This window comes from Oncorhynchus keta, chromosome 23, assembly GCF_023373465.1.
Source record: "Oncorhynchus keta strain PuntledgeMale-10-30-2019 chromosome 23, Oket_V2, whole genome shotgun sequence".
Lineage (NCBI taxonomy): Eukaryota > Metazoa > Chordata > Actinopteri > Salmoniformes > Salmonidae > Oncorhynchus > Oncorhynchus keta.
The window spans coordinates 11524539-11596266 of record NC_068443.1 but is presented as its reverse complement, the minus strand read 5'-3'; the positions used below and the strand labels follow the sequence as shown (position 1 = coordinate 11596266).

General features: G+C 42.8%; 4 protein-coding genes across 8 annotated transcripts in view; 2 read left to right on the top strand and 2 right to left on the bottom strand.

The window, feature by feature from the left end:
• The window catches only part of LOC118372513 (5'-AMP-activated protein kinase subunit beta-2-like), an 18217-nt gene extending 14888 nt beyond the window's left edge, over window positions 1-3329 (bottom strand). Inside the window, exons 1-6 of the mRNA XM_052476361.1 lie at window positions 3188-3329; window positions 2286-2469; window positions 1791-1942; window positions 1568-1661; window positions 801-915; window positions 264-397 (exon numbers count right to left, since the gene is read on the bottom strand). Of these exons, the coding sequence (XP_052332321.1) occupies window positions 264-397; window positions 801-915; window positions 1568-1661; window positions 1791-1942; window positions 2286-2438 (648 nt within the window). The 5' untranslated portion in view covers window positions 2439-2469; window positions 3188-3329. The remainder of the gene's footprint in view (window positions 1-263; window positions 398-800; window positions 916-1567; window positions 1662-1790; window positions 1943-2285; window positions 2470-3187) is intronic.
• Window positions 3330-7107: 3778 nt separating this feature from the next.
• Window positions 7108-19797, bottom strand: LOC118372512 (calcium-binding mitochondrial carrier protein SCaMC-1-like). Of its 2 annotated transcripts, XM_035758434.2 has the most exons (10): window positions 19142-19797; window positions 17629-17755; window positions 17331-17418; window positions 14950-15061; window positions 11965-12123; window positions 11569-11721; window positions 10911-11018; window positions 8870-9037; window positions 8432-8582; window positions 7108-8134 (listed from the first exon to the last, which is right to left on the bottom strand). In XM_035758434.2, the coding sequence occupies exons 1-10, from the start codon at window positions 19322-19324 to the stop codon at window positions 7953-7955; spliced, it is 1431 nt and encodes a 476-aa protein (XP_035614327.1). In that variant the 5' UTR covers window positions 19325-19797; the 3' UTR covers window positions 7108-7952. The 2 variants fall into 2 exon arrangements, with proteins under 2 accessions (XP_035614327.1, XP_052332311.1); XM_052476351.1 differs by lacking the exons at window positions 17331-17418; window positions 17629-17755; window positions 19142-19797 and adding an exon at window positions 17047-17309.
• Window positions 19798-25511: 5714 nt separating this feature from the next.
• On the top strand, window positions 25512-57679 carry LOC118372516 (protein FAM102B-like). 4 transcript variants are annotated; one of them, XM_052476350.1, is made up of 11 exons: window positions 25515-25952; window positions 34951-35071; window positions 36104-36133; window positions 36707-36823; window positions 38915-38961; window positions 45234-45340; window positions 48214-48309; window positions 48515-48725; window positions 49854-49999; window positions 54398-54461; window positions 54859-57679. In XM_052476350.1, exons 1-11 carry the CDS (start codon window positions 25807-25809, stop codon window positions 54899-54901), a joined length of 1128 nt encoding a protein of 375 aa, XP_052332310.1. In that variant the 5' UTR covers window positions 25515-25806; the 3' UTR covers window positions 54902-57679. The 4 variants fall into 4 exon arrangements, 1 of the variants encoding a protein (XP_052332310.1); XR_008077094.1 differs by lacking the exon at window positions 54859-57679 and having other exon boundaries at window positions 25512-25952; window positions 45234-45400; window positions 48515-48751; window positions 49863-49999; window positions 54398-54408; XR_008077095.1 differs by lacking the exon at window positions 54859-57679 and having other exon boundaries at window positions 25513-25952; window positions 45234-45370; window positions 48515-48751; window positions 49863-49999; window positions 54398-54408.
• A 138-nt stretch (window positions 57680-57817) lies between these two features.
• Window positions 57818-70812, top strand: LOC118372511 (pre-mRNA-splicing factor 38B-like). Its single transcript, XM_052476349.1, has 6 exons — window positions 57818-61820; window positions 62992-63060; window positions 64190-64341; window positions 65173-65233; window positions 69112-69347; window positions 69478-70812. Exons 1-6 carry the CDS (start codon window positions 61596-61598, stop codon window positions 70280-70282), a joined length of 1548 nt encoding a protein of 515 aa, XP_052332309.1. The 5' UTR covers window positions 57818-61595; the 3' UTR covers window positions 70283-70812.
• Window positions 70813-71728: the final 916 nt, after the last annotated feature.

The window sequence follows — 71728 nt, the reverse complement described above, 5'->3', positions numbered from 1 at the left end:
ATTGTTCAATGTATGGTTATTTTGACCCTTGATTATTCGTGTTACTGTTGTCCTGTTGACAATATTGATTATTATTATTTTAATTATGTTAATATTGTAAATCTCCAAAGTAAGCTTTGGCATTATGCACATTGTTACATCATGCCAATAAAGCGAATGTAATTGAATAAGAGAGAGAGAGAGAGAGAGAGAGAGAGAGAGAGAGAGAGAGAGAGAGAGAGAGAGAGAGAGAGAGAGAGAGAGAGAAACAGAAGGAAACTCACAGAGATGTTAGTGTCCTTGTTGAGGATGACCTGGAGGAGGTGTGGGGGGAGGATGGGCGGGGCTTTGGAGCGTTCCTCAGGCCTGAACATGTACTGCTCCTGTCCATAGGGACCTGGAGGGGAGCTGGACAGGTCTGAGGACACACACAGCATGTCATTCATATACTCTCAAATGGTGACTGATTTCTTGGGTTTTCATCAATTTACATAACTTATCCTAAACACCTGATCAGGATTAAATATTACATCCTTCCTTGAAGTAATCACTGATCTGAAAAGGCTTGAATGGTGATAGGATGGAAAACCTGCCTTCGCTTACCCAATCATGTACAGATCAGTGATTACCATGAGAAAGGAAACTTGGCCCAAACTTGCATGACCTTAATTAAGTCGGCAACTCTTGGTCAGTACAAGGCTATGCTTAACCCAAAGGGACAACACGGGATGAAAACCCTGCCTTCACTAATCCAATCATAAATAGATAAGGCTATACAAGCTTAATGTAAAGGACAACAGAGGATTAGAGGCTCTACTGACCTGAGGTGTCGGTAGATTCCAGAGAGTCCACCTGCAGAGCATCAAACACCTCAAAGTCCGACTGCTTCACCTCGATCAGGTTGTTGATGGTGCCTAACTGGCTGGTCACCACAGGCTGCGGGAGGGAGTGTTATAGCAGGGTTAATAACAAATAAACCGTGTGGATGGATCACCAAAACAAGGGAGTGTTATAGCAGGGTTAATAACAAATAAACCGTGTGGATGGATCACCAAAACAAGGGAGTGTTATAGCAGGGTTAATAACAAATAAACCGTGTGGATGGATCACCAAAACAAGGGAGTGTTATAGCAGGGTTAATAACAAATAAACCGTGTGGATGGATCACCAAAACAAGGGAGTGTTATAGCAGGGTTAATAACAAATAAACCGTGTGGATCGATCAGCAAAACAAGGAGTGTTATAGCAGGGTTAATAACAAATAAACCGTGTGGATCGATCACCAAAACAAGGGAGTGTTATAGCAGGGTTAATAACAAATAAACCGTGTGGATCGATCACCAAAACACGGCTGAAAATAGCTGCACTGTTGTATTTGAAAAATATTATTAAACCTTTATATGTTCAGGTTAGGCCTAAAATAAAATAACAATGACATCATAGATGGAAATAATTCACTGACTTCATTGTGCTATCCCTGTCACATTTTAAATGGATGTACTTGTGTGAATGTATTTTTTTTAACAGGCAAAAAAAAGTATATCAATCTAGTAGTCTAGTTTAGGCCAGAGCCATATGTAGGGTTTACCTCTGAGGGGTCATGGACCCACTGTCCGTCCACAAAGAACTTGTACTGGTGCTCTCCCTCTGGCAAGTCCAGGATCGCTACAAAGTCATTGTGGCTTGGCGAAGAAACACTGTGTTAATACACTGCTAATGCACTATTAACTGTGTCAAAGTGTTGTCACTAATAAAATAGTATAACAGCAATACAGTATGCAGGCCAGGGCCTCTCCTTTCCCCTGCCCTACCTCTTATTGAGGTGGATCTTGTTGCCCCAGTTGTTAAAGGATCCAGCGATGTAAACCTCCTTCCCTCCTCCGGCCCAGCGGATAACCGTGGGCCTGGACTGAGGCCCGGTCTTCACCAGGTCATCCAGGTCGGGCTCCTCCTTGTCCGACACCTAACGGGAGAAAAGAAACTCCGTTTAAATCAAAATGTGGAAATGACAGGGGCTCTACTCTTTTTGTGATTCCTCGCATATTATCTCCTTGCCTCCTTGTAAAAGGACCTTCTTCTCCAGTGGGTTTTGAGGAGGCGAGGAGAGAGGAATTGATAAAGATGAATTGAGAAAGAGGCAGGGTTTATCTCACTTGGCTAATATGGCTTCTACTTCTCTTCCCATCGTCATCTTCTTAATCTGCACCGGAAATGTACCCCCCCGCATCTGTTGTTCATGCAACTGTTTAGTGTGATGGTCTTTACGCCCCTGCCCCCAAATATCCTATGTTCCAGAGCAGAGGTACCTTCGAGGACCCCAGACCGTGTGTGTTGAAGATGTTAGGGTCATCAGTGCTGTCCACCATCTTGCTGGGCTCGTGGTCTTTGTCTCTGCTGTCAGAGCGATGGGCCTTGGCGCCATGGCGGTCTCCGGACATCCGGTCGCCTGTGTTACCCATGATCCTTTACTAAGTTTCCTGCCAGGACAAGCTGAAAGAAAACATAGTCATCATCATCATCATCATCATCTTACAAACAACAAGACATAACTTGCCACCCATACCAACCTCTGAACATTACTTGCATATTTCAGATTAGTTAGATAAGGTCAACAACAACAGGATGCTTGATGGAGAGAGACTAAGGGGGACTGGATATATGTTTTGCCTTGTCATTTGAATAACTAGCTAATGTTAGCTAGCTAGCTATACAGAATTTCCAGCAAATCTATGATCAATGTGTACAGTTGCTGACATTGGCAACAGAGCTGAATATTGACTGTACTTAGCTAGCTAAAGTTAGTCATGTTGAGCTAGCTATCTAAACAGCTGACTTGTTACCAGGATTGGAAGTGCTCTGCTCGGCCCACCACCAGCTGGCTAGCCCACTCCTGACAATCAACAAGTCGGGTCATGCATGTGCTGCTCCACGAGCACGAAGAAACAAACTTGAACGACCAAGCAATCTGGCAATAACTATAGTATAGATCAGAATACAGAATTGAACAAGGCAAAGGCTACAGTTAGTTCCCTTAGCAGTTAGCTAGCATAAATCGCTCCCCCTGACTGCCGCAGGGAATATTTTTTGCTGCCTCTATACCCATCGTGGGCTATACTTAGGGTGTGATTGTGAAATGGCAACCAGTGACAATGCTAACATCGTGACATGCCATGTTGATCAATCGGTTCTGTATGGGACAGTTACTCACCAAATGACACGATTCGAAGTGTGTTTAACACTGAGTCCTCCTCTTCAACTTTGACATCAACATTCTTCTTCACAATGTTATTCCACCAACTACGGATCCCCACCAGGACAAACTATGCAGTCATTGGCAAAAATAGATGAACCTGTTTCATGAACAGAAATAGTGAAACACCTAACCCAAGATCAGATAGAACTGGAATTAGCATATATCGTTAACCAGCAACACACATATACAGTGCTTTACGGCAAAACCAGCCCTGTGTACTGTGTCATATTTTACCAATAGAAACGTTTAATTTTCATTTGTGTCATTTATATAAGAACATAGATTAATAGACATCACCCACAGTCAGTAAAATGGTTGTATTTCGGACTTTTTACGTTCACTACTGAGAAAACGCCAGTTACTGAGTGGATGTGCAGGAAACATGGCCATGTCGAGTGAGTCGCAGCAATTGGTCCAGTATGATCATTCTTTGTGTGCTTCAGGAGTGTCATGAAAAATGAAAGAGACATGAAGTCATTCATTATTTCATATAACTAAATATTCCCAATTAGGAGCTTAGTATAGCGTGAGTTAATCAACAGTATTGTAATGTATTTTAGAGAATACTGTACAGTAGACCAGCAGAAGCTTAGCACTGATGGAAAACTTGTGTGGTTATATCATATAATAATAAATGCCATTTAGCAGACACTTTTATCCAAAGCAACTTACAGTCATGCCTGCATACATTTAACATATGGGTGGTCTAGGGAATCAAACCCACTACCCTGGGGTTACAAGCGCCATGCTCTACCAACTGAGCCACAAAGGACCATTATTTCTTCTAAATCAAATCAAATTTCATTTGTCACATACACATGGTTAGCAGATGTTAATGCGAGTGTAGCGAAATGCTTGTGCTTCTAGTTCCGACAATGCTTCTAACGATACCTATTTCACATACATTTGAGGTTTCATACCACCAGACACAGAAAATCACAAGGCTGACAAAAAATCAATCCACAAAAACAACAATCAAAGCTTACTAACCAACAGTCCAGTCAGAGCCTTGCTGATATTGTGAAAGCCTGACTTTTTACTCTTGGACTATTTGCTCTTTATAACATCATCTGCTGACACATCAGCTTTGAACTCACTGCTTGCTCATGGCGCTCCCTGACGCTGGAGACCCTCTCCTTCCGGCCTGTGGCTTCCTCATCATCACTGGTCCCAGGGGACTCCATCTGTAGCTCCCCTGGAGCTATGGGAACGACTGGGGTCATCACTGGCCTGCTTCTTGGGGAGTGGGAATAGGACTGAGGGGCAGAGGAAATGCAAGACAAGGCATTGGGTTACAATTCCAGTTCTAAGTAAGAACTTTATTTAGATGATTTTATCAAAGTTGTGTTTTGGGTTGATGTTATACAGAAGTTGGATTAGCCTAACACGGTATATTAGCTGAGAAGCATACGTTTAATAAAACAACATGCACAAGGCATTGCTAAATGTGTTAAGAAACCCTAGATGGAATCATCGGCATGTGAAAGACAGTCATTAATACCTTCTTCTCTGACTTCTCTGTGATCCTCTTCTTAACCTTCGGGAACTCTTGATTATCAGCAGTTACTGTATGTACTTATAAAAACACATTTTTTTTTAGTTAGAGAAAGCTTATCAAGTCTAGGGATTCCTGGAAAAGAATGTGTTTAATAAATTCTCTCTTCCAGAATCATCTAAATGAATGCAGACCTAAATTGATCTCATTAGCTATACATTCCATCATTTTGTTAAATATACAGTTCCTTTTCTTCCTTGTAAGATTTTTTTTTTTTTGCATAATTGAAAGCCAAAGGTCTTACACTTTTCTGAACTTTGATCTAACAGCTTGGTCGATAGACATTTTTGTCACGCCTTGGTCTTAGTATTTTGTGTTTTCGTTATATATTTGGTCAGGCCAGGGTGTGACATGGGTTTATTTTATTGTGTTTCGTATTGGGGTTTTGTCGGCATTGGGATTGCGGCTGAGTAGGGGTGTCTAGCATAGGCTTGGCTGCCTGAGGCGGTTCTCAATCAGAGTCAGGTGATTGTCGTTGTCTCTGATTGGGAACCATATTTAGGTAGCCTATGTTTCACTGTGTTTTGTGGGTGATTGTTCCTGTCTCTGTGTTTGTTATCACAAGATAGGCTGTATAGGTTTTCGCGTTTCGTTTGTTGTTTTTGTATATATTTAGTTATTTCATGTATCGTTTATTTCATTAAAGAACATGAGTAACCACCACGCCGCATTTTGGTCCGACTCTCTTTCCACAGATGAATGCCGTTACAATCTTGTCATCCTCAAGAACCTTTTCAATTATTTAACCCTCCTGCTGTGTTCTGGTCGGATTGGACTGATTTACAAGTTTTCTCTATGAAAAAATTTAGTTCATTTAATCTGATTGTCATAAGGTTCCATGACTTTGTCCACACAGGTCATCTGAACACACAAAATGCATTTTGATGATTTCCATGACATTTTGGGTGTTTTATTTCACTTTTGTACACCTGTGGTGTTCCTGGTGACCGGTCATTAGAAATGAATGGGTGAGACTACAATTAGTGTATAAAATTGAGGTCAGGCACATGCCCATTCATCAGATAGACACACTTCCTCTCCCAGACCCCACATGCATGTGTGTTTGAGCACACACACACATACCTCACTCCCCTTCTTGACATCCATGGCAACCCCCACGGGAACCTTTCCCCAATAGAATCTTTCCCACACGGGAAGCACACCTGTTGGCATTCTCACAAATAATCTCAACACTGTTTCAATAATGTATAGAATTTTTCTCACAGCTCTGGTATATAAAGTTTTTTTGAGGCCTTGCTCACAATTCATTCTGTGCCAGCACAATGACCAAACAATATACTGTATGTGAGGCTCTTGATCATATCTTTGATCATGACACTGGTGAGGAGGAGAGAGGCCAGGAAACAGACAGTGAAGATGCATTAGAGGAGAAAGTAGTCTGTGATAAATAGCACGATATGTTTCATCTGAGTATTTATTATAGTCAAAATAATCCATACCTTGTTTTTTGTACTCAAAAACGAGTTGAATGAGCTCAGGTCAATGAGGCCTACAGGCCATAAAAGCAAATAGAAGTTCAAAACTTGTAATGTTCACAAGACTTTTAAGTTGATAAAAATATCTAACACAATATATGTATTGATAATATGATAATATATGTATTATTATGGATTTATAATCAGCTATAATGGGGCGGCCATTTTGTACCAGGAACACAGAATTAATTAACATGAAACGAGCACAACATGTGGGTTAACCGAGGGCATCTCTTATACAAATAGCCAGAGTCTTTAAAAACGTATTATATTTTTGAAAGAACATGATAAACATCCACTTACCATTTGTAGTAGCAGTAGCCCTCCTCAGCTCTATAGCCTAGAAATAAAAGTTCTGGGAGCACTGTTTTCTGTTTTGTTTTATTTCAAACAGGTTCATCGCGTTCGATCGATTACGTCAAAAGAAGTTTGAATCATCTAGAAATGACAAATTTCAATTTCATCATTTACGGACACAGCATTCACAAACTTGCACTGCGTTTGTTGTAAGTCCTCTAGATGGCGCCATGCACACAGCATTGAGATAGAGGTTGAGCCTTTGCAATGGGAGCACTCCAATCCTTTCCATTGTCAACATTGATTCTTGGGCAACTGTCTGTAAACACTTGTATTGACCCATAACACATGCATTGCTTTTCTTTCAGTCTAAGTTTTGTGAGCTCAGTGAGAACATTCATACATCGCTCACAATGTCAATCAATTCAGGTATAACAGTATTACATACTCAAACATAATTAAGACATTGAGGCAACATAATAACAATTGGTCTAACTCTAAATGTTAACTGCGTGCATGGCATGCACGTGTGTGTGTGTGTGTGTGTGTGTGTGTGTGTGTGTGTGTGTGTGTGTGTGTGTGTGTGTGTGTGTGACACGGGTGGGATTATTCTGAATTCCAGTATTAGCAGATTGAATTTCCGTTTTTAAGACTTTCCCTCAGCTCCATTCATGATTGACAGGCAATATTTGCATGCAAGTTTGTAAGTCTAAATATTTTGCTAGGGATACAGCTTAACAGTCAAGAACAACAATGGAAATCCATATGGGGGAAAAACACATGAAAAACATAGCATTGAGGCTGTTGTAAATTACACTGAAAGTGTAAAAACATCAATAAAAACCAACCAAATAAAAGATACAATTATGATATTTAACTGAGGGTAAGGCACACTTAAATAATAATATAATCGCTTACGTGCACATGGAGTACTTCATTTTAAAGAAGAACAGAAAATACTTTAGACAAAGCTCTCAACAGTGTTCACCTGAATACCTTCTCCTTTCCCCTTATACAGTGTAAGACCCATAATGCAGTTCTTCTCAGTTATATTGCACCATCTTTTGTGTTGGATATGTCTCACATCGCTGTGCGTTAAAGGGGTGAATGTCATTTTTGGAGTTTACTGATATGGCCCAGTTTGAACTAGCCTTAGTTTGAACTAGCCTTAGTTTGAACTAGCCTTAGTTTGAACGAGCCTTAGTTTGAACTAGCCTTAGCTTCTCCTCGCAGAGCGAACGTGATCTCGATGTTTGGCTACGCGAGAACATAGAAGTCTATGTGCAACACAAATCTGGTTGACTGTCTAAAAGATCTAACGATCTAACAACCTATTTCACGATCCCTGCATCATTGGGAGATGGATCATTCCTCATTTTGAGATCCCCAGGCCGGTCTTCATGTATTCGTAGACCACATAGCTGATGCTCACAGCAGGAATGACTTTCATGAAGTTGGGCAGGATACCCCGGTAGAGTCCAAAGAACCCCTCGTTAGCCAGGATCCCCTTCACTAGCCCACTCATGGTGGACTTGTCTGACGCATCCAGAGTTGCTGTGAAACAGATAGTGAAAGAAAGGACGCAGGAGTAAAATAAAAGGTTAGTTTGTTCACACTCACTACCTCAGGTTGGCACTTAGTTTATCTCTCATGGCAATCAGGTGATCTCTGTTTTATCATAGAGTAAAAAATGTATTTTATGATTAAGTAGCAGATGGTTTTATTCATCAAATATTTATTTATGTGCTGCTGGAGAGCTTTGACAGTAAATAGGTGAATTTTGTATGTCCATTGTTTTTCGTCTTCAATCAATAAAGTAGTAACAGATGCATTTTGATTGTCATGTATTACCCTGCGCCTGCATGCGTGTGCGGAGCAGGGCGAGGGGGTAGCTGGCCAGCTGGCCACACGTGCTGGAGATGGTGCCACATCCTAACAGCACCAGGATGCCAGGGTTGGCCGTGTCTTTGGCATAGCGGGACAACCAGGCATTCTTCAGGCTCTAGGGTACACAAACACAGAGTGGGGCAATCAATAAGGATCATTTAGGGATGAGACTGCCACCACAGGAAATCTGTGTTTAGACAGTGGTCACAATGTTGTAAGCCTTCCCTCATTTAGACAAACGCAACTCAGTGGATTCAGTGGATTTCATTCTTAAGTCCTGAAAAACTTGTAAGATGATGGAATTCTCTGTTTTAGTAATACATGTCAGTGAACTGTAAATCATTGTGTTACTGTAATGAGGAATAGCATTGACTCAGTGATATGAATCCTCAGCCTGCAGACCTCGTAAACAGCTAGGTCGATGCCAGCATAGGGAATGATGCCTATCATGTTGGGAGTGTAGCCTTTATAGAAGGCTTTGATGCCCTCTTTCCTCAGAATCTTCTTGGCACAGTCAAACATTCCATTATACTGGCCAGTTTTCCCCAGAGTCAGTCTGGTCTTCATGACCTAAAAAGAGGAAACAGAGAGGGTGAGTAACCGTGTAAATGCACTGCTTTACGAGAAGCCAAAATGACTGGTGTGCCATCTAATGCCACTATCTAGCGGGACAGAAGTTTGAGCCTATTTACGTAGCTCATTTGTCATGAATACATAGTAGCAACACAAAGATTTGCACTCTTGTTTCAACTTTTACGCTCAAGATACAGTGGGCTCCAAAAGTATTGGGACAGTGACCATTTTTTATTATTTTATTGTATTCAAGCACTTTGGATTTTAAATGATACAATGACTGAGGTTATACATGACAAACAACATGTATATGTTACTACTTTATTGATGGAAGACGAATGGACATACAAAAATCACATTTACTGTCAAAGCTCTCCAGCAGCACTGAAATAAATATTTGACTAATAAAACCATCTACTACTTAATAATGTAAATTCACTTTTTTAAACTCTGTCACCTTTAATTTTAGGGTATTTTCATCATAGTCACCTCATTTTAGGGGACCAAAAGTATTCACTTTAATATGTGTATTAAAGTAGTCAAAAGTAGAGTATTTGGTCCCATATTCACAGCACGTAATGACAACATTAAGCTTGTGACTCTACAAACTTATTGGATGCATTTGCAGTTTGTTTTGGTTGTGTTTCAGGTTATTTTGTGTCCAATAGAAATGAATGGTAAATCATGTATTGTGTCAGTTTGGAGTCACTTTTATTGTAAATAAGAATATAATATTTCTAAAAACTTCTACATTAATGTGGATGCTACCATGACTACAGATAATTCTGAATTAGAAAGTTAGACCTACAAATACCCCCCAAAAATGCTACCTTCCCTGTTATTGTAATGGTGAGAGGTTAGCATGTCTTGGGGGTATGATATAAAATGCTGCCTTCCCTGTTATTGTAATGGTGAGAGGTTAGCATGTCTTGTGGGTATGATATAAAATGTTACCTTCCCTGTTATTGTAATGGTGAGAGGTTAGCATGTCTTGGGGGTATGATATAAAATGTTACCTTCCCTGTTATTGTAATGGTGAGAGGTTAGCATGTCTTGGGGGTATGATATAAAATGCTACCTTCCCTGTTATTGTAATGGTGAGAGGTTAGCATGTCTTGGGGGTATGATATAAAATGCTACCTTCCCTGTTATTGTAATGGTGAGAGGTTAGCATGTCTTGGGGGTATGATATAAAATGCTACCTTCCCTGTTATTGTAATGGTGAGAGGTTAGCATGTCTTGGGGGTATGATATAAAATGCTACCTTCCCTGTTATTGTAATGGTGAGAGGTTCGCACGTCTTGGGGGTATTTACAAATCTTATTTACAGTAAAAGTGACTTCAAAATGACACAATACATTGTTTACCATTCATTTCTATTGGGCACAAAATAACCTGAAACACAACCAAGACAAATGTGTAGTCACAAGCTTGATGTAGTCATTGCGTGCTATGAATATTGGACCAAATACTTAACTTTTTACTACTTTAATACACATACAAGTGAATTTGTTCCAATACTTTAGGTCACCTAAAAGGTTCTGTACGGTTATGGATGAAAAACCCTCAAATTAAAGTTGACAGTCTGCACTTGAACCTCATAGTCATTGTATCATTTCAAATCCAAAGTGCTGGAGAATAGAGCCAAAATGACAACAAATAAATGTGTAACGGTCAATACTTTTGGAGCTCACTGTATTTCTGAGAAGTTGCATTTCTCTCTCACCAAGATCAAAATGTTTCACGGATGACACGTGATGAAATTGACTGCAGAAGACAGAAATGTCTTTGGAATGTTAATAGAATACTTGATGAAATGAATTCCAGAGACCTGAAAGTGACATTGGGAGGTGACAATGGGTGGTCTCACCTCCATGGGGTAGATGGACGACTGGGCCGTGGCGCCTGCCAGAGAGCCAGCCATGAACCTCTGGTAGGTCTGGACCTTCTCTCCCTCTGGTGTCAGCAGCTTCTTATACTGACAGGAGAGAGATGCGTCATGAAGACAACACAGAGATACTATCACAACATTTACCCTTTCTTCCACCTTCCCTCTTTTTCTCTGTCCGTCTTCCCTCTCTCGCTCTGTCAGTCTTCCCTCTCTCGCTCTGTCCGTCTTCCCTCTTTCGCTCTGTCCGTCTTCCCTCTCTCGCTCTGTCCGTCTTCCCTCTCTCGCTCTGTCCGTCTTCCCTCTCTGTCTGTCTGACTGTCTGTCTGTCTGTCTTCCCTGTCTGTCTGTCTGTCCGTCTTCCCTGTCTGTCTGTCTGTCTGTCTGTCTTCCCTTTCTTTCTCTCTGTCTTCCCTCTCTTTCTCTCTCTCTCTGTCTTCCCTCTCTTTCTCTCTCTGTCTGTCTTCCCTCTCTTTCTCTCGCTGTCTGTCTTCCTCTCTCATTCATGTTTCCTTTCCTCGCTATCGTTTGATTTCATTTCTTCCTGCTTTCCATGTCACTATGTCACTATGTCTTTCTCTCTAGGTCAACCTCATTTTGTCTACCTCCATCAAAGTAAAGATATGAAACAGTGTCCAACCTGTTCGTAGGCCATGAATTTGATAGCGGTCTCAGGGGCGATCTTTAACACGTTGATCCCGTTCCCTCGCCATAGTGAGGCCACGCCCCCTTCCTTAATCATCTGTTTGAATCCTCCCAACAGGGTGATCCGGTTGGACTTGGAGGAGTGGACCTGAAACACAACCACAGGTGTTGTAGATTAGACAATACTGATGGATAGGTAGCATTCCTGTAGTGCTTTTCACTTTGTCTCCAACACTTCACTTTGTAAGGGGTTGTAGGCCTCAAACAAAACTCAAAACAAAATGTGTAAGGTTTGTGATAAGGGTTATAGTGAGAAGTTAAATCATATAAAGCGGTCTACTTTCGGCCTCCATAGAGTGGTCAGACTGTGACAACCTTTCCGGTGCTCTACCTGCATGAAGACCTTCACCCTGTCCAGGGGGGCGGTGCCTGTGCGAGAGACCGCCCCGGCCATCGCCCCGGCAGCCAGCTGTTTCCACCAGCCTCCCGAGGTCTTCTCCTCCTCGGTGAACTCATCAGGGATGGCAATGCTCTCTCCTATGTCCAGCACCTGGTGAATAAAAAATATTAGCTTGAACAGATGCCAAACTGCTGGAACAGGAATTCTGTACGATCAATAAATGTATTCTTGTAATAATTCTTATAGTAAACTGTTCAATTGGTCTTTCATGTTGTTCCAACTTCCCATTCTTCATCAGATTGCCCATAGGATAACCTTCGAGCTATAGTAAGTAACAGATGTGGTCAATACAGTGCCAAGGCCTAACCAGACTGCTACCTCCCCAACCAGCAGGTCTATTCTCATACAGTGCTGAAACTGTCTACCAACACCTGCTACAGATGTGGTATCTTCATTTGACCAGTTTTGTCAAAGGATAGAATAATCCTGCAGCAGGACAACTAGATTATTATTTTTTTTTAAGTGATCATTTCTAACAGGACATTAGTTTTGATAGGCTACAGTACAGACGTGGCCAAAAGTTGAGAATGACACAAATATTAATTTTCACAAAGTCTGCTGCCTCAGTATCTTTAGATATTTTTGTCAGATGTTACTATGGAATACAAGCATTTCATAAGTGTCAAAGGCTTTTATTGACAATTGCATGAAGTTGATGCAAAGAGTCAATATTTGCAGTGTTGACCCTTTTTCAAGACCTCTGCAATCCGCCCTGGCATGCTGTCAATTTACTTCTGGGCCACATCCTGACTGATGGCAGCCCATTCTTGCTTAATCAATGCTTGGAGTTTGTCAGAATTTGTGGGTTTTTGTTTGTCCACCCGCCTCTTGAGGATTGACCACAAGTTCTCAATAGGATTAAGGTCTGGGGAGTTTCCTGGCCATGGATCCAAAATATCAATGTTTTGTTCCCCGAGCCACTTAGTTATCATCTTTGCCTTATGTCAAGGTGCTCCATCACGCTGGAAAAGGTATTGTTTGTCACCAAACTGTTCCTGGATGGTTGGGAGAAGTTGCTCTCGGAGGATGTGTTGGTACCATTCTTTGTTCATGGCTGTGTTCTTAGGCAAAATTGTGAGTGAGCCCACTCCCTTGGCTGAGAAGCAACCCCACACATGAATGGTCTCAGGACGCTTTACTGTTGGCATGATACAGGACTGATGGTAGCGCTCACCTTGTCTTCTCCGGACAAGCTTTTTTCCGGATGCCCCAAACAATTGGGAAGGGGATTCATCAGAGAAAATGACTTTACCCCAGTCATCAGCAGTCCAATCCCTGTACCTTTTGCAGAATATCAGCCTGTCCCTGATGTTTTTCCTGGAGAGAAGTTGCTTCTTTGCTGCCCTTTTTGACCCCAGTCCATCCTCCAAAAGTCTTCGCCTCACTGTGCGTGCAGATGCACTCACACCTGCCTGCTGACATTCCTGAGCAAGCTCTGTACTGGTGGTGCCCCGATCCCGCAGCTGAATCAACTTTAGGAGACGGTCCTGGTGCTTGCTGGACTTTCTTGGGTGCCCTGAAGCCTTCTTCACAACAATTGAACCGCTCTCCTTGAAGTTCTTGATGATCCGACAAATGGTTGATTTAGGTGCAATCTTACTGGCAGCAATATCCTTGCCCTGTGAAGCCCTTTTTGTGCAAAGCAATGATGACGGCACATGGGTTCTACATGTTTCCTTGCAGGTAACCATGGTTGACAGAGGAAGAATAATGATTCCAAGCACCACCCTCCTTTTGAAGCTTCCAGTATGTTATTCAAACTCAATCAGCATGACAGAGTGATCTCCAGCCTTGTCCTCGTCAACACTCACACCTGTGTTAATGAGAGAATCACTGACATGATGTCAGCTGGTCCTTTTGTGGCAGGGCTGAAATGCAGTGGAAATGTTTTTTGGGGGGATTCAGTTCATTTGCATGGCAAAGAGGGAATTAATTGCCATTCATCTGATCACTCTTCATAACATTATGGAGTATATGCAAATTGCCATCATACAAACTGAGGCAGCAGACTTTGTGAAAATTAATATTTGTGTCATTCTCAAAATATTTGGCCACGACTGTCGGCTTTAGTTTAGGTCCATTTTGGATATACTTGAATGTCGTAGTGGAGAACAATATATATATTGTGTTATTAAACTATATATAACAGAGGTTGTTGATGTGTATGGCTGCATTTCAGAGACATTTTTGTACCTTTGAATGTCGCAGTAGTAGGACATTTATTATGTTTGGTGCTTTTGCGTTTGAACGAGAGAGAGAGAGGAGAGAGAACTGTAGGTGTTCAGTGAATTTATGGAAATCACGAAGCTCATTTGAATTCTCAGTAACAGAGTGATCAAATGAAGATACTACATCTGTATCCCACCACAAACAGTGACACAAGCAGTAACAGTAACACCCTTTCAACAGGTAGTCTCAACAGTACGTTATGGAAGCCGCTCACTATTTGCTAGAAATAAACTTTGCAAGATAACCTCGCTGGAGATAAGCAAAAACAGTACATTTTTCTGATGAAAGTCAAAAGTCAAAGTCAAAGTGGAAAGAGCACTGTACTCCACACAGTTTGACAGTTAAACGTCTGTTACAGAGAATATTCTAGAAGGCCTACATTCACTGTACTGCTTGATCTGGAGGCTGCTTTAGGTAATCTGTGTCTTATTATTTGAGCACTGTGGTGAGGCTGTTGGTCAATGCATTTCCATTACAAGGCCCAAAGACAGACACAAACATTATCTTAATCTGAATTATTGATGGCCCTTAATTGATTTGAAGAATTGTACAGGAGTTTTTATCCCATATTGTTGCTTACACCCATCAATTTCCTTCATTCCTTCAAGAGACGGATGTGTGAGTGCGTGTGTGTGCTGTGTTTGTGTGTGGCGTGTGTGTGCACTAGGTCTGGGTGACCCCACTGACCGTGGAGTGTTTCCAGTAGCGTACGATCTCGTTCAAGTTATGGGCAGGGTTGAACAGGAAGTGATCCCTCCACTCGTTCCAGTCCACCATCATGGTACCATCGATGTCCATGCTGCACAGGCAGGATATGAGGTTAAAGAGCAGGATAGTAACAGTACTACCTTGGTTGCCATTCTGCATCTGCTTTAGCCAACTTTACTACTTTTGTTGCAGCCCAGCACTAACACTGATTCAACAAATCAATGGTTTTCTGATTAGTTGATCAGTTTAATCTAAATTCTTAAAGTAGGGCTGCACGATATGGGCAAATATTTTCATCAAATATTTGAATTGTGATTTGATGTGCGATAACAATCTAAACACTTAGGTAAACTGTTGGAATAATATACAGTACCAGTCAAACGTTTGGACTCATTCAAGGGTTTGTCTTTATTTTTACTATTTTCTACATTGTAAAATAATAGTGAAGACATCAAAACTATGAAAAAGTGTTAAACACATCAAAATACATTTTTGATTCTTCAAAGTGGGCGACCCTTTGCCTTGATGACAGCTTTGCACACTCTTAGGATTCTCTCAACCAGCTTCATGAGGAATTATTTTCCAACAGTCTTGAAGGAGTTCCCACATATGCTGAGGACTTTTTGGCTTATTTTCCTTCACTCTGCGGTCCAACTCATCCCAAACCATCTCAATTGGGTTGAGGTCGGGTGATTGTGGAGGCCAGGTCATCTGATGCAGCACTCCCTCACTCTCCTTCTTGGTCAAATATCCCTTACACAGCCTGGAGGTGTGTTAGGTCATTGTCCTGTTGATAAACAAATGATAGTCCCACTAAGCGCAAACCAGATGGGATGGTGTATCGCTGTAGAATCCTGTGGTAGCCATACTGGTTAAGTGTGCCTTGAATTCTAAATAAATCACTGACCGTATCACCAGCAAAGCACAGCCACACCATCACACCTCCTCCTCCATGCTTCACGGTGGGAACCACACATGCGGAGAACATCCGTTCACCTACTATGCATCTCACAAAGACACAGCGGTTGGAAACAAAAATCTCAAATTTGGACTCATCAGACCACTGGTCTAATGTCCATTGCTCATGTTTCTTGGCCCAAGCAAGTCTCTTCTTATTGGTGTCATTCAGTAATAGTTTATTTTCAGCAATTTGACCATGAAGGCCTGATTCACACAGTCTCCTCTGAACAGTTAATGTTGAGATGTGTCTCTTACTTGAACTCTGTGAATAATTTATTTGGGCTGAAATCTGATGAACTTGTCCTCTGCAGCAGAGGTAACTCTGGGTCTTCCTTTCCTGTGGCGGTCCCCAAGAGAGATGGTTTTTGCAACTGCACTTGAAGAAACTTTCAAAGCTCTTGAAATTTTCCAGATTGACTGACCTTCATGTCTTAAAGTAATGATGGACTGTCATTTCTCTTTGCTTATTTTAGCTGTTCTTGCCATAATATGGACTTGGTCTTTTACCAAATAGAGCTGTCTTCTGTATACTCCCCTACCTTGTCACAACACAACTGATTGGCTAAAACACATTAAGAAGGAAAGAAATTCCACAAATTAACAAGGCACATCTGTTAATTGAAATGCATTCCAGGTGACTAACTTATGAAGCTGGTTGAGAGAATACCAAGAGTGTGCAAAGCTGTCATCAAGGCAAAGGGTGGCTACTTTGAAGAATCTCAAATATAAACTATATTTTGAATTGTTTAACACTTTTTTAGTTACTACATGATTCCATGCATTTTTTTCATAGTTGTGATGTCTTCACTATTTTTCTACAATGTAGAAAATAGTACAAATAAAGAAAACCCTGGAATAAGTAGGTGCGTCCAAACTTTTGACTGGTACTGTAAATAGAATGACTTCTATTAAGAAGCAAAGTGGAAAGCAGCATCATTCTGGCTTGGACCAATCGGTTGACTGCATTTGACCCAACAGAACCGCATGCAAATGTATAGTAAATCTAACAGCATGGAGGAACTGCAATGCTTAAGTGACATGGGGCGGGGCTTGTTGTGTGTGGGAAACAGCTGCAAGAGGAGAAAAACCTGAGTAAACTATAAAAGCGAACATTACCCACGGCTGAGATGCGTTTCCATATATTGCGATATGGATCTCTTGTGATATGGATCTCTTGTGATATGGATCTCTTGTGATATGGATCTCTTGTGATATGGATCTCTTGTGATATGGATCTCTTGCGATATGGATCTCTTGCGATATGGATCTCTTGCGATATGGATCTCTTGCGATATGGATATTGCACATGTCAATATTGCAATTTCAATGTAAATTCGATTTATTGTCAGCCCTGGGTTAGAGTACGAAATGCAAGCAATGAGTGATTTATGAGGACAAACCTTTGTAGGATGGTCTGGGCCTCTTCCTGGGTGATGTCCATGCCCAGCTCTTCAAGGGACTGCTTAATCTCAGAGGCATCGATGCGCCCTGGAGGACATTATGGAGACATTTCAATGTGTTGTTTAAGTACATTCTGTACCTAAATGCTGATAAGTATGATGCTTGTTCTATCATGCCTTGTTGCTTTATAACAGTGGTATTATTACGTTGATATGAGAATTGTGTCATTCTGACAGGTCTCATCGTGTTCTTCTTCTAAACTATTCAAATAAACATTTCATATAAAAATGATAATACCGTCGTTGTTTTTGTCCAAGCTCTTGAACGTCAGGCGCAGTTTCTTTTCATGCTCTTTCAGATATTTGTTGAACTCGTTGAAGTCAAGCCCTCCATCTTTGTTTTTGTCACCGGACGATACTATTTTCTGTGCAGACACAAATGAGAGGGTTATTTTATTTGCCTCACTGTAGTAAGTTTAACCCTTCATTGCCTATGAAGCAAGCTACTCTGCAAGGTTACTCATCACACAAGACTCAGGAAACCCTGACAAAGACAGGAACTGTATAACATTCCTATACTGTGTATTGTTATAGAGTTAACTGTGGAGCAACAAGAGCATGCTGTGCACGTGACTGAATACTGAACGGTGATGAATATTTCAAACTGTCTGGAGATGACTTTGTCAATGGGATGGGGATGTTCCACTGTAGCTGGTAACAGATACCAACAGATGTCTTTTCATTCCCTGGTACTGTGGTGGAAGTAGCCTTTTCTCTCCTTCGACCAATGGTGCACTGGTTCTCAGCGTTGACTAATTCTCTGAGCACTAGTGCAACATTGATCGATGACAGAAAAGTCTAGTGATGAAAGTGATTAACTATTCTGTGGATGTCATATTGACGATGAAACCGATCTGTGTGTCCCGCAAGTTAAACCAGCCCCAGGCCTGTATCCACAAAGCATAGAGTAGGATTGCTGATCTAGGATCATTGCCTCATCTGTCCATATAGTCCTATTCATTATGATCTAAAAGGCTAAACTAATTCTACACTCTTAGAAAAAAAAGGGTTCCAAAGGGGTTCTTTAGCTGTCCCTATATAGGAGAACCCTTTTCGGTTCCAGGTAAACCCATTTTTGGGTCTAGGTAGAACCCTATGTGGAAAAGGTTCTACATGGAACCCAAAACGGTTCTACTTGATTCCAAAAGGGTTCTACCTGGAACAAACAAGGGTTATTCAAAGGGTTCTCCAATGGAGACAGCTGAAGAACCCTTTTAGATTCTAGAGAGCACCTTTTTTCTAAGAGTGTAGATCAGCACTTCTACTCTGAGAATGTGTGGATACAGGCCCATGTCTGCACTGATAACCCCAGGCACTGCTCTATCTCTCCTGGATATGACACGTGACAGGGGAGGAACTGGTTGGAAGACTAAAGTTTAGATAGAACAGTACTTAGTTTATATAAAGTTCTATTTACAGGACACATGCACATACTACAGGAAAATGCCCTACATATGAGTGAATAGATGAATAGTCTAAGGGAATGAGAATGTCATATGTTCATTTAATTGCTACCTATATGTCCCACTAGCTTGGTCCCAGATCTGTTTGTGCTTTTGCCTACACCGTTGTCATTGTAAAGCCAATGCTTTGCATGACAATTCCACAAGGAGTTGGTAAAAGAGCAGAAAACGAACTGGCACCCAGGCTAATGTCCCACTCCCAATTGAATCACTGAGCTATGTATAATAATAATTGAATAGATTGCTTGGAAATAATACATAATGGCTCTTCATTGCATGTGCATTTACCTGCGCTGCACCTTTGCGGAATGATATGCCCATTGCGGTTAGACCTGCTCTCAATTCGGCCACATCCACCTTCCCATCCTTGTTGGTGTCCAGTTTATCGAACAGGTCCTGGTATGACCTTTGACTGTCGGGATCCCAGCATCGGGAGTCCGTTAGTATAAATCCTCTTATAACCTGATACATTGTTGCGGTTGGCAAAGAGGCAATAGATAGGGCCTTGTCTATCTTTTTCAGAGAGTTGAATGCATAGCAATATTGAAAACCACAGCTTGGGGAAAGATAGCCATTGGTATGCGGTCTGTCGTCTTAATCAGTCGGTCGTTGCAATTATCTCCGTTCGCGACAAGATAAATAACGATGAACGAAATTTGTGACGACGATCTGACACAGCTCCATACTCCCTGCAAATACTGCTGCAAATCCAGCAAATAACCTGAAATCCACTCATCGAGGCTGCAGTCAAATTGAGGGCGTGGTATAATAAGGAATGAGGCAAACAAAGCGAAGGGAGTTGCCTATACTGATCTATGCTAGGAGAGCCCCTGGCTGTGCAGTTTAAAAAAAATATTTACCTTTATTTAACTAGGCAAGTCAGGTAAGAACAAATTATTATTTACAATGACGGTCTACCACGGCCAAACCCGGACGACGCTGGGCCAATTGTGCGCGGCTGTAGTGTGATAATAACCTTATCTATCAATGTTATTATTAACGTGTTTTATAACTGAGATGGCCTATTTAATAGCCATATACTATATACAATGGCTTGCGTTGTCTAGAATTCGATTTATTAGGGGCGTTGTCGTACTCTGTAAAGAGCGCAGAGACATTTCCTGTTGAAAACAGTGCCTTCAGAAACTATTCACACCCCTTGACTTTTTCCACATTTTGTTGTGGTACAGCCTGAATATAACATTGATTAAATTGAGATGTTTGTCACTGGCCTACACACAATACCCCATAATGTCATAGTGGAATTATGTTTTTAGAAATATATACAAATGAATTAAAAATGAAATGCTGTGCCACTTGGGAGCCCCATGAGGAAAATGCTGACTTTAAAACAGTTACAACACTGTAGTTACTCCAGAACCTAATTGACATAGTGAAAAGAAGAAAACAAATATTCCAAAACATGCAACAATGCACTAAAGTAATATTCCTCAAAATGTGACAAAGCAATTAACTTGTTGTCCAGAATACTTATTGTCATGTTTGGGACAAATTCAATTCAACACATTACTGAGTAACACTCTTCATATTTGCAAGCATAGTGGTGGCTGCATCATGTTATGGGTATGCTTGAAATCATTAAGGAGTGGGGAGTTTTTCAGGATAAAAATTAAATGGAATGGGGCTAAGCACAGGTAAAATACTAGAGGAAAACCTGATTGTTGCCTGTGCTAAGCTCTATTCAATTTATTTTTAACCTAAAAAAACTCCCTTGTCCTTGCCGAAGGACAATCATACCCATAACATGATGCAGCCACCACCATGCTTGAAAATATGTAGAGTGGTACTCAGTAATGTGCTGTGTTGTATTTTCCCCAAATATAACGCTGTGTATTCACGAGAACAAGTTCATTTCCTTGTCACATTTTTTTGCAGTATTACATTAGTGCCTTACTGCAAACAGGATGCATGTTTTGGAATATTTGTCATATGTACACCAGGGGTGTCAATCTCAATCAGTGCATGGGCCATATTGATAAAGCACAAGGAATTTGTGGGCCAGACATAGGCTATTATGTTTGCTTTTACAAAACAAATTGCATAGGCCTACAACTGCATGTCACGTTTTACCAAGGTGGGTGGAATCAGGCGCAGAGAGCAGGTTTCAGTGATTTGACAGTTTATTCTCCGGAGCACAAAAAACACGGTCAACCCAACACACAGGGTGAATAATCCAACACAGGATCAAAAATAGACCGGAGAATAAAACACAAGCACTACACCAAATGACATGAATACAAAAACAATCCCGCACAAAACAAGGGCGGGACAACCTACTACATATAAGGACGCTAATTAAACAAATACACACAGGTGAAACTAATAAGACAAAACCAATAGACAAACGAAAAAGGGATCAGTAGTGGCTAGTAGGACGGTGACGACGACCGCCGAGCACCGCCCGAACAGGCAGGAGAGCCAACTTCGGCGGAAGTCGTGACACTGCAACTCAAACTGGCCATTGTTTTATTAGAAAAAATAAGTTCCTTCATAATGTCCACTTATGTACATAGGATTCTGTATGTAGCATTTTAACATATTATAACAAAAGAAGCATACATAATATTTGTCCAGCCTTTGCTGCTAATGTTGGCACATGAGCATTATATGCTGCGACCTTAATCAAAAAAGTATTTAATACTCTAACTCCAAATAACAAAAACGTATCTAGGTTGTAGCAATTAAATGAACATATGACATTCTCATTCCCTTAGACTATTCATCCATTCACTCATATGTAGGGCATTTTCCTGTAGTATATGCATGTGTCCTGTAAATATAACTTTATATAAACGAAGTAATGTTCTAATCTAAACTTTTAACATTTAAATTTAAACATGTTTTTCATTTTTTTGCACGGCATGGATCACTGGTGTGGGTGAGTGCAGCATTGCTGTCTGATGCACTCAACATGTATTGTAGCCAGCCTAGGCTACTGCTAAAAATGTTGTTGTAATTGGGCTACATGTTTCTCGTTTGCATGCTATTTTGTTGCAGGTTTAGTTTTAAGTTTATTCATTGTCAAGCTTTACAAAACGAATCCAGACTGTAACATTTTAGTAGCCTAGCTTGGACTGTGACAAGTGTCTGTACACTTTCCCTCCGCTGCGTGTTATCAATTGGAGACACGAAAGGAGCGCAGTTGACGTTGAATTCACCGATGAAATCAGGCTGTAATTTCATAAAGTAGATGACTTAAATGTTGACTGACTTATACTCGCTTGTGTGTTCTACTATCCTTAAGTGATCATTTATACCCGCATGTGAATCCTTTATTTTATCACTTTTTTTCAAACCAAGATATATTCTGTAGGCTACAGCAATGACCTGTTGGAACCGAACCTTTATGGTCTGGTAGAAGATTCGGTCAGTGCCATTATTGATGATATGGTGCCATAAAGCACACTGGCAGGCGTGTGGGTGGGTCTGGGAGGAGGGGTGTGTGTGTGGCAATGCACTAACTACTCTTTGGCGTGCTGCACGTTGGCAGTGCTTCCCGTGACTTGTAGTGCAAAGCATCTCTGGTGGTGTGGAAGCGGGACAAAATTAATTGACAACACAAATCACTGCATGGGTCTGATAGAAATGTGTAAAGTGCGGGATTCGCAGTGAGCCTTCTGTTTGACACTTGCTGTACTGTCACACCCTGGCCTTAGAGAGCATTTTATGTCTCTATTTTGGTTTGGTCAGGGTGTGAGTTGGGGTGGGCATTCTATGTTTTGTGTTTCTATGATTTTCTATTTCTAGGTTTTGGCTGGGTATGGTTCTCAATCAGGGACAGCTGTCTATCGTTGTCTCTGATTGGGAACCATACTTAGGTACCCTTTTTCCCACCTGTGTTTGTGGGAAGTTGACTTTGTTTATGGCACTTAGCCTTTAGCCTCACGGTTTGTTTTGTAGTGTTTATTGTTTTGTTGGCGTATTCACCTAAATAAAAATAAAATGTACACTCACCATGCTGCACCTTGGTTCTCTCCTTTCATCAGCCGTGACATGTACAGGCTTCCTACTTTTCACTATGTAATTTATGTTAGTATTGTGGAGTAACTACAGTGTTGTTGATCCATCCTCAGTTATCTCCGATCACAGCCATTAAACTCTGTAACTGTTTTAAAATCCCATTGGCCTCATGAGGAAATCCCTGAGTGGTTTCCTTCCTCTCAGGCAACTGAGTTCGGAAGGATGCCTGTATCTTTCTAATGACTGGGTGCATTGATAAACCATACGAACTGCAATGAATAACTGCACCATGCTCAAAGGGTTATTCAATATCGGATTTCAAAAAAATGTATTCACCCATCTACCAATAGGTGCATTTTGCGAACCATTGGAAAACATCCCTGGTCTTTGTGGTTTAATCTGTGCTTGAAATCGACTGAGGGACCTTACAGAAATGTATGTGTGGGGTAGTCATTTAAAAATCATGTTAAACACTATTATTGCACAGAGTGAGTCCATGCAACTTATATTGTGACTCAAGCACAAATGTTTACAAAATAATAAAACATGAAAAGCAGAAATGTCTTTAGTCAATAAACTTTACACTTTTCAAGTTATTTAGGCTTGTCATAAGAAAGGGGTTGGGTTGAATAGTTATTGACATTTCCGCTTTTCATATTTTATTAATTTGTAAACCTTTCTAAAACATAATTCCAATTTAACATTATAGGGTATTGTGTGTAGATCAGTGACACAACATCTAAATGTAATCCATTTTATATGCAGGCTGTAACACAACAAAATGTGGAAAAAGTCAAGGAGTGTGAATACTTTCTGAAGGCACTGTGTGCAGGCGTCTATCTCTAGTGCTGCCTCAATCTCTAGGCTTTGGCAAATGTAAAGTGTAGTCTATAGGATATTCAATTAATTATCTGAAGTCTATATAGTCTGTTTGTCTGGACCTCAAATTATCTCACAATCATTTAGAATGTAGAGGCAGGAATGGTGAAAGTTTTCCAATGAAAGTTATGAAGGTATCAACATTGCTCACTAGGTAGCGTTATATCCTTGGGTAGATGGATGATTGAACCGCAAATGACTGAACATGGATTCATAGCGTGTGTTCGTAAATTCACTCTGGATTGCCACGGTGCGTTTAGTTAGAATGCGCTCTGGGCGTTTGTAAATTCAGAGCGTTGTCAGATTGTCCGTTCATAAATTCAGAGCGTTGTCAGATTGTCCGTTCATAAATTCAGAGCGTTGTCAGATTGTCCGTTCATAAATTCAGAGCGTTGTCAGATTGTCCGTTCATAAATTCAGAGCGTTGTCAGATTGTCCGTTCATAAATTCAGAGCGTTGTCAGATTGTCCGTTCATAAATTCAGAGCGTTGTCAGATTGTCCGTTCATAAATTCAGAGCGTTTCGCTCTCCGAGTAGAGCGTTCTGACATCACAACCGCAGTCAAGCACCCAAGCTAACTGGCTAAAGTTGTCTCGCTTGCCAGCTACTTCCAGACACAAACGAGAGCACACCTCACTCTGACCATTTTACTCGCCCCAGCAGAGCTGGTTAGGCTGTTTTCATGTTATCTAGAGCGTTTGTGACTGTAACTATGCTGCTGGCAACAATTTAATAACGTTTTTTGCCGACGTTTACTGACACTGGTCATATTCAACAGGTGTTGCGCATTCCTCATTTCCTCGGTTATTCTGCGCTCTGCCACACTCAGACGAGAGTGCTCTGAAATCGGAGTAGATAGCCAGAGTGATTATATAGGCTATAACATTGATAGGCTAATGAAGTAGACATTTGGAGTAATTGTATCTAATTCTTTACAATGACTTTACAATGTTCTTCAGTCCCAATTGCACACTCTATTTTCTGTGATTTGAACACACAGCACCCTCAAATAGAGTGAGCCACCAAAAAAAAATTAAACAATGGAGCAAATGCGTCATAGGTCCTTTTGGTAATGATAAGGTAAGTCAGTTGTACCAAAGATACTGATAACTAACCCCATTTGCCTTGTGGTTGTACTGTCAGTGAGGCCGTATTCCTCCAAATCAAAGGACATATACACTGGGTGCACAACACATTAGGAACACAATCCTTCTTTAACCTGTCTCCTACCCCTACAAGATATGAAACACAACGGAGAATTGTTACCATATCGACGATGATACATGATTTATGTGCATGACACGCATATACGTTTACATCAACCATAATAAGCCTTTGTTGATATTCATTCAGGAGCGACAGCTGCGAGGGGGTTGGGATGGAAGGTGGAAACAATATATTATATAATGCATATGCAATGTGATTGTGCAGTTACTACCAAAGAATTACCACATCACGAAAAAAATAAAACGAATCAATGCACATAATACTAATGTATAGATAACCTACATTTAATTCATGATGTAGGCAATTCTAGCCTAATCTCATCATACATTTGTTAACATCTTAAATCAGTGTTAAAATGGTTCATTTGAAAACAACTGGACGTCCTTTGTTACAGTAGTGGGCTACTTGTTGTTTTGTTACTATTTTGTTACAACGTATCTAAGGAATATCCATCAGAAACCATATATTGCTGTCATTGGTCGAATGAAAAGAAATGCAGCATTTACACCAATCGGAATAGAACGCGGTGTAAGCGTTTCCTCCTCCATACAAATTGAGAATTTCCTTAATCGTCACATAAATTATGGGTTATGGCCAATAGTTATAGCCAGTAACAACTAGGGGGTAGCTAGGCACTGGAGCGTAAAGTTTTTGAATTGACCGACGCAGACTGAGCTGTCACAGTCAGCCTGTTTCTTTACCGCCTGCTATGTTAGGTTACAGTCTGGCAAGTGTGGAAGAAGTCACAGTCAAGAGACTCAAGAAGCTTGAGTTGTGGCTAGCGACCCGACTTAGATTATTTACCACAGTTTTCACTAGCTAGCTAGCCTAGTTAGCTACTTTAACCAACGTTAGTTAGGTTAACAATGTCGTTCATTATGACGAAGAAAAATAAATTCAAATTTAAGGTAGATTTCGAGTTGGACGAACTATCTTCTGTTCCCTTTGTCAACGGGGTCTTGTTCTGCAAAGTACGGCTCCAAGACGGTGGCTTTACTGAAGAGTCCTCTCGGTAAGAAACTGCCCTTTCTATTTCATTAAGCTAGTTTACGTTAACAGTTACGTTAAGCAACTCAGGGAGACACAGAGGTGCGACTCGATCGTGGTTAGTTTACTGGCAGTGAGTGGCATTGATCAGTTAGCCAACATTAGCGAGCTAGCTAGCGCCCACACTCAAGAAGACAGTGTGAATATGAGTGATGTGACTGAATAATCTTTGTTGCTAACTATTAACATAGCAAACAATATCGAAATGAATCAATTATAGAATATGTAGTATTCACAATTGTATGTTGTTTTTACCTCATGTTTCTTATTTTAGTATAGTTAGCTACCATGGTAGTTAATCTGTCATCTTGTTTTGACTGATGGTGAAGCTGCTTGTCTGATTGATCTGACTGACACCAAAAGACCACCGGTCACGACGTGTGAGGCTTGCTTGATCTATGATATCTGACAATGTATGTACCTTAAAACGTTGAACAAAACGTTTGGCAACTGAAGGTCACTAGATTTCCAATATGAAATGCCTAGAAAATGTGATTTATTTATCATTTTGTTATAACCAATAGTCCAATATCTCAGACTTTAGACTGGCTAGGTTCTTATTGATCAGACTAGTAGTTGCAAAAACTTGCACATCATTCATCCCCAATCCAAGCCTATTTTCAAGGTAAAATTGGAGATATACTTTCATATAACCACACCTGCACACCATTTTTTAAATGTAAAAAAAATAAATATGTATTGTTGTCTATAACTTATTTTCTTTGGTGCAAATAAATTAAACCAAACAATAACACAAGCTCTAAACATAACAAACACCCATTAAACACTTAATGGGTGCTGAAAAAATCTCCTATCTTACATTGAACAACAACAGTTTCAATAGCCCCCATATGAGACTTCAAAGGATGACCCATACAGTTCCAAAAATCTCATTATCTCAATCACTCAAAACATCAGTTGATCAACAAGAACTGCTCGCTCTCCAAGGATCCAGAGCCATTGAGACGGCTAGACAGATATGACCTGGTTTAAAATCAGATCAGTCAAGTTAACAGCATCTTAACAACTTTCTCTGATGTCATCCATTCACACCCTGGAGCATCCCATCCTCAGGATAGGACTTTGTCCATTACATTTTGAACACTCTTTTCCAGAGTGACTCAGAGTGCATACATTTTCATACTTTCTCCACACATGTCGTTGTGTTGCTGGTTCGAGCCAAGGGGGGAGCGAGGAGAGGGACAGTGGCAATACTAAAGTGCCTATAAGAACATCCAATAGTCAAAGGTTAATGAAATACAAATGGTATTGAGGGAAATAGTCCTATAATAACTACAATCTAAAACTTCTTATCTGGGAATATTGAAGACTCGTGTTAAAAGGAACCAGCAGCTTTCATATGTTCTCATGTTCTGAGCAAGGAACTGAAACGTTAGCTTTCTTACGTAGCACATATTGCACTTTTACATTCTTCTCCAACACTTTGTTTTTGCATTATTTAAACCAAATTGAACATGTTTCATTATCTACTTGAGGCTAAATTGAATTTATTGATGTATTATATTAAGTTAAAATAAGTGTTAATTCAGTATTGTTGTAATTTTCATTATTACAAATGCATATACTTTTTTTAATCGACCGATTAATCGGTATCAGCTTTTTTGGTCCTCCAATAATCGGTTTCGGTATCGGCGTTGAAAAATCATAATCGCTCGACCTCTAATGATGACACACCAGATGTGTTTGATGGATCGTGGGAAAAGAGCAGGAACAGGCTTTTGTAGGCTACAGTCCAAGCTATGTCTTCCAATGGTGCGACTGCTGTCGGCATCCAAAGATGATCCAACCTGAATAAACGCTTGGAGGTAAGGATGACATCAGTGGTGTAGTCTACGGCGATACGGATATCACTTATTATTGATATCTACATAGCGCATTGATGTGAATCACACTGCTGCTCTCTCATTTAGCTATTTGCACCCTACGGATTGTGGTTGTTGTGGATGGCTGTTCACAAATCTAAATGTATATTTGAACCCAATAATGGTTGAATTCAAGAAGTTTAAGCTGCCTATCAATCAAATGAAACCAGTGGACAGCCAGTGAAAAATGTGCTCTTGCAACAGCTGCATAGTTCAGATCCAAGCCTATGGAATAAAAGTGGGGCTTTTATTGCTCAATCTAATTCATGCTGATGAAAAAGAAAATCCATAGGCCTAATGGACACATGCTCAAACTTGCACACCTTTGATAGACGTAAAGGGGCAATCTGTAGTTGCTGCATCCATTTTCAGACTTATAAATTATAAATTATATATATATATATAGCCATTGCTTCTTGAAGAATATAACTTAGAAATCCCTCATGAGCTTAGTTCAACTGTCACACTCCATGATAACCCAAAATATAACCATGTTTTATTCCAATGTTTGGTAAACATTGTAAATGTAAACAAACACGGTATAGCCTCATAATGTCGCTAAAACAATGTTTTTTATACAATGGATGCATAGCTCTGTCTATTAATCTGAGAGTGGTTACATTTCTTCCAGGCCCATCCTTCAGCTTTTTACCAAAATAGAGGCGGGGCGATGATTTTGTTATTGTTTCATCTGTGGATTTTCCCTTTAAACAGCTGCATATTATGAAGATATCAAAGTGTCACCAACAAAAAGGTAAACAATAGGCCTATAGCAAATGCAGCATATGACATTCATTTTTCACATGTAAATAGCACTTATTCAGTAGTGCTCAAAGCTTGCCATTCCATGAGCGCAGTATTTATTTTTCAACTCGAATCAATGAGCCCAATCAGTCCTCCATGAGAACAAAATCATAAACAACAGAGTAGGGCTGGCTAATACATCCTTAGTTTTGGGGTCGTTCTCAGGTAAGACAATTTGGCTAATCTATACTTCCATATTTCCAAGTCCTACTCTTGAAGATCAAGGGGTAAAACATGTATTGGAATGACTGGAATTCTGATGGTTCTGACTGATTTTTAATGTAAAGATATCATTTAATCGTATTATTATATGTAGTAGAAAGCAATGGGTTAAAAAAAAGCCTACATAACCAACCCATAAAGTAAAATTTAACATCCATATATGGCCAGCTATGTAAACTTTAACATTGATTTCTCCTGCAATAGATTTTTGTTTTCTTCGAATGCCTCTTAAGGGGAAAGTAATCCAAAAGTAATGAAATGTAATCAGATTACGTTACTGAGTTTGGGTAATCCAAAAGTTACGTTACTGATTCCAATCTTGGACAGGTAACTAGTACCTGTAACAGATTACATTTAGAAAGTAATACCCAACCCTGCTCATATCAACCCACTCAACAGCACGAGCAGGATGGTACTTAAATGAGTCACTCTGGAAAGTAGTGGATACACATCTGGAGCAAGTGTCAGCTCCTAACGTCGACTCGGTTGTCATTCCCCGAGTGACTTTGCCACGGCAACTGCCTGCATTTTTCCAATCATGTAAACATACCATAGAAATAAGAATAAATATTACGGGCCTCCCCATTCAAGTCAATGATGGCATAATGGGTGGACTGGCGGCCATTGCGAGTGTACCTATTCATGGGTTGACTGACAATGTCAAGAAAATCATGTGCGAGCTTCTGGATGGCCAGATTGCTAGCAAGAATAACAAGAAACTGCCATGTGTGGAATCGCAAGTGTCTCGTTTCAGCTTGTTTCATATTGTTATTGATACTGTGTCTTGTTTTGAGGTGTTTTGACTGATTCCATGTCAATGCTAATATTTTGGACAGAAACGGATGTAACTAAGGCTAGGAATGTCAATATAATCAAACTAACAAGGACAATGATCACAAGTCAGTCATAATGCAAGCTAAAAACACAGAGCCTAACATTAGCTAGATAGGTAGCTAGCTAGCCAGCTGCTAGGAAGATGTCATGTCATGCCACTGGAGGAGTGGGTGAGTGAGTGACTTTTTCCCCTCATATCGTTTTTCGGTGGCTATACACAGCTAGAGATGCAAGTGTAATTTGGTTAGCTAGCAAGAACTTGAACGACTGTTAGCATATCTCTTGCGTTCACAAATTCCCTCTGGCTATCTACTCTGATTTCAGAGCACTCTCTTCTGAGTGTGCCAGAGTGCAGAATAACTGATGAATTTATGAACGCACAACACCCGCTGAATATGACCATTGTCAGTAAACTAGGGCTTTCACCAACTAAATCGATTGGTCAACATTTTTAAAGTGTATTTTTTCATATATAGATAAATGGGGTTTTAATAAAAATCAACTATATGCATTGAGCTTGTCGGACGCTTTAAGCTTACTGTTTGCTGAAATAAGACACAAATGCCGCAAGAGGGAGCCAGAGATCTAGATAACCAGAAGGGAAAAAACCTCAACCTGACCCAACCATTATCCGCCTGCTCTTGCTGGCTTTCACATATTCTGCCATTACTCTCCTGAAGTTGCCATAAAGGAGTCAGCAACCTTTCTCATGTAGAATGCCAATTTATCTTACCATTTCTACTGATCTGTATGCCAGTTATGGTTTTCATGTGCAAATTTTCGTGGAACAGTTTAATTTAATTTATAATAACATCTTATAATAACATCAAAATTCTATCCAAATCTAACTGAAAATGATACAAACCTAAAAACTAACTTCAATTGCCATTGCCAACTATGTAAAAATAGCCTACATAAAGCCAACAAATAAAAACATTACAGCCTGCAGGGACAAAATATCCTGATAAAAATAAATATCCTTTTATATGACATTGGCTACGCATGGCCTGTCTGCAACTAACTTAAAACATTGTATTAACTTGGGTCCGGCCCGAAGCTTGGCTAGCGAACTTGCAACATTGTAGAAAATATTTTGGTCCGAGTTTCCCGCCAGTGAGCTCGGGACAGACACAAGTGTAGGCTATTTGTGCAAGGGATAAGAAGCAGTGCTTGAGCTCCTGTTCCTTTTATAGAATATTATCTCAGAAGTATTGTGGTACCAGCACCAAAAATTAGTACCAGAACCTATTTCAGTCCAAGTCGAGCACTGATAAGAAGTAATCAGGTAGGCCTATTTTATGATGTTTCCACTGGATCAGAGCATGACATTTTTCTCTTTCGAAAGGGAGATTTTTTCAAATACATTGAGGAACTATTGTAATTCTCAATGGATGTAAAAACAGACTTCATTGAAGAAAACATTATTTTGAAATACATTAGTGGTGGTGGATTAAGCCAGTCAGAAATTCTATCTCCAAATAGGCACATTTATATGCCTACATTTGTGCTCAGGCAAGATAGTCTTTTAAGGTGATACTGCCCCAGCAGAAACCAGGGCATTCATACTTCTTGTGCTTTGCTGATCAGAGCTGTTGTGAAGGTAGTTGTCAAGGAAGGTAGTTTTATCTATGAAGGATTTACTGCCCCCACCTACCGTCAACCAATCATGTCATTGTGGAGCTATACAGAGGCCTCCGCATTGTTACAACATTTGGGAGGCGCATGGCGATTCAGTACGGAGCTTGATTTGTCCTCTGCATGCCTCTGGAGGCTCTGCAATTGCGTCAAAACGTCCTTATGGAGCCTCTGACCACATTTTCTGATGTATGTAACCTTAGTGTATGTAAACTTCCAAATTCAACTGTATATATATATATATATATGTAAACTTACGACTTCAACTGTGTGTGTATATATATATATACACACACAGTTGAAGTCGTAAGTTTACATACACTTACGTTGGAGTCGTTAAAACTCATTTTTCAACCATTCCACTAATTTCTTGTTAACAAACTATAGTTCTGGCAAGTCAGTTAGGACATCTACTTTGCACATGACTCAAGTCATTTTTCCAACAATTGTTTACTACAAGTAATAGTTAGTCAAGAACACTCTAGAGAACATGTAAACTGCCTAACCAGCTCTGCTACGGCGAGAAAAATTATCAGAGTGAGGTGTGCTCTCATTTGAGTCTGGAAGAAGTTAGAAAGCTAGCTAACTTTAGCCAGTTAGCTTGGGTGCTTGGTTGGGAATTTAGCCTGTTAGCTTGGGTGCTTGGTTGGGACAAGCATGCAGTGGTAGGCAAGCTGCAGAAGGAAGAGTAGCCTACAATTCCACAGGGTAGCCTAGTGGTTAGAGTGTTGGACTAGTAACTGGAAGGTTGCAAGTTCAAATCCCCAAGCTGACAAGATACAAATCTGTCATTCAGCCCCTGAACAGGCAGGTAACCCACTGTTCCTAGGCCTTCATTGAAAATAAGAATTTGTTCTTAACTGACTTGCCTAGTAAAATAAAGGGGAAAAAATCAGTGCAATTTTGACGGCCAACTAGCTGAAAAAGTTTGAGAGGGTTTATCTAATGTTCCTTCGTTAGATTTGAACTCATCTTGCTCTGGTTAGCATTAGTTGTTGTTCTTGTTGTTGTTGATTTGTATAACTGAGGGAGAGACTACCTTTGAATGGTAAAGTTCCCAAAGTTAAGAGGACTCCTGTGGTTTTTACATATTTGCAGATATCGATTCAGTTGTATTTTGTGTTTTTTGGCGAATACGTTCTAATGATCTAAAGTCTCGCTGTTGCAACTGCCTGTAAACACACAGTCCAGTCCACTGAATGATGGCAGGCCCATGTGGGAAGTGGCTTGTTTGTATAAAGGCCTACTGTAGCTCTGATTGCCTATGGCGCACCGTTCTGTCTACACTCCCGTTCTGGACGAGACAGAAGTTTTTTATTCGGTTTTATTTACTGCAGTGTCTATTGATTGTCTAAACGCATGGCCAGAAAAGCCCCAGTATACATAATTCACAAACATTCTAAGAATTTATGAAAATGTTAAAATGACTATATCTAAGTGCTCGCTTGTCAGAAAATGTTTTTAAAAAGTGTAATATTCTTCCTCGGGGTGTATATGAACATATTTGAATAAGATCAGTTCCACTTTAAATGACACCCTTTTAAATGAGTGGATTCTGCTATTTAAAAGCCACACCCTTTGCTGACAAGTGTATAAAATTGAGCACACAGCCATACAATCTCCATAGACAAACATTGGCAATAGAATGGCCTTACTGAAGAGCTCAGTGACTTTCAACGTGGTATCGTCATCGGGTGCCATCTTTCCAACAAGTCAGTTCGTCAAAGTTCTGCCCTGCTAGAGCTGCCCCGGTCAACTGTAAGTGCTGTTATTGTGAATTGGAAATGTCTAGGAGCAACAACGGCTCAGCTGCAAAGTGGTAGGCCACACAAGTTCTCAGAACAGGACCGCCGAGTGCCGAAGCGCGTACCGCGTAAAAATCGACTGTGCTCGGTTGCAACACTCACTACTGAGTTCCAAACTGCCTCTGGTAGCAACGTCAGCACAATAACTTTTTGTCAGGAGCTTCATGAAATGGGTTTCATTGGCCGAGCAGTCTCACACAAGCCTAAAATCAACATGCGCAATGCCAATTGTCGGCTGGAGTGGCTTAAAGCTCGCCGCCATTTGGACTCTGGAGCCGTGGAAACGCGTTCTCTGGAGAGATGAGTCCCGCTCCACCATCTGGCAGTCCGACTGACTAATTTGGCGAATGCCAAGAGAATGCTACCTGCCCGAATGTATAGTAACAACTGTAAAGTTTAGTGGGGGAGAAATAATGTTCTGAGGCTGTTTTTCATGGTTCGGCTCTTTATTTCCAGTGAAGAGAGACCTTAACTCTACAGCATACAATGACATACTAGACAATTCTGTTTGGTGAAGGCCCTTTCCTGTTTCAGCATGACAATGCCCCGTACACAAAGCAAGGTCAATACAGAAATGGTTTGTTGAGATCGGTGTGGAAGAACATGACTGTTGTGCACAGAGCCCTGACCTCAACTCCATCGAACACCTTTGAGATGAATTGGAATGCAGACTGCAAGCCAGGCCTAATCGCCCAACATCAGTGCCCGATCTCACTAATGCTCTTGTGGCTGAATGGAAGCAAGTCCCCGCAGCAATGTTGTAACATCTAGTGGAAAGCCTTCACAGAAGAGAGGAGGCTGTTGTAGCAGCAAAGGGTGGGACCAACTCCATATTAATGCACATGATTTTGTAATGTAGTGTATCTTGTTTTGTAGAAAAATATGTTTTTCCATCTTCTTAGGCTCATCCGAACATACACACACACACACACACAGGCCATTAGCCTCCTCTGAGTCACTGAATGTGTGATGGAAAAGCAGCATTGTAAGTGATATGTGATTATTTAAAATACTTTTTACGAGTACCTATCTGCTTTGGCCGACAGCTATTTTTACCTCTCCTGCTCCACAGTTGAGAATCATCAACTATTTATTTAACCTTTATTTAACTAGGCAAGTCAGTTAAAATAACACATTCTCATTTGCAATGACAGCCTAGGAACAGTGGGTTAATTGCCTCTTTCAGGGGCAGAACAACAGATTTTTAACTTGTCCGCTCGGGGATTCAATCTAGTAACCTTTCGGTTACTGGCCCAACACTCTAACCACTAGGCTACCAAACTATATGTTTGTCACCTGCATTAAGGCTGAAACACCATATATATCCCTTGTTCTAAAGAGTCAATGCGTGTTCTTCACCACCATGGTATTTCAGAATCTATCATTCACTTACTTCGAGCATGGGAGAGTTTGTGTTCTTTTACCTTCAGGGCATTTATGTTCTGTGGCGTAACTGTCACACCCATTCCAGAGAACAGCACACAGGATCTTGTCATTAACTGTGGTGTCTTTATTGACATATATTTATTTTAGCCATGAATCAGATCTAGGGATTAATGTGTATTGTAGCTGAACATTCCAATCAACTGTATGTGTGCGCATGCGTGTGCATGTGTGTGTGTCTATCAGGATTGGACTCAATTCAAATTGAAGGCAGTCAATTCAGGAAGTAAACTAAAATGAGAAGATATTTATTTGAAAAGATTTGTCTATACATGATCTATGTGTTTTCAGTCTTGGGGTTATTTTGCTATAAGTTATGTATGTGTGTCTTCTCCAGGGAGCAGGTCCAGGCTAACTGTGTGCGCTGGAGGAAGAGGTTCTCCTTCCTGTGTAAGATGAGTGCCAACGCTGGGACAGGAGTACTGGACCCCTGTGTGTGCCGGGTGTCTGTGCGCAAGGTACAGGACTCACTACAACAACTCTGTCAAAGCAATGTGAATGCTGTGTCAAGTTTAACTGCCTACAAGAATAGTCCAACTACTACGTATAGGTCTACTACTACTACTGTAGATTCTAGAACAGTCTACTAATAGGTCTACTACTGTAAATTCTAGAACAGTCTACTAATAGGTCTACTACTGTAGATTCTAGAACAGACTACTATTAGGTCTACTACTACTACTGTAGATTCTAGAACAGTCTACTAATATGTCTACTACTACTACTGTAGATTCTAGAACAGACTACTATTAGGTCTACTACTACTACTGTAGATTCTAGAACAGTCTACTAATAGGTCTACTACTACTGTAGATTCTAGAACAGACTACTAATAGGTCTACTACTGTAGATTCTAGAACAGACTACTAATAGGTCTACTACTACTACTGTAGATTCTATAACAGACTACTAATTGGTATACTACTACTACTGTAGATTCTATAACAGACTACTAATTGGTATACTACTACTACTGTAGATTCTAGAACAGACTACTAATTGGTATACTACTACTACTGTAGATTCTAGAACAGACTACTAATTGGTATACTACTACTACTGTAGATTCTAGAACAGACTACTAATTGGTATACTACTACTACTGTAGATTCTAAAACAGTCTATTAATAGGTCTACTACTACGACTGTAGATTCTATAACAGACTACTAATTGGTATACTACTACTACTGTAGATTCTAGAAAAGACTACTAATTGGTATACTACTACTACTGTAGATTTTAGAACAGACTACTAATTGGTATACTACTAGTACTGTAGATTCTAGAACAGACTACTAATTGGTATACTACTAGTACTGTAGATTCTAGAACAGACTACTAATTGGTATACTACAGGATATGTCAGGATACATCACTGACACCTTTGCTGCAAGTGTGTTTTAACAAAAGTGTTTCTGTAGCTTCGTTGTTGTTACACACAAAGATGGTCATTTTGGATTGATAACTACTTTCCCTTACCTGTTTTTAGGAAATGAAGGGTGGAAAGACCTTTGCAAAGGTAATATTTTGCACTTGAATTCATAGTCCCTAGTCCCTAACCAAGTTATACTGTATAAAAAGAGCTGTGATGAGAACAACAACTTTAACGCAATGATTTTTATCTGCAACAAGTCAATTTGGTGGAAACACACCAGTGGTGAGAAAATTCGCATATTTTCTTTAATGCCGATTTTGTTTAATATCCGCATGAAAATCTATCGCCAATTGGATGGAAACCTAGCTAGTGATAAACTAGGCATACTGGCATTTTAGAAGTAAATAAATAACTGAACATTCTTATCCTAATACAAATGACTGTTAATCATTTAACACCTGATATGAGAATACCACTAAAGAATTAGGTCACCACTACCGCATGACTCATTCTTAAAAGGATAGTGCATTGATAGTATGGGAATACTTCCTAGTTTTTGCCCACTACAGTAGCTTCTTATGTTTGTGATTGTTATAAGCAGGCTCTGGGTCTACTACTACAACAGAGTGCTCTGTATTACAACTCTGTGGAACTGAGGCTCTGTTGCCAAGCTGTTTCCATAAACCTGAATATATCTGTTCTCACTCTCCTCTGTAGCTGGGTTTTGCTGACCTGAACCTGTCAGAGTTTGCTGGCTCTGGCAGCACCACGCGGCGATGTCTACTAGAGGGTTACGATACCAAGAACACCAGACAGGACAACTCTATACTCAAGGTACAGTTCAGTCCAGTTAGACAGGCCTCCAGAACATTCCCACCAGTCCACAACTCCCTTCAGGAAGTTACAGTACGGGACTAGAGTCTGTCCTACTATGCCACACCCTACTTGGCTCTGTTCACTCTAGAATGGGTTGCTCTACTTGGCTCTGTCTACTACTCTAGAATGGGTTGCTCTACTTGGCTCTGTCTACTACTCTAGAATGGGTTGCTCTACTTGGCTCTGTTCCATTACTCTAGAATGGGTTGCTCTACTTGGCTCTGATTCTACTACTCTAGAATGGGTTGCTCTACTTGGCTCTGTCTACTACTCTAGAATGGGTTGCTCTACTTGGCTCTGTCTACTACTCTAGAATGGGTTGCTCTACTTGGCTCTGTTCCACTACTCTAGGATGGGTTGCTCTACTTGGCTCTGTCTACTACTCTAGAATGGGTTGCTCTACTTGGCTCTGATTCTACTACTCTAGAATGGGTTGCTCTACTTGGCTCTGATTCTACTACTCTAGAATGGGTTGCTCTACTTGGCTCTGTTCCATTACTCTAGAATGGGTTGCTCTACTTGGCTCTGATTCTACTACTCTAGAATGGGTTGCTCTACTTGGCTCTGTTCCACTACTCTAGAATGGGTTGCTCTACTTGGCTCTGTTTCACTACTCTAGAATGGGTTGCTCTACTTGGCTCTGTTCCACTACTCTAGAATGGGTTGCTCTACTTGGCTCTGATTCTACTACTCTAGATTGGGTTGCTCTACTTGGCTCTGATTCTACTACTCTAGAATGGGTTGCTCTACTTGGCTCTGATTCTACTACTCTAGAATGGGTTGCTCTACTTGGCTCTGATTCTACTACTCTAGAATGGGTTGCTCTACTTGGCTCTGTTCCACTACTCTAGAATGGGTTGCTCTACTTGGCTCTGATTCTACTACTCTAGAATGGGTTGCTCTACTTGGCTCTGTCTACTACTCTAGAATGGGTTGCTCTACTTGGCTCTGTCTACTACTCTAGAATGGGTTGCTCTACTTGGCTCTGATTCACTACTCTAGAATGGGTTGCTCTACTTGGCTCTGATTCTACTACTCTAGAATGGGTTGCTCTACTTGGCTCTGATTCTACTACTCTAGAATGGGTTGCTCTACTTGGCTCTGATTCTACTACTCTAGAATGGGTTGCTCTACTTGGCTCTGTTCCACTACTCTAGAATGGGTTGCCCTACTTGGCCCTGTTCTTACTACTCTAGAATGGGTTGCTCTACTTGGCTCTGATTCTACTACTCTAGAATGGGTTGCCCTACTTGGCTCTGTTCCACTACTCTAGAATGGGTTGCTCTACTTGGCTCTGTCTACTACTCTAGAATGGGTTGCTCTACTTGGCTCTGATTCTACTACTCTAGAATGGGTTGCTCTACTTGGCTCTGTTCCACTACTCTAGAATGGGTTTCCCTACTTGGCTCTGTGTCTACTACTCTAGAATGGGTTGCTCTACTTGGCTCTGTTTTACTACTCTAGAATAGGTTGCTCTACTTGTCTACACTGGGACTACTGATCTGAAATGTGCCTGGATAGGTGAAAAGCCTGTTACTAATGAGTGGTCATGAGGGAGAGGAGAGAAAGGGAACCGCGTGAGGTTGTTGAGTCATAGCCAACATAGCTGAGTATTGGCACACATTGGGAGAAAGCTAATTGTTGGTTGTCACCCTGCCCTGCCCCCTAGTCACCATATGTTTACTAGTGTGTATGGGTAAACAGTCAGTAACTAGGGGTGTAATATCACTCAGTACAGTTCAGGATGAAGTATCCTAATGATGCAACTGTTCTGACATGTGCATGAAGACAGGCAGGTCTGGGCCTGCGATATAGGACAGGCACCTGTAACCCTGTGATTGGGTGCTGTAGATGTTTTGGGTAGAAGTTGTACTTAGAAACATGTCTAGGATCAGCTTACCTATCCTAAATACTAACCTGAAACGGTGAAAGGGGAAAAGACGAAACTGACCTTAGATCAGTGTCAAGGGGCGACTTTATTATATTTCATAGGGCCTGTGGATGTGTATGATCCCTGCTGACATGGGTTTTCTGTCACCTCTGTCACAGGTCGTCATCAGCACACAGCTCATGTCTGGGGACCCCTGCTTTAAAACGTAAGTTAACCTTCTTTCAATCCTTTTGGTGGGTTATGCCACAAACATTTTTAGGACTTAGCATTGTAGAAATTAATGCAGTTTTGGATAATGAATAAGTATAGGTAAGTAGGAAACATTGATGTGATTGGCAGACAGCCTGACCACAGACACATAGAGGAAACCAACTGCACATTGAGCATCCTGTCTCTGAGTACACGCAAGAAACTCTTGAGTCACAGAAACAAAGGAGACTAACTTCCGTCCCCGTAAGTCACTTTGGATAAAAGCTAAATGGCTAAATGTTTCTCTCTATTTGAAAGTCCATGTAGATCAACAAATGGTCATACAATCATGGTATATATTATATAAAATGTTATGGTTATTTTGGGTATCTTGTGTGGGCATAGTTTCCTCAGCACTACATCAATTATTTGAAGACAAAGAAAGTTGTGGACACAATCTAACCGACTTCTGCCATTGAACATGAATAGAGACAGTTCTATTGTTTAGATGGTCTTAGGAGAACTTCCCAACAGAATGTGTCTGGTCTCTGTTGATAGAAACAACTGATTTGAGACCAGCTCAGACCTGAATGAAAACATTCTGAGCTAAACGCCACAGCAGACCCAGGAACAGTAGTCAAAAAGACCATGACGTTCCCACACACTCCTGCCAGTGCTGAGAAGATGTGTGTTTGGATGGCTATACCTTTACTGTGAATACACACACACACACACACACACACACACACACACACACACACACTCTGTCTGAATCACACACTTGCTATTACACCACACCTCGACACACTATCTATCAACTGGCTGAATTGCACAGTGGATGCAATATACTGTAGCCTTTATATAGCCTCTATAGAGCTGCTATAGAGCCTCTATAGAGCCTTCATAGAACTGTTATAGAGCCTTTAGAGAGCTGTTAAAGAGCCATTATGGAACTGTTATAGAGCCGTTAGAGAGCTGTTATAGAGCCTCTATAGAGCCATTATAGAACTGTTATAGAGCCTTTAGAGAGCTGTTAAAGAGCCATTATAGAACTGTTATAGAGCCGTTAGAGAGCTGTTATAGAGCCTCTATAGAGCCATTATAGAACTGTTATAGAGCCTTTAGAGAGCTGTTAAAGAGCCATTATAGAACTGTTATAGAGCCTTTAGAGAGCTGTTATAGAGCCATTATATAACTGTTATAGAGCCTTTAGAGAGCTGTTAAAGAGCCATTATAGAACTGTTATAGAGCCTTTAGAGAGCTGTTATAGAGCCAATATAGAACTGTTATAGAGCCTTTATAGAGCTGTTATAGAGCCATTATAGAACTGTTATAGAGCCTTTAGAGAGCTGTTATAGAGCCATTATAGAACTGTTAAAGAGCCTTTGGAGAGCTGTTATAGAGCCATTATAGAACTGTTATAGAGCCTTTAGAGAGCTGTTATAGAGCCATTATAGAACTGTTATATAGCCTTTAGAGAGCTGTTATAGAGCCATTATAGAACTGTTAGAGCCTTTAGAGAGCTGTTATAGAGCCTTTAGAGAGCTGTTATAGAGCCATTATAGAACTGTTATAGAGCCTTTAGAGAGCTGTTATAGAGCCATTATAGAACTGTTATAGAGCCTTTGGAGAGCTGTTATAGAGCCATTATAGAACTGTTATAGAGCCTTTGGAGAGCTGTTATAGAGCCATTATAGAACTGTTATAGAGCCTTTGGAGAGCTGTTATAGAGCCTTTAGAGAGCTGTTATAGAGCCATTATAGAACTGTTATAGAGCCTTTGGAGAGCTGTTATAGAGCCATTATAGAACTGTTATAGAGCCTTTGGAGAGCTGTTATAGAGCCATTATAGAACTGTTATAGAGCCTTTGGAGAGCTGTTATAGAGCCATTATAGAACTGTTATAGAGCCTTTGGAGAGCTGTTATAGAGCGTTTATAGTCTGTTTAGAGCGGACAATAAAAACCCTTTGTGTCTGAGTGTGGTAACTGAGTCACAGAGGAAGACAAGCCAGAGAACAAACAGACAGACTCACGATATTGTACTCACTAGTATTGAGCCTGGTATCATTTGACTATGTAGGTGGAAGGGGGGGGATGGATTCTAATATACTGCTGGGATCTAGATGCCAGGAAGGATTCCGAATCAGTCCCCACATACACATTGCATGTTGAGTTGGTTAGTGTGGGAGGGTTGCCTTGGCTGAGGCCTCTGATAATGCAGTGAACTGGAGAGATGGTTAGTGTGGGAGGGTTGCCTTGGCTGAGGCCTCTGATAATGCAGTGAACTGGAGAGATGGTTAGTGTGGGAGGGTTGCCTTGGCTGAGGCCTCTGATAATGCAGTGAACTGGAGAGATGGTTAGTGTGGGAGGGTTGCCTTGTCTGAGGCCTCTGATAATGCAGTGAACTGGAGAGATGGTTAGTGTGGGAGGGTTGACTTGGCTGAGGCCTCTGATAATGCAGTGAACTGGAGAGATGGTTAGTGTGGGAGGGTTGCCTTGGCTGAGGCCTCTGATAATGCAGTGAACTGGAGAGATGGTTAGTGTGGGAGGGTTGCCTTGTCTGAGGCCTCTGATAATGCAGTGAACTGGAGAGATGGTTAGTGTGGGAGGGTTGACTTGGCTGAGGCCTCTGATAATGCAGTGAACTGGAGAGATGGTTAGTGTGGGAGGGTTGACTTGGCTGAGGCCTCTGATAATGCAGTGAACTGGAGAGATGGTTAGTGTGGGAGGGTTGCCTTGGCTGAGGCCTCTGATAGTGAACTGGAGAGATTCCAGCACAACACCTTAATGCATTCGTAAAGTGCCGGAGTGTCTCTGAGGTCTCCTCTGTGTGTGTGTGTGTGTGTATTGTGTGTGTGTGTGTATTGTGTGTGTGTGTCTTACTGAACTGTCCTACAGAATATAACTCACACAGAGTGTGTGCGTTGGACATATTTCAGAGCTCTGTGGAAAGAAAGCCAAGGCTTTATCGTAAGAGAAGAAACCACTCCAAAACTACTGACATCACACCCACACCTCCTCACATTCATCACATAATGTCACTCTCGCTTTCTCCCCTCTCTGTATCTCTGTTTAACTTTCTCTCCCCCTCTCTGTATCTCTGTTTAACTTTCTCTCTCCCCTCTCTGTATCTCTGTTTAACTTTCTCTCCCCCCCTCTCTGTATCTCTGTTTAACTTTCTCTCCCCCCTCTCTGTATCTCTGTTTAACTTTCTCTCCCCCTCTCTGTATCTCTGTTTAACTTTCTCTCCCCCCTCTCTGTATCTCTGTTTAACTTCCTCTCCCCCCTCTCTGTATCTCTCTGTTTAACTTTCTCCCCCCTCTCTGTATCTCTCTGTTTAACTTCCTCTCCCCCCTCTCTGTATCTCTCTGTTTAACTTTCTCTCCCCCCCTCTCTGTATCTCTCTGTTTAACTTTCTCTCCCCCCTCTCTGTATATCTCTGTTTAACTTTCTCTCCCCCCCTCTCTGTATATCTCTGTTTAACTTTCTCTCCCCCCTCTCTGTATCTCTGTTTAACTTTCTCTCCCCCCTCTCTGTATTTCTGTTTAACTTTCTCTCCACCCATCTCTCTCTGTTTCTACTTCTTCCTCACTTTCACATTTTCTATCCCTCTATATCTCACTTTGCCTCTTCTACATCATTTTAGTCCACCCCCTCTCCCCTCATGAATTAGCCTCGTTCACCAGAAAAATAAAAGAATTGAGAGACGTGGTGGTTTCCTGTGTTGTAAAAGAAGTGAGAGACGTGGTGGTTTCCTGTGTTGTAAAAGAAGTGAGAGACGTGGTGGTTTCCTGTGTTGTAAAAGAAGTGAGAGACGTGGTGGTTTCCTGTGTTGTAAAAGAAGTGAGAGACGTGGTGGTTTCCTGTGTTGTAAAAGAAGTGAGAGACGTGGTGGTTCCTGTGTTGTAAAAGAAGTGAGAGACGTGGTGGTTCCTGTGTTGTAAAAGCGGGGTTATTAAAGAGCAGAAGAGCAGCTAACCGGAAATATAGCTTATGAAAACCTTTTAGGATCTTATTACAGATCAGAACTTCTGATAGGGTATTATTAATGTCCTCTACTGTGATTAATGTCCTCTACTGTGATTAATGTCCTCTACTGTGATTAATGTCCTCTACTGTGATTAATGTCCTCTACTGTGATTAATGTCCTCTACTGTGATTAATGTTCTCTACTGTGATTAATGTCCTCTACTGTGATTAATGTCCTCTACTGTGATTAATGTCCTCTACTGTGATTAATGTCCTCTACTGTGATTAATGTCCTCTACTGTGATTAATGTCCTCTACTGTGATTAATGTCCTCTACTGTTATTAATGTCCTCTACTGTGATTAATGTCCTCTACTGTGATTAATGTCCTCTACTGTGATTAATGTCCTCTACTGTTATTAATGTCCTCTACTGTGATTAATGTCCTCTACTGTGATTAATGTCCTCTACTGTGATTAATGTCCTCTACTGTGATTAATGTCCTCTACTGTGATTAATGTCCTCTACTGTGATTAATGTCCTCTACTGTGATTAATGTCCTCTACTGTGATTAATGTCCTCTACTGTGATTAATGTCCTCTACTGTTATTAATGTCCTCTACTGTGATTAATGTCCTCTACTGTTATTAATGTCCTCTACTGTTATTAATGTCCTCTACTACGATTAATGTCCTCTACTGCGATTAATGTCCTCTACTGTGATTAATGTCCTCTACTGTGATTAATGTCCTCTACTGTGATTAATGTCCTCTACTGTGATTAATGTCCTCTACTGTGATTAATGTTCTCTACTGTGATTAATGTCCTCTACTGTGATTAATGTCCTCTACTGTGATTAATGTTCTCTACTGTGATTAATGTCCTCTACTGTGATTAATGTCCTCTACTGTGATTAATGTCCTCTACTGTGATTAATGTCCTCTACTGTGATTAATGTCCTCTACTGTGATTAATGTCCTCTACTGTGATTAATGTCCTCTACTGTGATTAATGTTCTCTACTGTGATTAATGTCCTCTACTGTGATTAATGTTCTCTACTGTGATTAATGTCCTCTACTGTGATTAATGTCCTCTACTGTGATTAATGTTCTCTACTGTGATTAATGTCCTCTACTGTGATTAATGTCCTCTACTGTGATTAATGTCCTCTACTGTTATTAATGTCATCTACTGTGATTAATGTTCTCTACTGTGATTAATGTCCTCTACTGTGATTAATGTTCTCTACTGTGATTAATATCCTCTACTGTGATTAATGTTCTCTACTGTGATTAATGTCCTCTACTGTTATTAATGTCCTCTACTGCGATTAATGTCCTCTACTGTGATTAATGTCCTCTACTGTGATTAATGTCCTCTACTGCGATTGATGTCCTCTACTACGATTGATATCCTCTACTGTGATTAATGTCCTCTACTGTGATTAATGTCCTCTACTGTGATTAATGTCCTCTACTGTTATTAATGTCCTCTACTACGATTAATGTCCTCTACTGTGATTAATGTCCTCTACTGCGATTGATGTCCTCTACTACGATTGATATCCTCTACTGTGATTAATGTCCTCTACTGTGATTAATGTCCTCTACTGTGATTAATGTCCTCTACTGTTATTAATGTCCTCTACTACGATTAATGTCCTCTACTGTGATTAATGTCCTCTACTGTGATTAATGTCCTCTACTGTGATTAATGTCCTCTACTACGATTAATGTCCTCTACTGTGATTAATGTCCTCTACTGTGATTAATGTCCTCTACTACGATTAATGTCCTCTACTGTGATTAATGTCCTCTACTGTGATTAATGTCCTCTACTGTGATTAATGTCCTCTACTGTGATTAATGTCCTCTACTGTGATTAATGTCCTCTACTGTGATTAATGTCCTCTACTGCGATTGATGTCCTCTACTACGATTGATATCCTCTACTGTGATTAATGTCCTCTACTGTGATTAATGTCCTCTACTGTGATTAATGTTCTCTACTGTGATTAATGTTCTCTACTGTGATTAATGTCCTCTACTGTAGATCTGTGCAGTCAGTTCTAAGGTTGTTTTTAGGAAGGGAAGGGTCATGTTATGTCATAAAGGTTGTAGGCAGGATGGTTGTATAAGATGTGTTTATACCATTTAGCCAGTCACTTTCAAATGACCGTATGAACAAACAGATGGACATCCTCAAACCAACCAACAACTGTACATGATAGCAAGTAGGTTTGGAACAGGTGTGTGGGGTGTTGGGTTTGGGTTGTAAAATGGTTTAGGGTGAATGTCAATGTCCCTGTGTCCCCTTTAGGCCACCGTCCACAGCCATGAAACTGGGCATCCAGCAGGCAGAGGCAGGGTGTCTCTACGAAGACAGGAAGGGAGGGGACACCCACACACCCTGCCTCCCCATACCAGGTACACACACACCCTGCCTCCCCATACCAGGTACACACACACCCTGCCTCCCCATACCAGGTACACACACACCCTGCCTCCCCATACCAGGTACACACACACCCTGCCTCCCCATACCAGGTACACACACACCCTGCCTCCCCATACCAGGTACACACACACCCTGCCTCCCCATACCAGGTACACACACACCCTGCCTCCCCATACCAGGTACACACACACCCTGCCTCCCCATACCAGGTACACACACACCCTGCCTCCCCATACCAGGTACACACACACCCCTGCCTCCCCATACCAGGTACACACACACCCTGCCTCCCCATACCAGGTACACAGCCACACCCTGCCTCCCCATACCAGGTACACACACACCCTGCCTCCCCATACCAGGTACACACACACCCTGCCTCCCCATACCAGGTACACACACACCCTGCCTCCCCATACCAGGTACACACACACCCTGCCTCCCCATACCAGGTACACAGCCACACCCTGCCTCCCCATACCAGGTACACACACACCCTGCCTCCCCATACCAGGTACACAGCCACACCTGCCTCCCCATACCAGGTACACAGCCACACCCTGCCTCCCCATACCAGGTACACAGCCACACCCTGCCTCCCCATACCAGGTGCCTCCCCATACCAGGTACACACACACAGCCACACCCTGCCTCCCCATACCAGGTACACAGCCACACCCTGCCTCCCCATACCAGGTACACAGCCACACCCTGCCTCCCCATACCAGGTACACAGCCACACCCTGCCTCCCCATACCAGGTACACAGCCACACCCTGCCTCCCCATACCAGGTACACAGCCACACCCTGCCTCCCCATACCAGGTACACGTGCCTCACCATACCACACACACACACACACACACACACACACACACACACACAACACACACACACACACACACACACACACACACACACGACACACCTCCCCATACCAGGTACACACACACCCTGCCTCCCCATACCAGGTACACACACACACCCTGCCTCCCCATACCAGGTACACACACACCCTGCCTCCCCATACCAGGTACACACACACACACACACACACACACACACACACACACACACACACACACACACACACACACACACACACACACACACACACCCCACACACACCTCCCCATACCAGGTACACACACACCCTGCCTCCCCACACACAGGTACCAGGTACACACACACCCTGCCTCCCCATACCAGGTACACAGCCACACCCTGCCTCCCCATACCAGGTACACAGCCACACCCTGCCTCCCCATACCAGGTACACACACACACCCTGCCTCCCCATACCAGGTACACACACACCCTGCCTCCCCATACCAGGTACACACACACACACACACACACACACACACACACACACACACACACACACACACACACACACACACACACACACACACACACACACACACACACACACACCCTGCCTCCCCATACCAGGTACACAGCCACACCCTGCCTCCCCATACCAGGTACACACACACACACACACACACACACACACACACACACACACACACACACACACACACACACACACACACACACCCCTACCTCCCCATACCAGGTGCACACACACACCCTGCCTCCCCATGCCAGGAACAAACACACACAAACACCCTGCCTCCCCATACCAGGTACACACACACAAACACACACACACACACACACACACACACACACACACACACACACACACACACACACACACACACACACACACCCTGCCTCACACACACACACACACACACACACCCCCTGCCTCCCCATGCCAGGAACAAACACACACAAACACCTGCCTCATACCAGGTACACACACACACACACACACACACACACACACACACACACACACACACACACACACCACACCCCCCCTTACCAGGTACACACACACACCCTGCCTCTCCATACCAGGTACACACACACACCTGCCTCCCCATACCAGGTACACACACACACACACACACACACACACACACACACACACACACACACACACACACACACACACACACACACCACCCTGCCTCCCCATACCAGGTACACACACACAGACACACACACCCTGCCTCCCCATACCAGGTACACACACACACCCTGCCTCCCCATACCAGGAAAACACACACACCCTGCCTCCCCATACCAGGTACACACACACACACACACACACACACACACACACACACACACACACACACACACACACACACACACACACACACACACACACACACACACACACACACACACACACACACACACACCCCGCCTCTGGGTACCAGGAAAACACACACACACACACACACCACACCCTGTCTCCTCGTACACACACCCTGTCTCCCAATACACACACACCCTGTCTCCCCGTACACACACACCCTGTCTCCCAATACACACACACCCTGTCTCCCCGTACACACACACCCTGTCTCCCAATACACACACACCCTGTCTCCCCGTACACACACACCCTGTCTCCCCATACACACACACCCTGTCTCCCCAAACACACACCCTGTCTCCCCATACACACACACCCTGTCTCCCAATACACACACACCCTGTCTCCCCGTACACACACACCCTGTCTCCCCATACACACACACCCTGTCTCCCCATACACACACACCCTGTCTCCCCAAACACACAGCCTGCCTCTGCGTACCAGGAACACTCACCCAAACACGCACATCCCGCCAGCTCTGGACACTTTTGAATTGATTTACAGCAGTATGGCAGGATTGAACCCTGTTATTCATTAATCATTCGTGCTAATGTTGTGCTGATGTTGTGTCAATGTTGTGCTGCTATCCCCTCCTGCTCAGAGCCCCCAGGGAAGTGTATGTCTGTTCCTGATGAGCCGAGAGCATCTGGCCACTCTAGAACATCCAGCTATGCCAGCCAACAGTCCAAAGTGTCAGGTATCTAAACACCACGTCTGAACCAGATATTATTTACAAAAGGGTTCGACCTATTATGAATTAAATAAGATTATGAATAGTATGTATGAATGTCTGAAAAGCCATAGCTTGCCCTCAGAGTTATCTTTGTGGTTGTGAAATCTGTCTCCATTAAGTGTCCGCCACTGTCATGTGGAGTGTAACATTGCCTACTCGTTCCCCATAGGCTATAGCTCAGGTCACTCACGTTCCTCCAGCCTATCAGAGCTCACACACAAGAGGAACCCCTCAGCAGGCTCCGCCTCCACAGGCATCGGCAGTATTCCTGAACCCAGCGTGGACCGGGGGGCTGAGAGGGAGACCCGCTCTACACCTCCTGTCTCTGTCACCTGTTCCTGCTCCCCCGTGCCTGAACACCCCCCACCCCCGCAAAGAGCTCTGCCTCCTCAGAGAGACTCAGCAGGTAATATCTACACACTTACTCACCTCTGACCTTTCAACCTGAACACCCCCCACCTCCCCCACCCCCACACAGAGCTCTGCCTCCTCAGAGAGACTCAGCAGGTAATATCTACACACTTACTCACCTCTGACCTTTCAACCTGAACACCCCTCCCCCACCCCCCCACAGAGCTCTGCCTCCTCAGAGAGACTCAGCAGATAATATCTACACACTCACTCACCTCTGACCTTTCAACCTGAACACCCCCACACAGAGCTCTGCCTCCTCAGAGAGACTCAGCAGGTAATATCTACACACTCACTCACCTCTGACCTTTCAACCTGAACACCCCCACACAGAGCTCTGCCTCCTCAGAGAGACTCAGCAGGTAATATCTACACACTCACTCACCTCTGACCTTTCAACCTGAACCCCCCCCCCCCTCCCCCACCCCCACACAGAGCTCTGCCTCCTCAGAGAGACTCAGCAGGTAATATCTACACACTTACTCACCTCTGACCTTTCAACCTGAACACCCCCCCACAGAGCTCTGCCTCCTCAGAGAGACTCAGCAGGTAATATCTACACACTTACTCACCTCTGACCTTTCAACCTGAACACCCCTCCCCCACCCCTCCACAGAGCTCTGCCTCCTCAGAGAGACTCAGCAGGTAATATCTACACACTCACTCACCTCTGACCTTTCAACGGAGTATCACAATGTAATCATCAGACGAGGACAGTAGTCTGTTATGGTGCTGCTGGCAATGTTCCATCTCATCCACCCTTCTTTCTTTCTCACTTGTGTGTGTGCATGTGTGTGTATATACATGGTGTGTGTACATACGTTGTGTGTGTGTGTATATACATGGTGTGTGTACATACGTTGTGTGTTTGTGTGTGTGTATATACATGGTGTGTGTGTGTATATACAGTACATGGTGTGTGTGTGTATATACATGGTGTGTGTGTGTATATACAGTACATGGTGTGTGTGTGTATATACATGGTGTGTGTGTGTATATACAGTACATGGTGTGTGTGTGTATATACATGGTGTGTGTGTGTGTATATACATGGTGTGTGTGTATATACATGGTGTGTGTACATACGTTGTGTGCGTGTGTCTCAGGCATCCAGTGAAGCAGAGCTCGGTGGAGTGTCAGCTGAAGAGGGTAGACGCCACACGGGTCGACGCTGACGACATCGTGGAGAAGATCCTCCAGAGCCAGGACTTCAGCCAGGGCCTGCTGGACTCCAGCGCTGAGGGTACGCTCACCATGCTAGATGTTAGCTCAATGTTCAGGGCTAGACATTACCCAGCTCAGACACTTAGACTAGACTTTACCCAGCTCAGACACTTAGATTAGCTCAGAGGGCTAGACTTTACCCAGCTCAGACACTTAGACTAGACTTTACCCAGCTCAGACACTTAGATTAGCTCAGAGGGCTAGACTTTACCCAGCTCAGACACTTAGACTAGCTCAGAGGGCTAGACTTTACCCAGCTCAGACACTTAGACTAGCTCAGAGGGCTAGACTTTACCCAGCTCAGACACTTAGACTAGCTCAGAGGGCTAGACTTTACCCAGCTCAGACACTTAGATTAGCTCAGAGGGCTAGACTTTACCCAGCTCAGACACTTAGACTAGCTCAGAGGGCTAGACTTTACCCAGCTCAGACACTTAGACTAGCTCAGAGGGCTAGACTTTACTCAGCTCAGACACTTAGACTAGACTTTACCCAGCTCAGACACTTAGACTTTACCCAGCTCAGACACTTAGACTAGCTCAGAGGGCTAGGCTTTACCCAGCTCAGACACTTAGACTAGCTCAGAGGGCTAGACTTTACCCAGCTCAGACACTTAGACTAGACTTTACCCAGCTCAGACACTTAGACTAGACTTTACCCAGCTCAGACACTTAGACTAGCTCAGAGGGCTAGGCTTTACCCAGCTCAGACACTTAGACTAGCTCAGAGGGCTAGACTTTACCCAGCTCAGACACTTAGACTAGCTCGGAGGGCTAGACTTTACCCAGCTCAGACACTTAGACTAGACTTTACTCAGCTCAGACACTTAGACTAGACTTTACCCAGCTCAGACACTTAGATTAGCTCAGAGGGCTAGACTTTACCCAGCTCAGACACTTAGACTAAACTTTACCCAGCTCAGACACTCTTTCTTCAGAGACTGCAGCCAATATTTAGTGGAGTCTATTGTAGAGGAAACTGTTTCCATGGATACTAGCAGGAATATAGGCCATAGTGGAGAGAGAGTTTAGTATGTGAGAGATGACTCCTGGCAGAGCTCTGCATATACCAGTCACATCAGACAGACTCTACTGTCCTGTACACATCACAAGTAATGGTTACTTTCTTCTGCTTTTTAAAAATGTATTTTTATTTCACCTTTATTTAACCAGGTAGGCCAGATCACCTTTATTTAACCAGGTAGGCCAGATCACCTTTATTTAACCAGGTAGGCCAGATCACCTTTATTTAACCAGGTAGGCCAGATCACCTTTATTTAACCAGGTAGGCTAGTTGAGAACAAGTTCTCATTTGCAACTGCGACCTGGCCAAGATAAAGCAAAGCAGTGTGACACAAACAACAACACAGAGTTACACATGGAATAAACAATAAACAAGCCAATAACACAAACAGTTCAATGACACATTAGAGAAAAGAAAGTGTATATACATTGTGTGCAAAAGGCATGAGGAGGTAGGCAATAAATAGGCCATAGGAGCGAATTATTACAATTTAGCAGATTAACACTGGAGTGATAAATGAGCAGATGATGATATGCAGGTAGAGATACTGGTGTGCAAAAGAGCAGAAAAGTAAATAAAAACAGTATGGGGATGAGGTAGGTAGATTGGGTGGGCTATTTACAGATGACTATGTACAGCTGCAGTGATCAGTTAGCTGCTCAGATAGTTGATGTTTAAAGTTGGTGAGGGAAATAAAAGGGCCAGCCAACTAGAGCATACAGATCGCAGTGGTGGGTGCTATAAGGTGATTTGGTAACAAAACAGATGGCACTGTGATAGACTGCATCCAGTTTGCTCAGTAGAGTGTTGGAAGCTATTTTGTCGATGACATCGCCGAAGTCGAGGATCGGAAGGATAGTCAGTTTTACTAGGGTAAGTTTGGCGGCGTGAGTGAAGGAGGCTTTGTTGCGAAATAGAAAGCTGATTCTAGATTTGATTTTGGATTGGAGATGTTTAATATGAGTCTGGAAGGACTCTAATGGACTCTAAAGGTACCTAATGGACTTTTTGATTAGCTATTTCAGTTGACTCGTTTTTTCAAAGCCCCTTAACTCCCTGTCTCTCTCACGGTAAATCCCCTCCACTCCCTGTCTCTCTCACGGTAAATCCCCTCCACTCCCTGTCTCTCTCACGGTAAATCCCCTCCACTCCCTGTCTCTCTCACAGTAAAGCCTCTCCACTCCCTGTCTCTCTATTGTAAAGCCTCTCCACTCCCTGTCTCTCTCACAGTAAAGCCTCTCCACTCCCTGTCTCTCTATTGTAAAGCCCCTCTACTCCCTGTCTCTCTCACAGTAAAGCCTCTCCACTCCATGTCTCTCACAGTAAAGCCCCTCCACTCCCTGTCTCTCTCACAGTAAAGCCTCTCCACTCCCTATCTCTCTATTGTAAAGCCCCTCCACTCCCTGTCTCTCTCACAGTAAAGCCCCTCCACTCCCTGTCTCTCTCACAGTAAAGCCTCTCCACTCCCTGTCTCTCTATTGTAAAGCCCCTCCACTCCCTGTCTCTCTCACAGTAAAGCCTCTCCACTCCCTGTCTCTCTCACGGTAAAGCCCCTCCACTCCCCGTCTCTCTCACAGTAAAACCCCTCCACTCCCTGTCTCTCTCACGGTAAAGCCCCTCCACTCCCTGTCTCTCTCACGGTAAATCCCCTCCACTCCCTGTCTCTCTCACGGTAAAGCCCCTCCACTCCCTGTCTCTCTCACGGTAAATCCCCTCCACTCCCTGTCTCTCACGGTAAAGCCCCTCCACTCCCTGTCTCTCTCACAGTAAAGCCTCTCCACTCCCTGTCTCTCTCACGGTAAATCCCCTCCACTCCCTGTCTCTCACGGTAAAGCCTCTCCACTCCCTGTCTCTCTCACGGTAAATCCCCTCCACTCCCTGTCTCTCACGGTAAAGCCCCTCCACTCCCTGTCTCTCTCACAGTAAAGCCTCTCCACTCCCCGTCTCTCTCACAGTAAAGCCTCTCCACTCCCTGTCTCTCACGGTAAAGCCCCTCCACTCCATGTCTCTCACAGTAAAGCCCCTCCACTCCCTGTCTCTCTCACGGTAAATCAAATAAAATGTTATTAGTCACATGCGCCGAATACAACAGGTATTTAACCGTCTCTCCACCTTACAGTGAAATGCTTACTTACGAGCCCCTAATCAACAATCCAGTTTTAAAAAATATGGATAAGAATAAGAAATAAAAGCAACAAGTAATTATAGAGCAGCAGTAAAGTAACAGTAGCGAGACTCTATAAAGGGGTGTACCGGTACAGAGTTGATGTGCGGGGGCACCGGTTAGTTGAGGTAATATATACATGTAGGTAGAGTTATTAAAGTGACTTTACATAGATGACAACAACAGAGAGTAGCAGCAGTGTAAAAGAGGGGGAGGGGAGGGCAATGCAAATAGTATGGGTAGCCATTTGATTAGATGTTCAGGAGTCTTATGGCTTGGGGGTAGAAGCTGTTTAGAAGCCTCTTGGACCTAGACTTGGCGCTCTGGTACCGCTTGCCGTGCGGTAGCAGAGAGAACAGTCTATGACTAGGGTGGCTGAAGTCTGACAATTGTTTGGGCCTTCCTCTGACACCGCCTGATATAGAGGTCCTGGATGGCAGGAAGCTTGGCCCCAGGGATGTACTGGGCCGTTCGCACTACCATCTGTAGTGCCTTGTGTTCGGAGGCCGAGCAGTTGCCATGCCTGTCTCTCTCACAGTAAAGCCCCTCCACTCCCTGTCTCTCTCACAGTAAAGCCCCTCCACTCCCTGTCTCTCTCACAGTAAAGCCCCTCCACTCCCTGTCTCTCTCACAGTAAAGCCCCTCCACTCCCTGTCTCTCTCACAGTAAAGCCCCTCCACTCCCTGTCTCTCTCACAGTAAAGCCCCTCCACTCCCTGTCTCTCTCACAGTAAAGCCCCTCCACTCCCTGTCTCTCTCACAGTAAAGCCTCTCCACTCCCTGTCTCTCTATTGTAAAGCCCCTCCACTCCCTGTCTCTCTCGCAGTAAAGCCTCTCCACTCCCTGTCTCTCTCACGGTAAAGCCCCTCCACTCCCTGTCTCTCTCACGGTAAAGCCCCTCCACTCCCTGTCTCTCTCGCAGTAAAGCCTCTCCACTCCCTGTCTCTCTCACGGTAAAGCCCCTCCACTCCCTGTCTCTCTCGCAGTAAAGCCTCTCCACTCCCTGTCTCTCTCACGGTAAAGCCCCTCCACTCCCTGTCTCTCTCACGGTAAAGCCCCTCCACTCCCTGTCTCTCTCACGGTAAAGCCCCATCTACTCCCTTTCTCTCTCAAACTAAAGAATGCTTGTCAATAACCACTTATTTTTAGATGGCTAAGCAAATAACCTCAGGCCATTTTGGCAGCGTGGCGACCTTGCGTTGATTGACAGTATCTTGTTTGTGCGTTACAGAGGAGGGGCTCAGGCTGTTTGTTGGTCCTGGTGGAAGCACAGCGCTGGGAAGCCAACACACCAGGTGGGTGACATTACCTAATGCATCAGAAAGTGGGTGACACCATAGAGATAGAATGACTACAAACGGACACACAACAGCAGGCACTCCTAGCAACAATCACTGTCACTGAATCACAGATAACATTTAAAGGGATAGGGCACAATTTTGCCAATTAACTATCTACCTCTAACTTCCTTCATACTGGACGCAGACAAAAAACATGTATCCATTAAGTAGATAAAATACTTAATTGTCAAAATCTTGCACTGTCCCTTTAATGCACAAGGGCCAATCGATAGAATATATGATTAATAGAATGTGATTGTTTGTTGTGAAGTGTTTTTCAGTAACACCCTTTCACTTGTTTGGTGTGAGTTGTTGCTGGTTGGATAATAACGTGTGTGACGTTCTCTTTCAGGGTTGGCGCGGGGCCCTACGAGCAGGTGGTGATCAGACGCTAGCCCCCTGGGAGTGGATGTGTCTCATAAGGTGCCAGAACACCACAGAGTCTGACAGAGGGAAATAGTTCTCAGCTCTATGCAGGACAAACATTTTGTTCCAATGGGAGTCCAGGTCTGAGGTGTGGAACCTGTGTAAGCCTGCTCCCCTAGTGTTGAAGCCAGGAGGTGACCTGAAGTTCATGATTACAACTTGTTCAATAACTTTCAGAAGAAAGAGGATATATTGATATATATACACACACTGTGCAGTCAGAAAGTATTGAGACCCCTTGATTCTTTCCACATTTTGTTACAGTCTTATTCTAAAATGGATTTTATATATATATATATATATATATATATATATATATATATATATTGAATCTACACACAATACCCCATAATGACAAAGCAAAAACAATTTTTCGACATTTATTAAAAGTGGAAATATCACATTTACATAAGTATTCAGACCCTTTACTCAGTACTGTGTTGAAGCACATTTGGCAGCGATTACAGCCCTGAGTCTTCTTGGGTATGACGCTACAAGCTTGGCGCTCCTGTATTTGGGGAGTTTCTCCCATTTTTCTCTGCAGATCCTCTCAAGCTCTTTCAGGATGGATGGGGAGCATCGCTGCACAGCTATTTTCAGCTCTCTCCAGAGATGTTCGATCGGGTTAAAGTGTGGGTTCTGGCTGGGCCACTGAAGGATATTCAGATACTTGTCCTAAAGCCACTCCTGCATTTTTTGGCTGTGTGCTTTGGGTCGCTGTCCTTTTGGAAGGTGGACCTTCGCCCCAGTCTGAGGTCCTGAGCGCTCTGGAGCAGGTTTTCATCAAGGATCTCTTTGTACTTTTCTCCGTTAATCTTTTCCTCGATCCTGACTAGTCCCTGCCGCTGAAAAACATCCCCACAGCATGATGCTGCCACCAACATGCGTCACCGTAGGGATGGTGCAAGGTTTCTTCCATTCAGGCCAAAGACTTCAATCTTGGTTTCATCAGACCGGAGAACCTTGTTTATCATGGTCTGAGAGTCCTTTAGGCAAACTCCAAGTGGGTAGACATGTGCCTTTTACTGAGGAGTGGCTTCCATCTGGCCACTCTACCATAAAAGCCTGATTGGTTGAGTGCTGTAGAGATGGTTGTCCTTCTGGAAGTTTCTCCCATCTCCACAGAGGAACTGGAGCTCTTTCAGAGTGACCTTTGGGTTCTTGTTCACCTCCCAAACCTTCTCCCCCGAAGTGGCCAGCTCTAGGAAGAGTCTTGGTGGTTCCAGTCTTCTTCCATTTAATAATGAAGGAGGCCACTGTGTTCTTGGGGACCTTCAATGCTGCAGAAATATTTTGGTACCTTTCCCCAGATCTGTGCCTCGACACAATCCTGTTTTCGAGCTCTACGGACAATTCCTCCGACCTCATGGCTTGGTTTTTGCTCTGACGTGCACTGTCAACTGTGGAACCTTATATAGACAGGTGTGTGCCTTTCCAAATCATGAAAAAAAAAATCAATTTTAGAATAAGGCTGCAACGTAACAAAATGTGGGAAAAGGGAAGGGGTCTGAATACTTTCCGAATGCAATGTATATATTGAGTACTGTTGGAATTAAACTGTGCAGAGTGGTATAATGTTCTCTACCCAGAGAGGCTAGACTTTCAATTCTGCAGTACTTCTGTTCAATGAATACTTCTTGTTATACAAGTAGGAGAATGCTCAGCTCTTTCAACAAAAAGGGCTTGTTGTTTTTTAAAATGTTGTTTTAGTCCTTCCAAATGGTTCTAGGTTACTCTGGGAGATATTTTGTAAGTTACTGTTTTATTGTTTGGTATGTTGCTGCTTGATATGTTCACTGTGTAAAATATGTAGTATTTCACACACACAGGTGTTTTAACTGACAAAGTGTGGCAATGAGCTGGTTTCATTTTCCACAAGGACCTTAAAACTGACTAAAGAACTATACACAGACAGCTTGCCTGACGTCACCGACCTACAGGTGCCCTATTCTGTCAAATGAACAAAGATGAACTGGCATATCTGTTTAGCTATACATGGAGGCCCAAGAGGCAAGCACATCATTAGCTCAAGAACATTATTAAGATTCTATGAGCAGAGAAATTATATAAGTGCCAGATGGGGTTGCCTCTTGGCTCCTTACGATGAAGTAATGAAAGGAGGAGAAAGCAAAGGGAAGAGGAGTGTCAACATCAGATGGAGGTGAAGAAGATGTCCCTGTAGCTATAGAGTAGGGTTAAGGTTTCAAATCCTCAGGAAAAATGGTTATACAGTAAATGTACTATGCTCTATGATCCCAAAATGGACAGTTCAGTTCACACTGTGTTGCTTTGATATACAAAACTGTATTGGGAGAGAAGTCTCCTTGGTCAGAAAACGTTAAATCTTTTCAGAAAGCTTATTTTCATACAAAAACAGGCACTCCTAGCAACAACTACTAGTAAGTAGGAGGGAAAAACTGATTTAGGGACAGTAAACATGGTTGACGTTTGGAAAGTGGGGCAAGTACAGCTTCACTAAAGAGAAGATGGAGTCAGTCAAGTACAGCGATCAAACCAAGATGTTAAGAGTCCTGCCAACCATCAACTATCTGCAAGGCCAAACATGACATTTCTATAAATGTTTGTCTTGTTCAGTGCTTTGTTGAAATACTGTTTGTGGGGTTTGTTATATCCATGATGTAAGTGTTACATCATTCAACTTCACATTCAGACTAGTTCTTGTGATTGTGTATGTTAATACTCTGCATTTGTCGGTTTTTACTGGTATGAATAAATTAGAGAAAGAATGCTCTTCAAATCAAATGTTATTGGTCACATACACATGGTTAGCAGATGTTAATGGTCACATACACATGGTTAGATGTTAATGCGAGTGTAGCGAAATGCTTGTGCTGCTAGTTCTGACAATGCAGTAATATCTGACAAGTAATCTAACAAATTCACAACAACTACCTTATACACACAAATGTAAAGGGATGAATAAGAATAGGTACATATATATACAGTGGGGTAAAAAAAGACTTGCACAATTGGTGGCTGACTAAATACTTTTTTGCCCCACTGTATGTCTATGTTAGTGATGGCTGTTTAACAGTATGATGGCCTTGAGATAGAAGCTGTTTTTCAGTCTCTCGGTCCCAGCTTTGATCCACCTGTACTGACCTTGTCTTCTGGATAGTAGTGGAGTGAGCAGGCAGTGGATCGGGTGGTTGTTGTCCTTGATCTTTTTGGCCTTCCTGTGACATTGGGCGCTGTAGGTGTCCTGGAGGGCAGGTCGTTTGCCCCCGGTGATGCATTGTGCAGACCGTGTTACCCTCTGGAGACCCTTGCCGTTGAGGGCGGTGCAGTTACCGTACCAGGCCGTGATACAGCCAGACAGGATGCTCTCGATTGTGTATCTGTAAAAATGTGTGAGTGTTTTAGGTGACAAGACTCATTTCTTCAGCCTCCTGACCTCACCTCCTCCCTGTAGACCGTCTCGTCGTTGTTGGTAATCAGGCCTACAACTGTAGTGTTGTCTGCAAACTTGAATATTTGAGTTGGAAGCTTGCATGTCCACGCAGTTATGGGTGAACAGGGAGTACAGGAGAGGGCTGAGAACGCACCCTTGTGGGGCCCCAGTGTTGAGGATCAGCAGGGTGGAGATTTTGTTTCCTACCTTCACCACCTGGGGGCTTCCCATCAGGAAGTCCAGGACTCAGGATGTTAAACTTTTATGACTTTCTTGTTTGTCCAATTCATACCCTTATCGTACTGTTTGTACCTTTATTATGTTGATATCCTCCTCTTGTTTGTTGTTTTTACGGTTATTTCTATAGACTGATGTTGCAAGTGCAGGTCCCACATTGTTCAATGTCCTAAATGTTGGAAGATTGTGAATTGGATTACAGTATAGAAATAACAAACACACATGCTGTGTTGTTCTGTAAAGTAATAAAACAATACAATTTATTTAAGAAACAACAGCTCTTGCTCAATAGATTTGGATTTTTTTCCCTATCCCCTGCTAAACTGTGGCCTACTTTTCCTTCCTGGCAGCTACAAAACCCAAATGTAGTATGTATGTTGTCATGGTGAAAACTTGTTTCTTGTTTTCGATACAATAGATATCCTAGTACTTAATTCAGTCCCATGGGATGGGAATATTGATGAATGGATGCTTCAAAAGCAGCTAGTGATATTTAAACAATGAATCCATGCTGGCTCAGAGAGCTGTTACATAACTGCTGTCAGTAGTACTCAACACAGTGGGGGTTGAGAAAGGGCTCAGGACTGCTCGTCACCGCCAGTCTGGCAGTCCTGCCTCTGGGTGAGATGCTTACAAAGTACCAGAGGACAGATGGCTGGCTACCGTGGCTATATACTATCACTGGCAGGGAGGGAGCGTTCCTGGAACACAGAGCTGCTGCAATAGATTGTAAATGTGATGCTGATTTTTGCAGCGTGAAAAGGCCCATATATTATAGCAAGGAGGGGAGGAACAGATACATGCAGTGAAGAACTGTCTTTCAACCCACCTTTAGAATATGTGGGAGAAGGGACTTGAAGGGACTGCGTTGTCTTGGCTGTGTGCTTAGGGTCGTTGTCCTTTTGGAAGGGGTCGATGTTTTCAAATGGAGGAAGAGTAGTCGGCATAAATCAAAGATTGACAGATTACTTGTGTACATAGCTAGGACTGAGGGTGTGCAAATTATGAAAGACACAGTAGCTACCCCAACATTGAACCAGTATCTGGGCCGAGGAGGAGACGATGAGAATATGACCTACTCCAGTGCTAGCCTCTCTACACTGGCTTCCTGTTAAGGCAAGCGCTCATTTAAAGGTTTTACTGCTAACCTACAAAGCATTACATGGGCTTGCTCCTACCTATATTTCCGATTTGGTCCTGCCGTACATACCTACACGTACGCTACGATCACAAGACACAGGCCTCCTTATTGTCCTTACAATTTCTAAGCAAGCAGCTGGAGACAGGACTTTCTCCTATAGAGCTCCATTTTTATGGAATGGTCTGCCTATCCATATCAGAGACGCAGACTCTGTCTCGACCTTTAAGTCTTTATTGAAGACTCATCTCTCCAGTGGATCATATGATTGAGTGTAGTCTGGCCCAGGGGTGTGAAGGTGAATGGAAAGGCACTGGAGCGACGAACCGCCCTTGCTGTCTCTGCCTGGCCGGTTCCCCTCTCCACTGGGATTCTCTGGCTTACTGGTGCTCCTCCATGCCACCCCTAGGAGGGGTGCGTCACTTGAGTGGGTTGAGTCACTGACGTGATCTTCCTGTCTGGGTTGGCACCCCCCTTCGGGTTTGTGCCTTGGGGGAGATCTTTGTGGGCTATAGTCTGCCTTGTCTCAGGGTAGTAAGTTGGTGGTTTGAAGATAACCCTCTAGTGGTGCGGGGGCTGTGCTTTGGCAAAGTGGGTGGGGTTATATCCTGCCTGGTTGGCCCTGTCCAGCAGTATCATCGGACGGGGCCACAGCGTCTCCTGACCCCTCCTGTCTCAGCCTCCAGTATTTATGCTGCAATAGTTTGTGTCAGGGGGCTTAGGGTCATTCTGTTATATCTGGAGTATTTCTCTTGTCTTACCCGGTGTCCTGTGAATTTAAGTATGCTCCCTTTAATTATCTTTCTTTCTCTCTTCTCTCTGAGGACCTGAGCCCTAGGACCAGGCCTCAGGACAACCTGGCTTTACTCATTGCTGTCCACCTGGCCGTGCTGCTGCTCCAGTTTCAACTGTTCTGCCTGAGGCTATGGAACCCTGATCTGTTCACCGGACGTGCTACCTTGTCCCGGACCTTCTGTTTTCGAAGACAGCACCTGCTGTCTCTAACTCTGAATGATCGGCTATGAAAAGCTAACTGACATTTACTCCTGAGGTGCTGACCTGTTGCACCCTCTACATCCACATCCGCATTATTGTTTGACCCTGCTGGTCATCTACGAACGTTTTAACATCTTGGCCATGTACTGTTATAATCTCCACCCGGCACAGCCAGAAGAGGACTTACCACCCCTCAGAGGATGGTTCCTCTCTAGGTTTCTTCCTAGGTTCCTGCCTTTCTAGGGAGTTTTTCCTAGCCACCCGGCTTCTACATCTGCATTGCTTGCTGTTTGGGGTTTCCGGCTGGGTTTCTGTACAGCACTTTGTGACATCGGCGGATGTCAAAATAGCTGTATAAATACATTTGATTTATTGATGACCTATTCAACGTCTCCCCCTCTGCCACAAACACACAGAACAGGACAAAAACATAATGAAATGTATTACTATAAGAAATTACAGTCAATTATTTAAAACGACTATCATTGCATTCTCACCAATCAGTGAATGCAGTGAGCCAAAGATCTTGAATTCCTCGATACAGTTACTGTACTTTGGTACTCATTCACGAAAGTCACTCATTGGACGAACGGCGTTCGTTGCCTTTTCCGGTCTTCTCCTGGCAGCGGCAGTTACGTGCGTACCATTTTCTCCTACTGTTGCCGAAGAAACTCAGCTAGCAAGATAGATCTACAAAGTAAGGTTTTGTGAGCCATAATCTGGTGCTAGGTTATTGTAGAATATAGTTTTCCGCAACTATTGACGGTTTCAAACCCCGCTTTAAATGGCGTTATAGTCAGAAGCATCGATTGTATAAGCTAGTTAGCGTTAGCGGCTAATTTCCCGCATTTGTGGATCGACAGCCTGGGATCCTCGCATTATGGCCAACAACACTGTAGCCGGGAATCAGCAACAAGGACAGGCTGTGAACAAGATTGGCCCTAACCCTGGAAAACATGGCAACAACTTGCCTCTCTGGGGAAACGAAAAGACTATGAACTTGAACCCTATGGTCCTCACCAACGTGCTCTCATCTCCATATTTCAAGGTTCAGCTCTATGAACTGAAAACCTACCATGAGGTGGTGGATGAAATATATTTCAAGGTAACCAGACCGATGCTGGCTAACGTTACTATACTAGCTAAAGTTGGTTAGCTACCTTAGGTAGCGGTTTGAACGTATGGGTAAATTGCTAACTTAACTGGCTAAATGGTTCAGTGACAGGTAGCTAGCTTTTGCTTAACGCTGTTTTTCATATTATAATTTGGCAGTATCATCTCAAATGGTTCCTAACGTGTTTATTAGATAACTAACTTCGCTAGCGTGCTAGCCACCGCTAACCGGACCCTATTTTCAGTTCAGTTTACTCATTTGAGTGGGTTGCAACGTTAGCTAGCTATGTAGCTAAGTGAACTGCTGATAATTAAAATTGTGTGGGAATTAACGTTACTGTAGCTAGTTAACGTTAGCTGGCTCGCCAGTCAGGTAAACTCTAGTGTTATGTTAGCATATTAATACACGCTAACTACATTTAGCACCTAATTAGTATTGCTGAAGAGATCTTTCCGTAGCCCGGACGCACGCTCAGTCTTGAACGTGAATAAGCATCGCTTGCAATACGGTTTTGGAAACATAAGAAACGTAGCTTTTTCATATCAGCGAGGAATTGTTCTAAAATTGTTAATTGGGGCGACCACCCATGCTCATTAGCTATCCAGCATGCTCCGAACTAACCCAAAGGCCGGCAAATGGCGAATTTTGTATCCCCCGTGGACCGGTTTGTACGTTCAGGCTGCAAAGGCATCGATTTCCGCCTTGTCGCGATTTAATGGCGAGAAGGCAGTTAACAAAAGGGAAGTGTGTGTACTTTATGAAACACTTTTCCACCATGGCTAATGCCTAGGAATCCTAGTCCCAGATGTTGCATATCGTGTTCAGTCAATCGGGGAGGAGCATTAGACGCTCTAGGATGGCAATAGGCATCCGAACACCTGTGTGTAACAAAAGAAAGCCGACAGAAACGTGTTGTAATTGAAACATGCTGTCGACTGCAACTGATGAAGCCTGTTAAAAACAATCTACAGTAAGTATATATTTAGCATTTGTGAAATGATTTTGATGTGATTGGAAAGTAAAGGGCTGCAAAGGCATCTTCCTGATGTGCCCAGCGTTCAGCCAGAGGTAAACAACAGACTTCTGCAACCTGAATGTGATTCACATGCATTGATTTTGTCATGGGGTCACTGTGTTTAAAAAAAAAAAAATGTGTCTGTAGGTGACTCATGTTGAGCCCTGGGAGAAAGGCAGCAGGAAGACTGCTGGACAGACTGGAATGTGCGGAGGGGTAAGTTAGAAAGTACGTGCCTTTTGCCTCCCCCTGTTTCTCTGTCCCAGATGATGGGGGTAACAGTCACTCTGACTTATGTCTGATTTAGTGGCTTTAGCTGTCAATAGAATCAATGTAAGTTACATCCTGACCAGAGAAGATATTCTCTGCCTAATTGTGTTCATAAGTGCATCACATACATTTCACATTTTTTACATTATAGTCATTTAGCAGACGCTCTTATCCAGAGCATCTTGGTTAGGTGCACATACATGCATGCAGACACACACACATACATGCATGCAGACACACACACATACATGCATGCAGACACACACACATACATGCATGCAGACACACACACATACATGCATGCAGACACACATACATACATGCATGCAGACACACACACATACATGCATGCAGACACACACACATACATGCATGCAGACACACACACATACATGCATGCAGACACACACACATACATGCATGCAGACACACACACATACATGCATGCAGACACACATACATACATGCATGCAGACACACATACATACATGCATGCAGACACACATACATACATGCATGCAGACACACATACATACATGCATGCAGACACACATACATACATGCATGCAGACACACATACATACATGCATGCAGACACACATACATACATGCATGCAGACACACATACATACATGCATGCAGACACACACATACATACATGCATGCACACACACATGCATGCAGACACACATGCATGCAGACACACATACATACATGCATGCAGACACACATACATACATGCATGCAGACACACATACATACATGCATGCAGACACACATACATACATGCATGCAGACACACATACATGCATGCAGACACACATACATACATGCATGCAGACACACATGCATGCATGCAGACACACATGCATGCATGCAGACACACATACATACACGCATCAAAAGTCAGTAGTTGATAGATGACAAACTCAAGCAATACACTTAACTTAGCTGTGGAGTAGGACTGTGTTGAAAAACGATAATTCCCCCAAAACGTAGCGGTCCACTTCAGATATATGTTAGGAACACTGGTCCCAAAAATCGAAACGTCTGACACATGAACCTCTGTTCTCAGGTGCGTGGAGTCGGGACAGGCGGCATTGTGTCCACGGCCTTCTGCCTGTTGTATAAGCTGTTTACCCTCAAGATGACCCGCAAGCAGGTGATGGGACTGATAACTCACAACGACTCGCCCTACATCAGAGCACTTGGTTTCATGTACATAAGGTACAACTCTTTTACATTTTGGTTTATGTAAAAGGCAAATGTTTGCACAAAGGATAGAACCTATTGGACTTGTTTTTATTTGGTTGTAAATACATTTCACTCACCCTGTTCTAATGGGTTGCAACCTCTTTGTGAAATGCTCAGCAGCCATTTTGCAGTGTATAGTTGCATGCCTAAATGATACCATTTTGCAGTGTATAGTTGCATGCCTAAGTGATACCATTTTGCAGTGTATAGTTGCATGCCTAAGTGATACCATTTTGCAGTGTATAGTTGCATGCCTAAGTGATACCATTTTGCAGTGTATAGTTGCATGCCTAAATGATACCATTTTGCAGTGTATAGTTGCATGCCTAAATGATACCATTTTGCAGTGTATAATTGCATGCCTAAGTGATACCACTTTGCAGTGTATAGTTGTATGCCCAAATGATACCATTTTGTTCCGACATCTCTTTATTAATATGTTGTTACATTAACTACATGTCTTTTCCTGGAATAGAGGTGTTATATAAGATGTGTTCGCAGACAACAGTAGGTAGCCTAGCGGCTAAGAGCATTGGGCCAGTAACTGAAAAGTTTATGGTTTGAATCCCAGAGCAGACGATGTGAAGAAAGAGAAAAATCTGCCTGTCCTTGAGCAAGGCTCTTAACCCTAATTGTTCCTGTAAGTCGCTCTGGATAAGAGTGTCTGCTAAAGGACAAAAATGTAAAAACAGTATCTACCTTCAGATGGTTAACATTGGCGTCAAGATGCAGGCGGAAGTCAGACGTCTACATGTGTTATTCAATGGGATGCTCAGTAGTGTGTTATGTGTGCGTTTCCTCCAGATACACCCAGCCCCCTGCAGACCTGGTGGACTGGTATGATGGTTTCCTGGATGATGAGGAGGTATGTCCACACGGGTAATACTTTCATATTTCTCTACCTTTCACTAACAAGTCTGGCATGATCCAAACTGTTGGCTCTCAGTTCTCTCCTCGTTGTGATGCTCAGAGCTGATTTTTCACCTTTGCCTTCATTTGGCTTAATTGTCCCCAGTCCCCCTCCCCCTGCGCAAAGTTGAGTAGTTAGGTCATTCACTCTGCTCTGCTGCCTGTTTTTGTCAGGGTAAGTATATTTGATGTAGAGTTGAACCATACAGTCAAATTCTGTTAACTAAAGGCATGCCCTTTGTGTTTGCCAAGATGCAATCAGGACTTGTTGCACAAACTCAATGAATAAAAAATCTAATTTGCACAATTTGACATTTTACACTGAAATGTGTAATGTTGTTTCTCCCAGGCTCAGATTTTTATTTATTCTAATTAACACATTTTATTTTAAAATATAACAGCACGTATATTTCAACACATAAATCCATTGCTTCGTTTTCTTTTCTCTGACACCCTCCTACTTAAAGGTGCTACACAGAATTCTTTGGGGAATTTTTGCATTGTAATTCCAGAAAATGTCCTTAATTAACATATATGGCACTAATTATGAAATGATAGTCTTTCACACTATTACTTATCCACCAGTGTTGTGATTGGATATTCACATAAGCTGTTTCTAACTTTGTGGCTGCCATTTCCTGGTTGCAGAAATTCTGCAGTGTTACCTCAGTTTCAGTTTATTTCAGAAAACAAGCACTGAATAGTGTAGGTAAGCGTTGTGCCATTTATATCACTAAAAAATATTTTTTAATAGCAACAAATATTGTATTTACAGCTGAAGTTGGTGGTCCAAAACAAAAGTTACTTTCAGTTTTGGTCCACCAGTTTCAAACAGCTGTAAAAAAATATATATTTATATATTAATTTTATATTGAAAATGCATTTCACAGTGATTTAGATGGTATAACGACTCCCTACACTATTGTGCTTGTTTTCTCACATAAACTGAAATTGAGCAAAGAGTGTTTGGGGGAAAAAATCCAGACATGAAATGAAAGCCATTTCCACTAGATAACACAGCCACAAAGTCGGAACAGCTTTCCCAGTTTATATATATATATATATATGCCATTTAGCTGACGCTTTTATCCAAAGCGACTCACAGTCATGTGTGCATACATTCTACGTATGGGTGGTCCCGGGGATCGAACCCACTACCCTGGCGTTACAAGCGCCATGCTCTACCAACTGAGCTACAGAAGGACCCCAGTTTGACAACAGATGCCACTCCGGTGGGAGAAATCAATAGGCACTTATATAACAGCCAATCACAACGCTGGTGGTTAAGTAATACTGTGAAACACTATCATTCCACTATTAGCACCAGATATGTTAAGAGCATTTTCTGGAATTACAATACAAAAAAATCCTATGTGTAGCACTTTTTAATACAATTGAACAATTTTCTGAGGAGAACTTTGTAGTAGATGTTCAGTGCATTCGGAAAGTATTCAGACCTCTTGACTTTTTCCACATTTTGTTGCGCTACAGCCTTATTCGAAAATGTATTAAATTGTTTTCCCCCCTCATCAATCAACAACACAACCCCATAATGACACAGCAAAAACAGATTTTTTTATTTGTTTTTGCTCATTTGTAATAGGACATTTACATAAGTATTCAGACCCTTTACTCAGTACTTTGTTGAGGCACCTTTGGCAGCGATTACAGCCTTGGGTCTTCTTGGGTATGACGCTACAAGCTTGGCAAGTTCAAGTGCGGGCTCTGGCTGGGCCACTCAAGAACATTCATAGACTTGTCCCGAAGCCAGTCCTATGTTGTCTTGGCTGTGTGCTTAGGGTCGTTGTCCTGATGGAAGGTGAACCTTCAATCCATTCTGAGGTCCTGTGCGCCCTTGCGCAGGTTTTCATCAAGCGTCTCTCTGTATTTTGCTCTGTTCATCTTTCCCTCGATCCTGACTAGTCTCCCAGTCCCTGTCATTGAAAAACATCCCCACAGCATGATGCTGCCACCACCATGCTTCACCATAGGGATGGTGCCAGGTTTCTTCCAGACGTGACGCTTGGCATTCAGGCCAACGACTTCAATCTTGGTTTCATCAGACCAGAGAATCTTGTTTCTCATGGTCTGAATTCTTTAGGTGCTTTTTGGCAAACTCCAAGCGGGCTGTCATGCCTTTTACTGAGGAGTGGCTTCAGTCTGGCCACTACCATAAAGGCCTGATTGGTGGAGTGTTACGGAGATGGTTGTCCTTCTGGAAGGTTCTCCCATTGCCACATAGAAACTCTGGAGCTCTGTCAGAGTGACCATCATGTTTTTGCTCACCTCCCTAACCAAGGGCCTTTTCCCTCTATTGGTCAGTTTGGCATTGGTCAGTTTGGCTGCATGGTCAGCTCTAGGAAGAGTCTTGGTGGTTCTAAACTTCCATTTAAGAATGATGGAGGCCACTGTGTTCTTGGGGACCTTCAATGCTGCAGATTTTTTTTGGTGTCCTTTGCCAGATTTGTGCCTCAACACAATCCTGTCTCAGAGCTCTACAGACAATTCCTTCAACCTCATGGTTTGGTTTTTGCTCTGGCATTCACTGTCAACTGTGGGACCTTATATAGACAGGTGTGTGTCTTTCCAAATCATGTCCAATAAATTGAATTTACCACAGGTGGACTCCAACCAAGTTGATGAAACATCTCAAGGATGACCATTGGAAACAGGATGCAACTGAGCTCAATTTAGAGTCTCGTAGCAAAGGGCCTGAGAACTTATGTAACTAAGGTATTTCTGTATTTTATTTTTTTGTATAAAAGCCTTTTTCACTTTGTCATTATGGGGTATTGTCTGTAGATTGATAAGGGGGGGGGGGAGTATTTAATCCATTTTAAAGTAAGGCTGTAACGTAACAAATACTTCCCGAATGCACTGTATCCTCTCTGTGCATTCAAACCTTCAATTGGCTGGATATTGTTTGTCAGACTGTGCAACCAGGCCTACTTTCTTGTTCTGATGCAATATTTTAACCTGACATCCTCTGACATCCTACCCAACTGGCTAATTCCCATGTTCTCTTCTTTAGATGCCCCTTGTGCAGCAGGTGAATTGGATAATGTATCTCTCAGCACTGTTGGTTTGCGTGTGTGAGTGCAAAACGGCTGTTCTCTACCCATTCAGACCTGGTCTCTCTGTAGTTGCTGTGCACATACCTACCTCCATGCCTCCACTCTGTACTTGCACTGTGGCCAGCATCTCCCTGGACTGTCGAGAGAACTAGGAAGGAGGAAGCAAAACACTTTCCTTAACCCTTATTTTGTTGCCTGCCTACGGATCCATCTCAATTGTCCATCTCAAGTCGCTTCCTCTCCTTGTCTCACCCCCATCTTTACTTCCTCTTTTAATGCTAGTGCAGATGGAGGAAACGATGAGGAGAGGAAGCCACTTTAGACTATTGAGATGCAACCCAGGGTGTTTTCAGTTATTTTGCTAACATATCGTTGTGTAAGAGAGCTCACAGTGTAAGTACAGACTTTTCAGGACAGCCAGACAGATTAAATGAGAGAAACCATTTTTCCATACTATTATTTCCTATAATCAGTATCAGGCACTAAGTTGAATTATAAAGCAAACACATGATAAGGATTGATATGTGAGCATATTAAGCTAGATGAAATCAGAGGTGAAGGTTCAGTACTTGGTCATCACAAATTATATTTGATTTCTAATTGAGTCATGGAGGCAAGTGTTAAAAAAACAAGGGACTAGGATGATATGCTGGAAAAATATGATAATGAATGAATCTTTTGTAGTTCTTTTGTAGTTCTGTTTTGCATCTGTGTGTTTTAATAACGTTTTCAATACCCCCCACACCCTCTATGTTCTCAGGAGCTGGATGTGAAGGCCGGAGGCGGCTGCGTCATGACCATCGGTGAGATGGTCCGGTCGTTTCTCACCAAGCTGGAGTGGTTCTCCACACTTTTCCCACGCATCCCGGTGCCTGTGCAGAAGATGATTGACACACAGATGAAGGCAAGGCCCCGGAAGGCTCCTGAGAAGGTGGAGGAGCCGGTTGAACCTGTGCCAGAGGAGGGACGGGCGACAGAAGGGCGTAGACGCTCCCGGTAGGAAATGTATAAAAGCCATTCTGAAGAATATTCTGTATTATGTGGATCGCATCTCTGTCAATGAGGGAGGGTTTTTGCTGTTCATGAGGCTGATATTTAGGTTTGTTTCTGTTTTTCTATTGGTCAGGAGCCCCAGGAGGTCCCCCAAACGGTCGAGGAGCAGGAGCCACCACCGCGAACGAGAGCGCCACGGCCCAAGCTTCGACCGCGAGCTGGAAAGGGAACGTGACCGCCAGAGGAAGGAGAGGGAGGGTAAGGACGGGGACAGGAGAGGAGGGGACAGGGAGAGAGGGGAGAAAGAGAGGGACAGGGGAGGAGAAAGGGAGAGGCGACGGTCCAGGAGCAGGGAACGCAAGGGAGAGCGGAAAGACAGGGAGAAAGAAAGGGAGGGGGGCGGGGAGAACGACAGAAGCAGGAGGAAAGACAGGGGCAGTGACAGAGGGAGGGAGAGGTCCAAGGACAAGAGGAGCAAGGGAGAGACTGAGGACAGGAGACACAAAGAAGAGCGGGATGAGAGGAGGGGGCACAGGGAGGAGAGGAAGGCCAAGCGCTCCAGTCGGAGCGGAAGCAGGGAAAGGAGACACAAGGAGAAGTCCAAGAAGAGAGGAGAAGTCCAAGAAGAGAGTGGAAGCAAGAGCAGGGCCGAGGTGGGGGAGAAGGAGAAGAGCAGGGCCGAGGTGGGGGAGAAGGAGAAGAGCAGGGCCGAGGTGGGGGAGAAGGAGAAGAGCAGGAAGAGAGAGCGCAGCCATGAGAGGGGGGACGGCGAGCAGCGCTCACACAAACGCAGCCGCAGCAAAGAGCGGAGCCACCGGCCACGAGAGCCCAGCAATGGGAAAGCCCATGGGAAACACAGAGAGCGCAGGAGAAGCCAGAGCATGGATCGAGGAGAGAGAACGACACAGAGAGCGCAGGAGGAGCCAGAGCATGGATAGAGGGGAGAGGACGACACAGAGAGCGCAGGAGGAGCCAGAGCATGGATAGAGGGGAGAGGACGACACAGAGCGCTCGGGCAGAGTCCCCTTAGCTCGTCGCAGCTCTTCTCTGCCTTTCTCTCTTCATTCATTGGTTTTACTTGTTCGTGTAGTCTGCCACGTATTATTAAAAAGAGAAGAAAAAAACATTAGCACGAGAAACGACCTGGACTTGTCTTTGGCCAACGTAATGTTACTTTATGTAGATCTTTCTATCTCTCTGCCTTTCTCCTCCCTTTCTAGACCAGCGTTACTTTTCATTCGAGACGGTTGTATTAGAAAAAAAATGCCATTTTAAGTTTTTATATGGTTTTGTCTCTGGAAAGTTCCAAATTGCTTTGTACATACGGGTCTGAGAATGTTTTAAATCCGACAGAGCAACCTCCGAAGGTGAATTTGTACCATGCACTGAGCCGTACTGATATTGTGCTGTGTTTGGTTATGTGCTCTGTTGCATTTTGTTTTCTAATTAAACAACTTTTACAAAAGGAGACGTTGTGTGGGGTGATTATGGTTTTGTTGAGGTGTAATTCTTAAAGCTGTAATTCCTTATTCATTTACACAAGTACTCCTCTAAAAGGTTTTATCTGGTACGATCTCACTCGATTACACGAGTACTCCTCTTCAAAGCACTTCCATATCTAGGGGATTGTATACCATGGTTATAATGGACTGCTGTAATGTCTGCTAAATGAAGAAATGGACTACCGTAGTGTCTGCTAAAGGAAGAAAATGACTAAATAACGGACTACCGTAGTGTCTGCTAAATGACTGAATAATGGACTACCGTAGTGTCTGCTAAATTACTGAATAATGGACTACCGTAGTGTCTGCTAAATTACTGAATAATGGACTACCGTAGTGTCTGCTAAATGACTGAATAATGGACTACCGTAGTGTCTGCTAAATGACTGAATAATGGATGACCGTAGTGTCTGCTAAATGACTGAATAATGGACTACCGTAGTGTCTGCTAAATGACTGAATAATGGACTACCGTAGTGTCTGCTAAATTACTGAATAATGGACTACCGTAGTGTCTGCTAAATGACTGAATAATGGACTACCGTAGTGTCTGCTAAATGACTGAATAATGGACGACCGTAGTGTCTGCTAAATGACTGAATAACAGACTACCGTAGTGTCTGCTAAATGACTGAATAATGGACTACCATAGTGTGCTAAATGACTGAATAACAGACTACCGTAGTGTCTGCTAAATGACTGAATAATGGACTACCGTAGTGTCTGCTAAATGACTGAATAATGGACTGCCGTAGTGTCTGCTAAATGACTGAATAACAGACTACCGTAGTGTCTGCTAAATGACTGAATAATGGACTACCGTAGTGTCTGCTAAATGACTGAATAATGGACTACTGTAGTGTCTGCTAAATGACGGAATAA

Bases quoted from the DNA above. Each gene is read 5' to 3' on its own strand.
- LOC118372512 (XM_035758434.2), bottom strand. From the start codon at position 19,324: ATGTATCAGGTTATAAGAGGATTTATACTAACGGACTCCCGATGCTGG. The intron at 17,419-17,628 runs GTATTATCATTT...AATGTCCTCCAG, and splicing joins CTTGGACAAAAACAACGACG to GGCGCATCGATGCCTCTGAG. The intron at 8,583-8,869 runs GTCTGCAGGCTG...TGTGTACCCTAG, and splicing joins TCGACCTAGCTGTTTACGAG to AGCCTGAAGAATGCCTGGTT.
- LOC118372516 (XM_052476350.1), top strand. From the start codon at position 25,807: ATGTCGTTCATTATGACGAAGAAAAATAAATTCAAATTTAAGGTAGAT. The intron at 25,953-34,950 runs GTAAGAAACTGC...TGTCTTCTCCAG, and splicing joins TTTACTGAAGAGTCCTCTCG to GGAGCAGGTCCAGGCTAACT. The intron at 54,462-54,858 runs GTGGGTGACATT...GTTCTCTTTCAG, and splicing joins CTGGGAAGCCAACACACCAG to GGTTGGCGCGGGGCCCTACG.
- LOC118372511 (XM_052476349.1), top strand. From the start codon at position 61,596: ATGGCCAACAACACTGTAGCCGGGAATCAGCAACAAGGACAGGCTGTG. The intron at 63,061-64,189 runs GTAAGTTAGAAA...CTCTGTTCTCAG, and splicing joins AGACTGGAATGTGCGGAGGG to GTGCGTGGAGTCGGGACAGG. The intron at 64,342-65,172 runs GTACAACTCTTT...CGTTTCCTCCAG, and splicing joins CTTGGTTTCATGTACATAAG to ATACACCCAGCCCCCTGCAG.